Source organism: Triplophysa rosa, unplaced genomic scaffold, assembly GCF_024868665.1.
Source record: "Triplophysa rosa unplaced genomic scaffold, Trosa_1v2 scaffold128_ERROPOS1313989+, whole genome shotgun sequence".
In the NCBI taxonomy this organism is placed as follows: domain Eukaryota; kingdom Metazoa; phylum Chordata; class Actinopteri; order Cypriniformes; family Nemacheilidae; genus Triplophysa; species Triplophysa rosa.
In genome coordinates this window covers 14937-82066 of record NW_026634129.1, presented here as the reverse complement: position 1 = coordinate 82066, position 67130 = coordinate 14937, and the positions used below count along the sequence as shown (strand labels likewise).

General features: G+C 40.0%; 10 non-coding genes across 10 annotated transcripts; all 10 read right to left on the bottom strand.

Moving 5' to 3' along the window:
* Window positions 1-18134: 18134 nt before the first annotated feature.
* trnat-ugu (transfer RNA threonine (anticodon UGU)) lies at window positions 18135-18208 on the bottom strand. Its single transcript has one exon. It is a non-coding gene; the product is annotated as a tRNA-Thr (tRNA).
* An 81-nt stretch (window positions 18209-18289) lies between these two features.
* trnat-agu (transfer RNA threonine (anticodon AGU)) lies at window positions 18290-18363 on the bottom strand. Its single transcript has one exon. It is a non-coding gene; the product is annotated as a tRNA-Thr (tRNA).
* A 364-nt stretch (window positions 18364-18727) lies between these two features.
* On the bottom strand, window positions 18728-18801 carry trnat-agu (transfer RNA threonine (anticodon AGU)). The gene has a single exon. It is a non-coding gene; the product is annotated as a tRNA-Thr (tRNA).
* Window positions 18802-18997: 196 nt separating this feature from the next.
* On the bottom strand, window positions 18998-19071 carry trnat-cgu (transfer RNA threonine (anticodon CGU)). Its single transcript has one exon. It is a non-coding gene; the product is annotated as a tRNA-Thr (tRNA).
* A 188-nt stretch (window positions 19072-19259) lies between these two features.
* trnar-ucu (transfer RNA arginine (anticodon UCU)) lies at window positions 19260-19349 on the bottom strand. The gene is given in 2 exon segments: window positions 19260-19295; window positions 19313-19349. It is a non-coding gene; the product is annotated as a tRNA-Arg (tRNA).
* A 793-nt stretch (window positions 19350-20142) lies between these two features.
* On the bottom strand, window positions 20143-20216 carry trnat-cgu (transfer RNA threonine (anticodon CGU)). Its single transcript has one exon. It is a non-coding gene; the product is annotated as a tRNA-Thr (tRNA).
* A 9317-nt stretch (window positions 20217-29533) lies between these two features.
* Window positions 29534-29607, bottom strand: trnat-agu (transfer RNA threonine (anticodon AGU)). The gene has a single exon. It is a non-coding gene; the product is annotated as a tRNA-Thr (tRNA).
* A 3221-nt stretch (window positions 29608-32828) lies between these two features.
* trnat-cgu (transfer RNA threonine (anticodon CGU)) lies at window positions 32829-32902 on the bottom strand. Its single transcript has one exon. It is a non-coding gene; the product is annotated as a tRNA-Thr (tRNA).
* Window positions 32903-33090: 188 nt separating this feature from the next.
* On the bottom strand, window positions 33091-33180 carry trnar-ucu (transfer RNA arginine (anticodon UCU)). The gene is given in 2 exon segments: window positions 33091-33126; window positions 33144-33180. It is a non-coding gene; the product is annotated as a tRNA-Arg (tRNA).
* Window positions 33181-33289: 109 nt separating this feature from the next.
* Window positions 33290-33363, bottom strand: trnat-agu (transfer RNA threonine (anticodon AGU)). Its single transcript has one exon. It is a non-coding gene; the product is annotated as a tRNA-Thr (tRNA).
* Between the last annotated feature and the right edge of the window lie 33767 nt (window positions 33364-67130).

Sequence of the window (67130 nt, the reverse complement as noted above, 5' to 3'; positions counted from 1 at the left end):
CGTCCAAGTGTGGCTTTGAAGTTGTGCTCATAAGATGAAACTAACCGTAGTGCCTCATCCAGCGTCACAGGATCACGGTTCATAACCTCATACGCCACTTTCTGGTTGCGCAGTCCCTTAAGAAAAGCATCAGCAGCAATTTGATCCCTGAGGTCGATGACAACTCCAGGATAAGCTAAAACAACCAGTTTCTGAACCTCTTCTGCGAACTCTGAGATTGTTTCCTTAGACTGGCGCAGATCACCGAGTCTCCGACGTGCTGCGGTTGGAGGTTCTTTTTGGCCAAATCGGAAAGCCAGCTGCTCTTTCAGCAGAAAATAATCTTCACGTACGTGTTCGGGTAATGAGCAAAGATATCTGACAGCAGCTCCCCGTAGACATTCATGGAGTTTATCTACTCTTTCCACTGTGCTCCATCTGTAAATAGCAGCTCTGCGCTCAAAAGGAATGATGAAGGAGTCCCAGTCATCTTTACCATCATACGTGTCGAGCTTGGCTTTAGGTCCCTCTGAATCTCTACCACGAGGGGCCGTGAGGTGATAGGTTGGTGCTGAAACAGTAGGTGTGTGCAAGGCTGGGCCCAAATTGGAAGAGGCATTAAAATGGCTGGGTCCTTGTGCACGACTTCTGGGTCTTACATCTGGGCCAGATGTGGAGGAGTTTGAAGCAGAAGGGCTCCGGGCACGTCTGTCAATAACTGCAAGCTCCGCAGCAAAAAGACGTTCAGCATGTGATGGCCGTGTGTCATCTCTGTCTGTCACAAGGGTTCTGTCGGGGGCAGATGACAGCATGGAAATGTCTTCACGTTGGTGAGAACCAGAGGACATCACGTTTGCTTGTGACTGCTGCGTGAGAGCCAACAAACTAGCTTCAGTTGCATCAAGTCTTTGGAGCAGAGGTGAAATGGCCTGTTGGAGCTGCTTACTTTGTTGGCACAACACTGCCTGCAACCAGGGAGGGGTGTCTGGAGCGGCCGATGCTCCAGCTTGGGCTTCCGGCTCACTCATATTGACTTTGTAACACAAATCAGCTCTTATTAGTACTTTGTCTCTCTCGTTATTTATATATTATTATTATTATTATTTATTTATTTCACTGAAAGATTGGGTATGATAAATGTAACAATACTGTAACAGAGGCTGTGATGATTTGCAGGGCTGTAATGTCCGTAGCCTGTAAGACTTGGCAGGCAGGCAGCCAACAGCAACGCAGGATTGGCAGACTGCCAACGCGCGAGTCACTGGTGGGGGAGGGGAGACTCTGATCGGCGTATAACTCCGTATATTTATGCGATGAGCAAACTCAGTTTTTAACTCTTCACAACTACTTCACAACGAGGTTATGCAGTGATTATAATGTCCATCGAATAATAAAGGTTGGCCCAGCCGTTCATCACACTCACTAATTGTCGATGACTTGTAATCGCGCTCAGCATCTGACACCACTTGTTATGCTCTCCCTTTTTGTGTTCTCTGTGTGTTCGTGGAGGCGTGAAGAGAGGCACACAACACAGATGATCATTTCATTCTCTTTACTGGTATATAAAGTAAATAAAGTGTACAATAACGGGGTTATGCTCTTTCCCGGCGCTGATGGGATTCTTCTCAACCATCCGCACCGGAACCTGCGAGCACACTCTCTAACACAACAAACTGAACCTGTCCCCGTACAGTGACGTAACAGCATGTGATTGGCTAATACGCTACTATGCATTTGTGCATAGAGAACTACACATTCAACACAATTTAACCTAATCCAACATTATAACAATATGTAACGTGTATAGGCCTATGTTGAAGATATGTTATTTGGCCATATGACAAGGTTATTTGGCTAAACTGCCATGTGACAAGGTGTACCTCAATGGAGAGGGTTGGATTGTTCCACCTCGGTGTGGGCGTGGCCTAAATGCGCTCTGTATCTATGCGTGGTCTAGGTATTGCCAGTATTGTTATTTCAGACGGCTTCATAATGTACTTCCCATAGATGTTTTGTAGTCCACAAAATTAATTGCTGAATAGGTAGACTGCCCGTCACATTAGAAAAGAATGAATCAATATCCAATGAAATAAAAACGAATAAAAAAGAATAACCCATTATAGGTAATTTATGACAACCGTTTACAGTTGTTTGTAGCGTATTTATAGATACATAACTTTAACCTCAATACAGTTTAGCTTGGAAGGAATGCAAATTCTCAGATAAACCTCTAGGATTTTGAGCACTATGATGATACTTAACATCAGCTCGAGAGCTCCCCCTGTATTACACTGCCCTCTAGTGTCCGATGGGCTACCACTGGTGCGTGATCTGAGAACGCGCTAGGTATGGATAACCGGCTTTTAAGCATATGACTCATTTAACGGTCTTTTCAAGCACATTGTGCGTTTATACGTGGCACAGACACTACATGAAACATAAATGAATGACTAGAGATCTAACACAATTGTCCTCTATTGTGTCAGCACAGCAGCAAAGTAAAAGCGTATTGTTTTCTGTCATGAAACGCCACTAACTCAAAACTCCAGTATCAAGGAGTTCACATAAAGAGATGTTATTTCGTTATAACGGATTAGTATTTCGTTATAATGGATTAATATTTCGTTTTTACGGATTAGTATTTCGTTTTAACAAATTAGTATTTCGTTTTAACGGATTAGTATTTCGTTTTAACGGATTAGTATCTCGTTTTAACGGATTAGTATCGCGTTTTAACGGATTAATATATCGTTATAAGGAATTAAAATTTCCTGTAATATCTCATTTTAACAAATTAAAATTTCTTGTAATATCTCGTTATGACGAATTAATATCTCGTTTTAACGGATTAATATTTCGTTATAACGAATTAATATCTCGTTTTAACGGATTAATATTTCGTTATAACGAATTAACATCTCGTTTTAACGGAATCTATATCCCATTATAACGAATTAACATAAAAAAAATGGTCAGTTGCGTTTCAGAGCCACCAATTTCTAAGGTGGAAGAAGGCTGTTTTTGTGACATTTGAGATGTGATTTTTAAATGACAGGTTGCTGTCTAATATAACGCCGAGGTCTTTAACTGTATTTGTTGGAGTAACAGTGCAGCCTTCAATTTGCAGGTTACAATCCGAAATATTCTGCTGACGTGTCTTTGGTCCGATAAGTAATTTTTCGGTTTTATTATAATTTAAAAGAAGGAAATTACAAGTCATCCAATGCTTTATATCGTCGATGCACTCTGCCAATTTGGATAGTTGGAAGGAATCATCTGGTCTTGATGAGATATGTAGCTGAGTATCATCTGCATAACAGTGGAAGCTAATTCCATGTTTTCTAATAATGTTTCCAAGGGGCAGCATGTATATGGAGATTAGCAAGGGTCCTAAAACCGATTCCTGAGGTAATCCATAATTTACTTGCTTTAGATTTGATGATTCCCCATTTAAATGGACAAATTGATGTCTGTCTTATAAGTAAGATCTGAACCATTGTAGTGCCTGTCCCTGAATACCGGTATAATTGTGTAAGCGATCTAGAAGTATTTTATGGTCTACAGTTTCGAACGCAGCACTAAGGTCAAGCAGGACTATGAGTGAGATGTTACCTGTATCCATTTATGTAGTAAATCAAAGATTGTTTTATTAATGACACTTAATCCTCATTAAAATAAAAAAGTATGATTGACTAGGTGCTTGTACAGTCGTGGCCAAAAGTTTTTAGAATGACACAAATATTAATTTTCACAAGGTCTGCTGCCTCATTTTTATGATGACGAATTGCATATACTCCAGAATGTTATGAAGAGTGATAGATGAATACAATTTTATTGTGAAGTACCTATTTGCCATGAAAATGAACTAATTCCACAAAAAAACCATGTACATTCCATTTCAACCCTGCCACAAAAAGACCAGCTGACATGATGTCAGTGATTCTCTGGTTAACACAGGTGAGAGTGTTGACAAGGACAAGGCTGGAGATCACTCTGTAATGCTGATTGAATTAGAACAACAGACTGGAAGCTTTAAAAGGAGGGTGGTGCTGGAAATCATTGTTCTTCTCGAAAAGAATCAAGAGGCAGACAATATTGAATATAATGAACAACATTTATTGATACATAAAATGTAGGACTTTGGCATGGGCCCCGTCCGTATTAGAATCCGAGGGTTATGGATTCTTGTAGATCCTGCCTGAGACGAAGGCAGGGGCGGAGCCAACCCCCGGACGCTGGACTGGGACCGACCTGGTGGTGGTGGGGAGTGTGGGGGGTTGAATGCTTACTTCGATGTCTGCGAATGAGAAGAGGGTGAGTACCGTACTTATATACTCCTAGGGTTAAGTGATAATTGGCTAGGACCGTACGTAGAATGATGACGTAACATTTCATTCTTCCCGGTAGAACTTGCGCTTAAGCTTACATTTCTACTCGAAAAGAATCAAGAGGCAGACCATATTGAATATAATGAACAACATTTATTGATACATAAAATGTAGGACTTTGGCGTGGGCCCCGTCCGTATTAGAATCCGAGGGTTATGGATTCTTGCAGATCCTGCCTGAGACGAAGGCAGGGGCGGAGCCAACCCCCAAAGATTTAGGAGACTAAATTGGTACCCACCGGTAGATTTGACATTCATAATTCCTAGAGTTATAAAGAGAAAAGTAGACAGTGTTATTTATGCACGTAATATACGGGAAAGATGTACATTACGTGACGATAGCTAGGATGACGCATAGCATGAGGAATGAGATAGTGTTGATTGGCAGAGGAAGAGTACCGTGATAGGGTGCCGGTGAAAATAGCCGCATAGGCTAGAAAGAGACCGCGTCGGTCACTGCACACTAGGCTCATAAAAGTACCGCGTAGGTATGGAGGTGATAGCCGTGTAGGCTAGAAAAATACCATGTAGGTCACTGCGTAATCAACTCCCAAAAGTACTGCGTAGGTACAGAGGTGATAGCCGCGTAGGCTAATAGAGACCGCGTAGGTCACTGGATGATAGGGGCCCCAAAAAAGTACCTCGTAGGTACAGAGGTGATAGCCGCGTAGGCTAGACAAATATGCCGTATAGGCTGGGAAGAAAGACCGCGTAGGTCGTGTACGTGCGCAGCGTACAGAGTGAAGAGTCACCACCACCAGTAGATGCATGAAAAATGAAAATCATACCTTAGATTTGTGTAGAAATGGTCTGTTGAGTGTCCTGGATGGTTTGCGAGTCGGGTCTTATGTAAGATTCGAACGCTGAAGAAGACCATCTGCCCAGCACCTTTATTGATGAAGTTGGGATCCCACATTCCGCTGCAGCTGTAGCTGCACCGATTCTAAACGAGTGTCCTGTATACCTATGGGGTGGTAGTCCACATTTCTCTAGAATTGCGGCTAGATGAGATCTAAACCATTCTTTAGAAATCTGAGAACTGTTAGGTAATATAAAAAGAGGAGAGAGTTTGTGAGTACAGGGTCGAGCTTTAAGATATTGAACCATAGACTTATAGGGGCAGTAGTTATCGTTAAGTCTAGACAGCGTAATCGAAGCGCCTGAGCCTAGAGAGTCGGTCTTAGAATGTTTGAGAAAAATGGTAAAGAAACGAGGTGAGAATTTGAGGTCGGTAAGAGCTAAGTCTCTATGGGGGTTAAAGCTAAGAGATTCCGTAGTAAATTCCCCCGGCCGCATGAAACCATAGAAAGCAGTGAGAAACGCGGCTTCCAATAAAGTTTTTATATAAACGGAGAAGACACCGTTACGTATGAAGTCTACTAATTTCTTTAATATAGGGATTGTAATTGGGAGGCATTTATCGGGGGTTTTAACAGAGATTTTGGAAATTCCTCTTAGCAACAAATGAATCGATGGAACGGAAAATAAACTGGGATAATCAGGGTCGTGTAGCCTAGCATGAAATTGAATGACAGCGAGGAATTTACGTAAAGTACTGATTTTAATATTGCGGGATTCGTAATTGAAAGTTAAAAAGGCACAGACAGATGTAACTAGTATCGGAAATAAAGACATTTGAAAAGATAGACAAAAAGCCGTAAACATCGACCAGACCAAATTATAGGCTTTAAGAGTGGAAGGCGTTACACCCATTGACATGTAGTATCTAGCGAAATTTAGCAGCTCATTGTATGGGATAATTTTATTTAATCTAGAAAGATTTCTGTTACTTTCGGGCATGTTGTTGGATCCGGATTGGCCGATAGGCAGAGGCGTTTGAATGCCTGCATTGAAGACGAGAGAGTACATCAGCGATGGCGTTAGAGTTACTTGTGTACGGAGAGGGGTTGTGTACGGCTTTAATAATAAAACTGTGGATGACTGATTGCCAGAGAATCCTTCTCATTAAGGACATGATTACTTTACATGACGATCTGCCTTTGTTAATTATAGCTACGACTGCTTCGTTGTCGCATAAAATATCGATACGTTTGCGAGACCACTCTGAGCCCCAGAGAACACTAGCAACCGCAATGGGGTAGAGCTCTCAAGAGAGCGGAAGAGGTTGAGGCGGAATTTGGCTTAGGGAATTGTTCTGGCCATTTCTCTGTGAACCACTGTCTTTGAAAAAACGCCCCGAAGCCTTTAGAAGGGGCAGCGTCGGTGAAAAGCTCCAGAGCTGCGGACAATTCTGAAATATCGTTGTAAAAAAACGATATACCGTTCCAACTATTAAGAAGGCTGGTCCAGAACTTCAAGTCTGACATGCACCCTTCATCCAGTTGCACGGAATTGTAGAGGTTAGCTACCGAGTGAGCCAAGATCAGTAAGCGAGAAATGAAAGCTCGACCTTGGGGAATGATTCTCATGGCGAAATTGAGGTGGCCTAGCAGGGAGAGCATTTCACTCTTAGTAACCGGGTGCGAAGGGGAGATCGAATGTATAACGGAACGGATTCTCTCGAGCTTCTCGTATGGGAGAGAAGCTTGCATTTTCTCTGTGTCGAGGAGAATACCGAGGAACTCGAGAGAAGTTGATGGGCCGAGGGTTTTCTCATTTGAGAGAGGGACTCCTACTTAGCTGAAAATTTGTTTGAGCGAATTTAAGATAGGGGTTTGGCTAGACGGAAAATCGACCAATAGAAAGTCGTCGAGCAAATTCAAAACGAATGGAAGCTTGCAGACGTTCAGCAGGATCCAGCACACCGCTTCCGATAGGCTATTAAATATGTGCGGACTACTCCTGCACCCGAATGCAAGTCTGACGGCGAAGTAAAACTTGGAGTGCCATTTAACACCGAACAGAGCCCACTCACTGGGGTGAATCGGAATAGTTTTTCCTCTGTTAACCATGGTTACCTGCCAAGAAACACGTGCAGTCATCATTGCTTTGCACAAAAAGGATTCACAGGCAAGGCTATTTCTGCTAGTAAGATTGCACCTACATCAACCATTTATCGGATCATCAGAAACTTCAATGAGAGAGGTTCAATTGTTGTGAAGAAAGCTTCAGGGTGCCCAAGAAAGTCCAGCAAGCGCCAGGATTGTCTTCTACAGTTGATTCAGCTGTGAGATCGGGGCACCACCAGTGGAGCTCAGTGGAGCTCAGGAATGGCAGCAGGCAGGTGTGAGTGCATCTGCACGCACAGTGAGGTGAAGACTTTTTGAGGATGGCCTGGTGTCAAGAAGGGCAGCAAAGAAGCCACTTCTCTCTAGGAAAAACATCAGGGACAGACTGATATTCTGCAAAAGGTACAGGTATTGGACTGCTGAGGACCGGGGTAAAGTCATTTTCTCTGATGAAACCCTTTTCCGATTGTTTGGGGCATCCGGAAAAAAGATTGTCCGGAGAAGAAAAGGTGAGCCCTACAATCAGTCCTGTGTCATGCCAACGGCCTGCTTCTCAGCCAAGGGAGTGGGCTCACTCACAATTTTGCCTAAGAACACAGCCATGAACAAAGAATGGCACAAAAACATCCTGAGAGAGCAACTTCTCCCAACCACCCAAAAACAGTTTGGTGATGAACAATGCCTTTCCAGCATGATGGAGCACCTTGCCATAAGGCAAAAGTAATAACTAAGTGGCTCGGGGACCAAACATCAACATTTTGGGTCCATGGCCAGGAAACTCCCCAGACCTTAATCCCATTGAGAATGTGTGGTCAATCCTCAAGAGGCGGGTGGACAAACAAAAACCTACAAATTCTGGCAAACTCCAAGCATTGATTATGCAAGAATGGGCTGCCATCAGTGAAGATGTGGCCCAGAAGTTATTTGACAGCATGCCCGGGTGAATTGCAGAGGTCTTGAAAAAGAAGGGTCAACACTGTAAATATTGAGTCTTTTCGTAAACTTAATGTAATTGTCAATAAAAGCCTTTCACACTTATGAAATGCTTGTAATTATACGTCAGTATACCATAGTAACATCTGACAAAAACTTTTAATATTTGTGTCATTCTCAAAACTTTTGGCCACGACTGTACTAAAACATGGATATGGATTAAATACATGTTTCTAACATGTTTGTGAGCGATTGCTTGAGCGGTCGGAGGCATACAATGGCCATGACACAGTAATTCCAGTTTTAAGGTGAATTTAATGGGCAGACAGTGATAAATCCCAGCAAACAGAACAAAAAAAATGTTAAACATAAAAAATGGATAAAACATATTTACAAGTCCAATCGGTAAAACATTCCAAAGCTGTTACTATCATCTGTAAATGACCATGTAGGCAATCGCCCTTACCATGCTGTTCACACTCTCAGATGAGTCTCCGTAGTGAACTCGGAGATAACTAACTCTCAGGTGGCACTACCCGCCATTTCAAGGGAAAGCCACGCCCCCGGAACATACCATCTCTAAGAGGTAAGACTGCTAGTTTATACATTGAACAATAAACATTTAACTCTTAAAACATTACACGAATAACAATACAACAATACACAATATCATCCAGTAAACATTCAACAATCAAAACAACAACACAATTACATTTTCCGGGACAATAATGGGATAATCCCTGTACATCATAACCCGAAAGTTTGATACTTGCTCGGATGATGTAAGCAGGAATCTGTGTTAACCAACGTGACATCTACACAATGGTAAATTATATTGTTGCTACATGTAAAATGAAATACCCAATAAACACTTTTAATTAACAAGAGTGTATTGTGGTCATTCACATGATATCAAAATGAATGAATAATAGCAGATAACGTTATATAAAAATAAAGCCAGCTAGCATGCCGGTTAGAGGCTAATGCTAGGCTACACGTTAGAGCATAAACACATTCACATAATATAAACTCACATATTTAAACACACAACATACACTAATTGAAATGGGTCCGAGTATACAAGATACCAGTGACGGCAAACAGACTGTTAATGTATGTACTCAACTCAACTCAACTTTATTTATATAGCGATTTTTACAATTTTCATTGTTACAAAGTAGCTGCACATGAGACATATTGACTATAAGCAAAACAATTAAAGTTGTACCTGTAAAAACAAGAAAAAGGTGACATACATACCCACATACAAAACACTCCACACAAACAATATGCACACGTACTAACACACATAGACATAGACACACACACACGGACGCGCAGACACACGGATGCGCACGCACACACACACACACACACACATTCACAGACAATTACGCACACATACAGACACGCACACAGACACGCACACACACACACACGCACGCACGCACAGTGAGAGCACACATTTAAGATAAAGGAGAGAGAAGCACAGGTCAAATATAACAGACTATAAATTCCTATATGCAATATTAATTAAGTAAAACTTTAACATTCTAAAGCAGCCCCCCGGCCAGGCAAATAGTGCAAAAAACAGTATGCAAACGGTTGCGAGGAACCCAAAACTCTAATCGAGAAAAAAAAAACTCAGGAGAACCCAGGCCCAACCAGGGGATTCCAGTTCCCCTCTGGCAAAAGCTGCTGCCTCTGCACAAGCTCGACAGTGTTTGCACAACAAGGCTAAATAAAAATAAATTAACTTACTAATAAGGTAAATTATAGTTTTAAGATTATCATTAATAATATAATAGCATTTGAAATTTTGTGGGGAAGATGTGTCAAGTGACTGCGTCCTTCTTTATCCAGCTCTATCATCTCAGCTCTTGTCAGGTCTGGCCATGAACTGCATCCTGCTCGCTGTGGTAACCTTGGAACAATGAGACAAGACTGGCTGAGAGTAGAGTACTGTTCTGTACTCTTTGATGCAACAAGTACATCAGTTGTGTTTTTGGTTCCGGTTGATCTAACTAATGCAGCCTAAATCCTCAGAAGACTTGTATTATGGAAGTGTAGTGTATACAAGATTAAAAAGATGCGTCTTTAGTCTAGATTTAAACTGACAGAGTGTGTCTGCCTCCCAGACAGTGCATGGAAGACTATTCCAACGTTTAGGCGCTAGATAGGAAAAGGATCTACCACCTGCACTTGATTTTGAAATTCTAGGTATTACCAACTGACAGGTCGCCTGAGAGCGTAATGCACGTGAAGGACTGTAATACAAAAGGAGTTCATTCAAGTACTGAGGAGCTAAACCATGTAGGGCTTTATAGGTAATAAGCAAGATTTTAAAGTTAACGCGATGCTTTATAGGTAACCAGTGCAAGGTTGACAGAACCGGGCTAACGTGTTCATACTTTTTTGTACGTGTAAGAACTCGAGCTGCCGCGTTTTGGACCAGTTGGAGTTTTTGTAGCCTGCAGGGCAACCACCTAACAGATCTTAACAAGTCTTAAGATATAACAAGAATAAACGATTTATTAAGAATAAGTTTGAAAGAGCTCCGACACAAACCACGCGCTCTCAGCAAACAGGAAGTGACATACTGTGATTCACAAGTAACAAAGGGGAAAACACACAATTAAGAAGAGACTAAAATCATGGAAGAGGTCANTAAGAGATTCCGTAGTAAATTCCCCCGGCCGCATGAAACCATAGAAAGCAGTGAGAAACGCGCTTCCAATAAAGTTTTTATATAAACGAGAAGACACGTTACGTGTGAAGTCTACTAATTTCTTTAATATAGGGATTGTAATTGGGAGGCGTTTATCAGGGGTTTTACAGAGATTTTGGAAATTCCTCTTAGCAACAAAGAATCGATGGAATCGGAAAATAAACTGGAATAATCGGGTCGTGTAGCCTAGCATGAAATTGAATGACAGCGAGGAATTTACGTAAAGTACTGATTTTAATATTGCGGGATTCGTAATTGAAAGTTAAAAAGGCGACAGACAGATGTAACTAGTATCGGAAATAAAGACATTTGAAAAGATAGACAGAAAGCCGAAACATCGACCAGACCGAAATTATAGGCTTTAAGAGTGGAAGGACGTTACACCCATTGACATGTAGTATCTGTCGAAATTTAGCAGCTCATTGTATGGGATATTTTATTTAATCTAGAAAGATTTCTGTTACTTTCGGGCATGTTGTTGGATCCGGATTGGCCGCATGGGCAGAGGCGTTTGAATGCCTGCACCGAAGACGAGAGAGTCATCAGCGATGGCAGTTAGAGTTACCTTGTGCGGAGAGGTGTTCGGCTTTAATAATAAAACTGTGGATGACTGATTGCCAGAGAATCCTTCTCATTAAGGACATGATTACTTTACATGACGATCTGCCTTTGTTAATTATAGCTACGACTGCTTCGTTGTCGCATAAAATATCGATACTTTGCGAGACCACTCTGAGCCCCAGAGAACACTAGCAACCGCAATGGGGTAGAGCTCGCAGAGAGCGGAAGAGGTTGAGGCGGAATTTGGCTAGGGAATTGTTCTGGCCATTTCTCTGTGAACCACTGTCTTTGAAAAAACGCCCCGAAGCCTTTAGAAGGGGCAGCGTCGGTGAAAAGCTCCAGAGCTGGGACAATTCTGAAATACCGTTGTAAAAAAACGAATATACCGTTCCAACTATTAAGAAGGCTGGTCCAAATTCAAGTCTGACATGCACCCTTCATCCAGTTGCACGGTAATTCGTAGAGGTTAGCGACCGAGTGAGCCAAGATCAGTAAGCGAGAAATGAAAGCTGACCTTGGGGAATGATTCTCATGGCAGAAATTGAGGTGGCCTAGCAGGGAGAGCATTTCACGCTTAGTAACCGAGTGCGAAGGGGAGATCGAATGTATAACAGAACGGATTCTCTCAGCTTCTCGTATGGGAGAGAAGCTTGCATTTTCTCTGTGTCGAGGAGAATACCGAGGAACTCGAGAGAAGTTGATGGGCCGAGGGTTTTCTCATTGAGAGAGGGACTCCTACTTGCTGAAAATTTGTTTGAGCGAATTTAAGATAGGGGTTTGGCTAGATGGAAAATTCGACCAATAGAAAGTCGTCGAGCAAATTCAAACGAATGGAAGCTTGCAGACGTTCAGCAGGATCCAGCACACCGCTTCCGATAGGCTATTAAATATAGTGCGGACTACTCCTGCACCCGAATGTCAAGTCTGACGGCAAGTAAATGGAGTGCCATTTAACACCGAACAGAGCCCACTCACTGGGGTGAATCGGAATAGTTTTTCCTCTGTTAACCATGGTTACCTGCAAGGAAACACGTGCAGTCATCATTGCGTTTGCACAAAAAGGATTCACAGGCAAGGCTATTGTCTGCTAGTAAGATTGCACCTACATCAACCATTTATCGGATCATCAGAAACTTCAAGAGAGAGGTTCAATTGTTGTGAAGAAGCTTCAGGGCTGCCCAAAGAAAGTCCAGCAAGCGCCAGGATGTCTTCTACAGTTGATTCAGCTGCTGAGATCGGGGCACCACCAGTGCAAGCATGGGCTCAGGAATGGCAGCAGGCAGGTGTGAGTGCATCTGCACGCACAGTGAGGTGAAGACTTTTTGAGGATGGCCTGGTGTCAAGAAGGGCAGCAAAGAAGCCACTTCTTCTCTAGGAAAAACATCAGGGACAGACTGATATTCTGCAAAAGGTACAGGGTATTGGACTGCTGAGGACTCGGGGTAAAGTCATTTCTCTGATGAATCCCTTTCCCGATTGTTTGGGGCATCCGGAAAAAAGATTGTCCAGGAGAAGAAAAGGTGAGCCCTACGATCAGTCCTGTGTCATGCCAACAGCCTAGCTTCTCAGACAAGGGAGTGGGCTCACTCACAATTTTGCCTAAGAACACAGCCATAACAAAGAATGGACAAAAACATCCTCAGAGAGCAACTTCTCCCAACCACCAAAACAGTTTGGTGATGAACAATGCCTTTTCCAGCATGATGGAGCACCTTGCCATAAGGCAAAAGTAATAACTAAGTAGCTCGGGGACCAAACATCAACATTTTGGGTCCATGGCCAGGAAACTCCCCAGACCTTAATCCCATTGAGAATTGTGTGGTCAATCCTCAAAGGGTGCAAAAAAAACCCTACAAATTCTGGCAAACTCCAAGCATTGATTATGCAAGAATGGGCTGCCATCAGTGAGAGATGTGGCCCAGAAGTTGATTGACAGCATGCCCGGGTGAATTGCAGAGGTCTTGGAAAAAGAAGGGTCAACACTGCAAATATTGAGTCTTTCGTAAACTTAATTAATTGTCAATAAAAGCCTTTGCACACTTATGAAATGCGTGTAATTATACTTCAGTATACCATAGTAACATCTGACAAAAACTTTTAATATTTGTGTCATTCTCAAAAATTTTGCCACGACTGTACTAAAACATGGATATGGATTAAATACATGTTTCTTAACATGTGTTGTGAGCGATTGCTCGAGGGTCGGAGGCATAAAACGCCATGACACATAAATTCCAGGTTTTAAGGTGAATTTAATAGGGCAGACAGTGATAAATCCCAGCAAACAGGGAACAAAAAATGTTAACAAAAATATAAAACACTATTTACAAGTCCAATCGGTAAAACATTCCAAAGCTGTTACTATCATCTGTAAATGACCATGTAGGCAATCGCCCTTACCATGCTGTTCACACTCTCAGATGAGTCTCCGTAGTGAACTCGGAGATAACTAACTCTCAGGTGGCACTACCCGCCATTTCAAGGGAAAGCCACGCCCCCGGAACATACCATCTCTAAGAGGTAAGACTGCTAGTTTATACATTGAACAATAAACATTTAACTCTTAAAACATTACACGAATAACAATACAACAATACACAATATCATCCAGTAAACATTCAACAATCAAAACAACAACACAATTACATTTTCCGGGACAATAATGGGATAATCCCTGTACATCATAACCCGAAAGTTTGATACTTGCTCGGATGATGTAAGCAGGAATCTGTGTTAACCAACGTGACATCTACACAATGGTAAATTATATTGTTGCTACATGTAAAATGAAATACCCAATAAACACTTTTAATTAACAAGAGTGTATTGTGGTCATTCACATGATATCAAAATGAATGAATAATAGCAGATAACGTTATATAAAAATAAAGCCAGCTAGCATGCCGGTTAGAGGCTAATGCTAGGCTACACGTTAGAGCATAAACACATTCACATAATATAAACTCACATATTTAAACACACAACATACACTAATTGAAATGGGTCCGAGTATACAAGATACCAGTGACGGCAAACAGACTGTTAATGTATGTACTCAACTCAACTCAACTTTATTTATATAGCGATTTTTACAATTTTCATTGTTACAAAGTAGCTGCACATGAGACATATTGACTATAAGCAAAACAATTAAAGTTGTACCTGTAAAAACAAGAAAAAGGTGACATACATACCCACATACAAAACACTCCACACAAACAATATGCACACGTACTAACACACATAGACATAGACACACACACACGGACGCGCAGACACACGGATGCGCACGCACACACACACACACACACACATTCACAGACAATTACGCACACATACAGACACGCACACAGACACGCACACACACACACACGCACGCACGCACAGTGAGAGCACACATTTAAGATAAAGGAGAGAGAAGCACAGGTCAAATATAACAGACTATAAATTCCTATATGCAATATTAATTAAGTAAAACTTTAACATTCTAAAGCAGCCCCCCGGCCAGGCAAATAGTGCAAAAAACAGTATGCAAACGGTTGCGAGGAACCCAAAACTCTAATCGAGAAAAAAAAAACTCAGGAGAACCCAGGCCCAACCAGGGGATTCCAGTTCCCCTCTGGCAAAAGCTGCTGCCTCTGCACAAGCTCGACAGTGTTTGCACAACAAGGCTAAATAAAAATAAATTAACTTACTAATAAGGTAAATTATAGTTTTAAGATTATCATTAATAATATAATAGCATTTGAAATTTTGTGGGGAAGATGTGTCAAGTGACTGCGTCCTTCTTTATCCAGCTCTATCATCTCAGCTCTTGTCAGGTCGCCGCTTTCCATTCTCTTCTCTACCATCAGGTCTGGTCATGAACTGCATCCTGCTCGCTGTGGTAACCTTGGAACAATGAGACAAGACTGGCTGAGAGTAGAGTACTGTTCTGTACTCTTTGATGCAACAAGTACATCAGTTGTGTTTTTGGTTCCGGTTGATCTAACTAATGCAGCCTAAATCCTCAGAAGACTTGTATTATGGAAGTGTAGTGTATACAAGATTAAAAAGATGCGTCTTTAGTCTAAATTTAAACTGACAGAGTGTGTCTGCCTCCCGACAGTGCAGGAAGACTATTCCAAACGTTTAGGCGCTAGACAGGAAAAGGATCTACCACCTGCACTTGATTTTGAAATTGGAGAAGTGGCTCTCAAATGACAGATTACTATCGAATAGAACGCCAAGATTCTTTGCTGACGACGAGGGTTTTATGGAACATCCGTCAATAGTTAAGCAGTATTCTTGATTGTTACGTATAGCAGTTTTCGGTCCAATAAGTAACACTTCTGTTTTGTCCGAGTTCAGTAATAAGTTGTTACTCATCCAGTTTTTTAAATCGACTATGCATTCCATTATTCGATGGAACTGCTGTGTTTCATGAGGCTTCTAGGAAATATAAAGTTGAGTATCATCAGCATAACAGTGAAAACTAACTCTGTGTCACTTTATTATATCTCCTTGAGGTAGCATGTATAATGTGGAGAGCAGAGGCCCTAAGACTTAGCCCTGTGGTACACCGTACTGACACCTCATTGTTTATTGCTACAAATTGAAAACGGTCGGATAAATAAGATTTAAACCATTTCAAAGCTATCAATAATTTTCGAGTCTATGTAGGAGTGTGCTGTGGTCAATGGTATCGAATGCAGCACCTAGGTCTAGCACAGGAGTCTTCAACTAAAATCGCTTGAGGTCCAGTAAACGAACCCTCCTTACCAGCCGAGGACCGGACAATTAAATACAAAAAAACATGAATTGATGGTTTTTGGCATACCAAAGAAATAAACATCTTTTAAACAACGTCTTTTTATATCTATGCGACGGCATAACAATGTCTGACAACAACATAATGAAGGAAAATGTGCAAAATGCCCTAATCTCAAAACCTGAACTGAACATACATTCATTTCAACATAACCAACTTTAAAACAAAACTAAAGTGTTGTTTTCTGCTGAACTGAGATTAACAAATAGCAGCATCAAGTTGAGACTGATCATCCTCTGATAACATTTCAGCTCTTCTTGTGGCTGTTGCAGCTGAAAGGGGCTTTTGTTTTCTATTTTCTTTTAGTTCATGTCTTTATTTTCCTTCTAAACGTGTTTCACATGAAGCATCCATGCACTTTTTTACTATTTCCCCATCAGTAAAGGGCTTGTTATGTTTTCCTAAGATCCACTGCATTCTTAGTGAACATTCATATGCTCGTTGTTGGGCGGTAAGTGAGTGAGGGAGGACCCGTGTAGATCGCTCCTACTGGGCTTTGAGCTAATATATTTTCTGTGTCCTTACCTCGGACTGCTGCGGGTAAGTTTCTTCAAAATGTCTGTCTAGCTTCATAACGCCGTTTAAGGTTTCCACTTTTGACATCCCCAACTGAATCCGAGCAAAAAGTGAAAAACACTGTAGCCTTTCTTTTGGGGTGATGGTTGGTACTAATTTATAGGACAGACTTGGAGGTTGAGTTTTTACTATTTTGTCTCATATGTTTTCGATTTTATCCGTAACAAAATGCATGAAATCATAGCTACCAAGGTGCGGCGGAATACCCAGGTCACGTGAAGTCTGTTTATTTGTTAGTTTAGCAACTGTACTAAATAAAAACCTTGGATTGTTTTTGTTAGTTTCTATGAGGTTACAGAGGTGTGAAGTTCATTTGTCCTGACCGTGTTCTCGAAGCCTGGGCTCTGTGCAGAGAAACACGCAGAGTAGAAGTGGAAGGAGTATTAAAATCGCGATGAAAACTTACCGCGGATTTGCAAGCGGCAGCTCTGGATGTTTCCAGCGCTGTTTTACGTTCTCGCAGCCGTGTCTGCTTCTCTAGTAGATCCTGGATCTGCTTCTCCACAGCCTCCAGTTCCGACTGAAGTGCGAACGTTTCCTCATCTGCACTCAGAGGTACAAACACATCTGAAACATTAGCCATTAGTGATGTAATAATGAGAACAGTGTGTTAAGCAGTAAGCAGGCTGGTAATGTTAACAGCCTGAGGCTAATAGCGAATGATTTGATAAAAATAAATTATCGGTGCGTTTAAGGACGATTTTTGGTATGGGATATACTTAAGGATATGTTTTACCCTCGGTGAATAACAATTTAAAACACAAGTCTTAAGATATAACAAGAATAAACGATGTATTAAGAATAAGTTTGAAAGAGCTCCGACACAAACCACGCGCTCTCAGCAAACAGGAAGTGACATACTGTGATTCACAAGTAACAAAGGGGAAAACACACAATTAAGAAGAGACTAAAATCATGGAAGAGGTCATCTTTGAGGTAGAGGGGTATGGGAACTGAGGGACGCACTGGGGCATAGTCAGACATGGTTTGATCAATTACTTTCAAGACTGTCACAGTCTTCATTTTTGATACAACAAGAACAGAATGTGAACTTGTCAAAATGTTTTTTAACTGAAATGTGCCACACAAGTCAGTGTTTTGTGAGGCCTGCTTGACAACCATCATCACTTCAGTATTGCAATTATGTGCAGGTAAGCAGGGTGTGATGAGCAAGTTCACTTTTTAGGTGTTTCTGGAACATGTAAAAGAAAAAAACCTTCTTTCATGTACAACAAGAAGTGCCCAGGCACTAGGCACCGCTGGGATTTGAACCCAGGATCTCCTGTTTACAAGACAGGTGCTTTGACCAGCTAAGCCACGGCGCTAAGCCACGGCACCCACATTTCTCAATCTAGAAGCAAGAAAAACATTAGTCTACGAAGAGGTAATAAAAGCGCCCACACACTAGGCACCGCTGGGATTCGAACCTAGGATCTCTTGTTTACTAGACAGGCGCTTTGACCAGCTAAGCCACGGCACCAGCACTCGTACCAAGAGCAGCACGTTTGAAAAAACGAAAGGGGTCAAAACAAGATGACAAAGTGTCAAGTTGATGAAAAAGGCAGTCGACAGGTTGAAGCCCTATCTCTGGCAACTGAATGGTGTGCAGGATTTCCCTCAGAGATTAGAGAATGTCACTTATCCCTGCACGTTACAATGTACTTCCTACGGCACGTTGCACACGCATCAAACATTTGCGAGGATTAATGCCCATCCATCATCTCTACTAGATTTCAAACTGGGCAGTTTTAACTGTGTAAGGAGAATAGCCACATCTCGGGAGGCATCAGCAACGGTTAGGTTTCCCTAGTCTCAAGAGAACAAAGAAAACCCACAAAATTCCAAGGCACCGTTGGGATTTGAACCCAGGATCTCCTGTTTACTAGACAGGCGCTTTGACCAGCTAAGCCACAGCGCCAGCACCTGTAACAAGAGCAGTTAGTTTGACTGAAAAAATGAAAGGAGCCAAAACAAGATGACAAAGTGTCAAGTTGACGAAAAAGGCAGTCGACAGGTTGAAGCCCTATCTCTGGAGGATCACTTTTTATGTGTTTCTGGAACATGTAAAAGAAAAAAAACCTTCTTTCATGTACAACAAGAAGCGCACAGGCACTAGGCACCGCTGGGATTTGAACCCAGGATTTCCTGTTTACGAGACAGGTGCTTTGGCCAGCAAAGCCACGGCGCCTTTGACCATGTCTGCAGGTCATGTGACTGAAAAGTAACAAAGGGGCAAAAACTCACAGTGAAATGGAGGAAAACATGCACAGTTAGTTTTTCAAGACGAAGTGAATGTGTGTACCCTCTTCGTGTTACAACACTTCCTGCCCTAGTCAAGATGATTTTGAGGAGTTTCCTACAAACCTAAAGCAACAACGACTCTGGTGGGACTCGAACCCACAACCTTTGAATGCCAACATTTCTCAATCTAGAAGTCCAATGCGCTATCCTTTGCGCCACAGAGCCTTGTGCGCTTTCCGTGTAACTGTTTATTAGGGCTGCGGCGCATTCCAAAACTCTTCACCGGTGCAAGAAAAACATTAGTCTACGAAGAAGGTACGATACCCACACGCTAGCCACGCTAGCATTCCGAACCGGTCTGTTCACGCACTACCAAGAGCAGCACGTTTGGACTGAAAAGAAGAAAGGGAGCCAAAACAAGATGACAAAGTGTCAAGTTGATGAAAAAGGCAGTCGACAGGTTGAAGCCCTATCTCTGGCAACTGAATGGTGTGCATGATTTCCCTCAGAGATTAGAGAATATCTCTTACGCCTGCACATTACAACGTACTTCCTACGGCACGTTGCACATGCATCAAACATTTGCGAGGATTAATGCCCATCCATCATCTCTACTAGATTTCAAAACTGGGCAGTTTAAACTGTGTAAGGAGAAAAGCCACATCTCGGGAGGCATCGGCAACGGCTAGGTTTCGCTAGTCTCAAGAGAACAAAGGAAACCCACAAAATTCCAAGGCACCGCTGGGATTTGAACAGTCATCTCCTCTTTACAAGACAGGGCTCTTTACCGTCATATTTTATTCACAGTCACAACGCCCAGGGTCTTGTGAATGTGCATTGACATAGAGACAAAGCCGTGTTTTGTAGTCAGGTCTGCTTGACAACCATCATCACTTCAGTATTGCAATACTGTGCAGGTAAGCAGGGTGTGATGAGCAAGTTCACGTTTTAGTGTTTCTGGAACATGTAAAAGAAAAAAACAACTTCGATCATGTACAACAAGAAGTGGCCAGGCACTAGGCACCGCTGGGATTTGAACCCAGGATCTCCTGTTTACGAGACAGGTGCTTTGGCCAGCTAAGCCACGGCGCCTTGCCATATCTAGGTCATGTGACTGAAAAGTAACAAAGGGGCAAAAACTCACAGTGAAATGGAGGAAAACATGCACAGTTAGTTTTTCAAGCGAAGTGAATGTGTGTACCCTCTTCGTGTTACAACACTTCCTGCCCTAGTCAAGATGATTTTGAGGAGTTTCCTACAAACCTAAAGCAACAACGACTCTGTGGGACTCGAACCCACAACCTTTGAATGCCCAATTTCTCATCTGAAGTCAAAGAGTAGCTCATTGGCCACGAGCCTTGTGCACTTTCCCGTGTCCTGTTCGTAGGCCTGCGCGCATTCCGAACTCTTCACCGGTGCAAGACAACATTGTCTCGAAGATCGTACAAGAGGCCCCACCTAGCACCGCTGGATTCGATCAGATCTTCTGTTTACTAGACAGCGCTTTGACAGCTTAAGCCACGGGCCAGCACTGGTGCCGTTTGACTGAACGAGGGGCCACAAGATACAGTGTCAAGTTACGAAAGGCAGTCGACAGGTTGGCCCTATCTTGGAGTGTCACTTTTTATGGTTCTGGCACTGTAAAGAAAAAACTTCTCTCATGTACAACAAGAGTGCCCAGGCATCAGCCGCTAGTCTCACCAGGATCTCTGTTATCTGAGGCGTCTTATGACCCGCTAGCCCTCACCAACGCCACAGTCTTGGTGCATGTGATGACAAGTCAACAAGGGACAAACACACAGTTAGAGAGACTTAATCATTGAAGAGTCCACCTGGGTAGACGGGTATGGACTGGGACCACTGCGGCATAGTAGACAAGCTTTAGTCAGTATCATTTCAAACCGTCCGTTTATGTTTGGATACAACAACAACAGTTTTAATTGTCCAGTTTTAACTGAAACCGTGCACACAAGTCGTTTTATGTGGTGGTGTGTCTCTGTGTTTTCACTTTTCTTCGGTTTTGCACGTGCACTTGATTGTTTGCCTTGTTCATGGTTCTCACTGCCAGTGCTTTGTAACAATGAAAATTTAAAGCGCTATATCATTAGTTGAGTTGAGTTTGAGTCAAGGTGCTCCGGCTCTGGATTACTGTCAAGCGCCTGTCTCGTAAACAGGAGATCCTGGTTTCAAATCCCAGCGGTGCCTAGTGCCTGGCCACTTCTTGTTGTACATGAAAGAAGGTTTTTTCTTTCTTTTACATGTTCAGAAACACCTAAAAAGTGAACTTGCTCATCACACCCTGCTTACCTGCACAGTATTGCAATACTGAAGTGATGATGGTTGTCAAGCAGGCCTCACAAAACACTGACTTGTGTGGCACGTTTCAGTTAAAAAACATTTTGACAAGTTCACAAACTGTTCTTGTTGTATCAAAAATGAAGACTGTGACGGTTTTAAAATGAACTGATCAAACCATGCGTGACTATGCCCCAGTGCGTCCCTCAGTTCCCATACCCCTCTACCTCAAAGACGACCTCTTCCATGATTTCAGTCTCTTCTTAATTGTGTGTTTTCCCCTTTGTTANTAAGGCTGATAGTGGACACCCCTGTCTAATCGATCTTGTGATTTTAAAACATTCTGTTAAAAAACCATTACATTTATCTTTGTTATTGCCCTTTTATAAAATCTCAATCCATTTCGTAAAAACCTCCCAAAACCAAAACTCCTTAAAACCTCAAATAAATATCATGTCCACCCTATCAAAAGCTTTCTTAAAATCAAGACTATTACTACCTTCTCTTTTTTTTCCTTCATATACCATATTGTTCTCTTATCTCATCGTTGTATCGCTATATCTCTTCCTTTTACTCCATACGCCTGGTTTGTTTTAATTATCTTGGTATTACTTCTTTTAACTGTTTGCTAAAACTTGGCTAAAATTTTAAGATCTGTATTCAGCATGGTAATTGGCTGTAGTTTTTTAATCTCTTTTCTCCCTTCCTTTTATATATCATTTCATGAGCCCCATCCTTGTTTTTTCATTAATTTCTCCCTTTTCAAAAATCTCTTTAAAAACTCATTTAAAATCTTGATTAAAACTCCTTTAAAACATACATAAAATTCTGTTCCCAAACCATCTATTCCTGGACTTTTCTTTTTTACTTCATCGGACTGACTGCTTGATATACAAGATATGCAACTACGACTGGAGGCTGCGGACTACGCGCACTGGACCGGCTGGACACGACTGACCGGCTGGACCACGACTGGACGCCGGCTGCACCGGACTGGATGCCGGCTGCACCGGACTGGAAGCCGCTGCACCGGACTGGAGCCGGCTGCACCGGACTGGATGCCGGCTGCACCGGACTGGATGCCGGCTGCACCGGCGGGTTGGAGACCACGCTGCCCGCCGTTGCCTCTTCTTCTTCCGCCTAGCCACCCGGCTGGTGGTCGGGTGATGGAAGGGTATACGGAACGGCTGGCTCCGGCTGGGACTCCTCGGAGGTGGATCCCCAGGACGCTCGCCTCCCCGCTTGCCCACGAGGCTGGTGGACGGTGGAGAGGCTGCCGAGAGTGAGGGGGATGGCGTGGCGATGCCCACAACCCCGATACAAACAACGAAAGAAACCAACCCTCAAAGGAAAATCCGTGGTACCAGCGCGAATAAGAGAATTGAATAATTTGGAAATATGTTAAGACCGCTGGACGTCCAACCGCCCCCCACGACTTGGACAGCCAACGCCTCCACAGCACCATGAGGACTAAACAACAACGCACATACGCCTGCCATGGCCTTTTAAAATTCTTGTACCAATCGGCAATCGATATAAACTCAATAGTCATCCAAATATTTCTACAATAAAAAATTGACCCTTAAAACACATTCAACAAGTTCAACACGCTTATTGGCCAAAGAAAAGAAATTTCCATATTCGTTTTCCTCCCCGTGTACCACCCAATCGGGAAAATATTAAGACGTCACTGACTGCGCAGTGATAAACGAGACGACATAGTCTCTTTTTGTAGTCTCTTACTTCGCAGTTTACTTCCTTTATCCTTATTTCATCTTCCAGCATTTCAACATCATTCACGTTTTCTAAAGTCACCTCATATTCTTTGTTCTGTTTAGGTCTTACCGCCAGGATTTTTCCTTTTCCAATCTTTTCCGTTACAGCCTTTATAATGTCCTCAGCCCTCGCATTCACGTTTGAAATATCCACCGTCACTTTAGCCTCCTTCAAGTAATCCTTCTTTACGTTGTTCTTTCTTTGTTCCTTTTCATTTGTAATCCCATCTCGTCATCTTTGTACAGTTCCAGGTTCGTTTACCGTGCGTGTTCCTCCAGCCGTTTCCAAGTTCATTACCACATGTCCGTCCGCCATTTTTCACCAAACAAATGAAAAAAGTGCGCAAAAAGAAAAGCTCACTCCCCCCGAACAGCAAACGCTGTCGGAAGAAATAATTAAATGTGAAAAATGAAAAAAAAATTCAAAATAAACACTTGATAACTTGATAACTCAAAAAAAAACAAAGTCTGGTGAGACTCTCTCACCTACTGCTGCCTGCAACTCACACTTCCTGCTCGATAGTGCTGCTCAGGGTGGTGTGGCCGTAAGCGAAAGCTCACCGCCAGAGCTCGCCACATAAAGAAATCATCCAAAATGCGTTGAAACACTTAAGCTTACAGCACCTGGAATTCCCAGGCGGTCTCCCATTCAAGTACTGACCAGGCCCGACCCTGCTTGGCTTCCGAGATCAGACGAGAGCGGGCGTGCATTTTTTTTGTATTATTTTTTTATTAATATAGTCAACAAGTTTTTACAGAAATTTTAAACATTTACAGGCCTCCATACATTTTTAAGAATACATGTAAAAACAGTTAAAAAGTACTTTTGAAAATAAAAGATTTCTTTTAAAAGCCTTTACACAAACCAAAATATTAAAATCATAAAACTTTCTTTAAATAATCAGAGTGAAATATTCCTATTCATAACAAAACTTCTTTCACATTAGTTAAAACATCATTAAAATCAACCATGATCGTCCGGCCTCTTCCAGTTAAAATCTTCAAATATTTTACACACGTCATCAGTAAAACCTTTGTAAAATTCCTCCAACTTGTCTTGTTCCTTAAAATAAAAATGCAAATGCTTCATGTACTTTTCAACTTTCCTTTTCAACACCATTTCTACATCCATTACAAAATTTTCTTTTTTGGCAGGGACTCTCCTTTCCCATATTGCACTTTTCATCAACATAACAAGCAGGTTAATCGCTTTTCTGTTCTCACATTTTTTGTGTTCTCCCAACATTAACATCTTGTTCCAGTCCATTTCTTTCTCGTCTTGTCCCCCTCTCAGCCTCTCAAACAAACATTTACATTTTTCGTTAAAAACATTCAATTTCTTACAGTATAAAAACACATGTAAAAACCCCTCGTCTTCTTCTTTACACACTTTACAAGTTGCGTTTTGCTCCATCCCAATTTTTTTCAACAATGCATCTGTAAAAATTGCCTTGTGCCTTATCAGGTACTCTGAGTTTCCCAGTTTCGTCTCAATTAACTTCCCCTTCATATTGCTCCATATATTTTCTTCTCTCAGATCTTTGTGTTTCTGTTGCCAGTATTCGTTCGCAACAGGTTTCTTAAAAACACTATCTCTAAAAAAACAATAAAACATTTTCACAGTACATTCTTTAAAATCTCTTAGTTCCTCCCCCAACATGACGTACACATCTTTCTCTTGTTTCCCCTGTTCCATGTTTTCTATTTTTCTGATCCAATCTTCAGGTATTGCACTTTTAATTATGGTAAACTTATTTACAATTTCTTTTCTGCTATATTCTTCTTTTGCTTCCTCCAAAGTGTCCACAATGTACTGTACAGGTAAAAATCCTTCCTTAAACTCGTATAAAACATCTCTCACTTTCGTGATCCCAACATCCCACCACTTCTTAAAAAACACTTCTTTTCCTTGGTTTAAAATGTTCTTATTTAAAAACAGAGGTTGGTTTAAAAGGCTTTCTCTACAATTCGGGATGTGCTGTACAAAAGATAAAAATTTTCCCCATGCGCTCATCATTTCCTTGTAAAAATCCGGCATCTTTTCTGTCATCCAAGCTTTTGTTTTCATCCATAAAATGTCATCACCCAAGTTAAAATGACCACATTTGTTTAAAAAATATTGCATCGTTTTCTTCCATGCCGTTACATTCCCATCATCTAGATACTTTTTTACAATTTTGACTCTCAGACTGTTTTTCCTCTGCGCTACATCTATTAGACCCAACCCACCTTTTTCCACTGCCCCTATCAAAGTGTCGTATGCGATTCTCGGAGGTTTCCCTTCCCATAAAAAGTCTAAAAAACATCTCTTCAATCTTTTTTCAATCCACACAGGCATGGGTGACACATATAAAACATACCATAACTTAGACATCATTAAAACATTTGAAATTAAAACCTTCCCTTTAAGACATAATGTTCTCAATTTCCAAAAATTCAGTCTTCTCTCAATGTCTCCTAAAATACCTTCCCACATTGTTTCGTTTACTCTCTTTTCATCTTCCCCCCATTAAAACTCCTAAAATCTTGATTTCTTTAACTTCTTTAAAATCAAAATGACTTGTTAAAAACTGCACATTCCCACATCTCATATACACGGTTTTATCTTCGTTAACTTTCCCTCCTGACGCTTCACAAAATTTCTGTACGATTCTCATAGCACTCTTTACACTCTTCATGTCCTTCACAATAAGCGTGGTGACATCCGCATACTGAAAAATTGATTCTCCTTCTGCATTCCCTTCTACATTAATACCTTTTATTTCCTTTTCTTGCCTCATGGCCAGCCCCAAGGGTTCCGCAACTAGAGAGTACAACAGCGCTGACATGGGACACCCTTGTCTTATGGATCTTGTTATTCTAAAACATTCTGTTAAAAACCCGTTACATTTAATTCTACTTACAGCTCCATTGTATAAAATCTTCACCCACTTGATAAAATTCTCTCCAAATCCAATACACTTTAAAACTCCAAATAAGAAATCATGTTCCACCCTGTCAAAAGCCTTTTCAAAATCCAAACTAATAACATATCCCTCAGTTTTTTTCTCCTTCATGTATCTTATAGTGTCTTTTATGCTTATCGTCGTGTCCGCTATATCTTTCCCTTTAACTGTGTACGCTTGATTCGTCTTGATTATTCTCGGCATCACTTCTTTCAGTCTGTTTGCTAAAATTTTGGATAAAATCTTCAAATCAGTATTTAACATAGTAATCGGTTAATCTTTTCTCCTTTTCTCTTATATATTATTTTCATTAAACCCATACCCATTCTTACATTCATCTGTCCCTTCTTAAAAATCTCATCATACACTTCCTTTAAAATACTGGTTAAAACATCCTTAAAAACAATATAAAACTCGCTCCCCAAACCATCTATTCCAGGACTTTTCTTTTTGTTTAATTCGTTTATGTCTCTTTCTATCTCCTCTTCACTTATCTCTTTGTCACAATCTTCCTTGTCTTCCTTTTCTACTTTTGTTTTTATCTGCTTTAACATTTCTTCTTTTTCATCATTCACTCCTTCAGTTGTAAATAATTTTTCATAATACCTTTTCATTTCTTTTAGGATTTCTTCATTACTCTTTACTTCTTCTCCGTTCTCCTTCTTTACTACTTTTATAGTTTCAGCCTTACCTTTTCTTCTTTCTAGATCAAAGAAAAATTTTGTACATTTTTCACCCTCAACGATGTACCGAGCTTTGCTTCTCAATCTTGCACCTTCGTATTTCTTTTCTTCTGTTTCTTTAAGTTTATCTTCCAATTCTTTTATCTTTGACATGTCCTTCTCGCCGTGATTTAGCTCTTTTTCCAAATTCTCAATTGTTCCCTTTCCATTTTGTCTTTTACATTTCTTGATTAGTCTGCAGAGTTTTATTGTATGATTTTTAACTAAGTGTTTCACATTTTCCCACCATATTCTTTTATCCTCCTCATACATCGCATTTCCTTTTTCTTTTTCGATAAGCGTCTTTATATCTAAAACATAACCTTCTCTTTTTAAAACCTCCGCATTTAAAACCCACACACCTGGACCTCTCTTAATCGTACTAAAATCAATCTGCATGTACATAGGCTTGTGATCGCTTCAGCTCGTTTCCTCGTATCTCACATTATCAATAAAACCTTCTAAATTCCTCGAACACAAAATAAAATCAATTCTTGTTTGACACAAAATTCCCCACCCTTTGTCTTCTTGAATATCGCCGCCTTCTTTCGTTCATTTCTCTCCACACATCCACCAAGTTATTGTTTTCCATTATTGATTTTAACTTAAAAGGGTATTACAATCACCCATCAACAAGACATCCTTATTCTTATATAAAAGTGACCTAAAACCGTTAAAATATTCTCTCTTTTCCTTCTCCTCCGTAGGTGCATGTACATTTATCACTACAGTTGTTTTACCTTCGTATTCCATTTCCACTGCTAAACATTTCCCAACATCATCTTTATAAATAACCTTGCATACAATGTTCGTATTTTCTCTTATTAAAAAGGCCACTCCTCTGCCAAACCTCTTATCTTCGTTATTATGTAAAATCTCACCATTCCATCTTTTCCTTAATTCACATATATGCGTTTCTCTCCAATTTGTTTCTTGTAACACAATAACATCTTCATTTTTAAACATTTCTTTCAGTTTTTCAAATTTGTTAAAATCCGAGAGACCTCTGGCATTAAAAGTGACCAAACTTAAAACCATAAAAAATAAATAAATAAATACTTTCATAAAACCCATGTCTTCAGTTCATGTCCTCCACATCTTTTAACAGTTCAAATCTATTCTTTAAGAAGTCTTTGTTATGCACTTTTTTCTTAACTCCTTCTAAAATTGGTTTTACCTTTTGTTGTTTTTCGCAGTTTCCAAAACTCTTCACCTGGTGCAAGAAAAACTATCTTAGTCCTCTGACGTCAGTACAAAGAGCCTACACACTAGGCACCGCTGGGATTTGAAACCAGGATCTCCTGTTTACAGACAGGCGCTTTGACCAGCTAAGCCACGGTGCCAACGCCAACAGCGGTCTGGATGATTGTGATTCACAAGTAACAAAGGGGAAAACACACAATTAAGAAGAGACTGAAATCATGAAAGAGGTCACTTTGAGGTAGACGGGTATGGGAACTGAGGGACGCACTGGGGCATAGTCAGGCATTTTTACAGTTCATTTCAAAACCGTAAGTCTTCAATTGTGATACAAAAAGAACAGTTTGTGAACTTGTCAAAATGTTTTTTAACTGAAACGTGCCACACAAGTCAGTGTTTTGTGAGGCCTGTTGACAACCATCATCACTTCAGTATTGCAATACTGTGCAGGTAAGCAGGGTGTGATGAGCAAGTTCACTTTTTAGGTGTTTCTGGAACATGTAAAAGAAAAAAAAACCTTCTTTCATGTACAACAAGAAGTGCCAGGCACTAGGCACCGCTGGGATTTGAAACCAGGATCTCCTGTTTACAGACAGGGCTTTGACCAGCTAAGCCACGGTGCCAACGCCAACAGCGGTCTAGGGATGATTGTGATTCACAAGTAACAAAGGGGAAAACACACAATTAAGAAGAGACTGAAATCATGAAGAGGTCACCTTTGAGGTAGACGGGTATGGGAACTGAGGGACGCACTGGGGCATAGTCAGGCATTTTATCAGTTCATTTCAAAACCGTAAGTCTCAATTTGATACAAAAAGAACAGTTTGTGAACTTGTCAAAATGTTTTTTAACTGAAACGTGCCACACAAGTCAGTGTTTTGTGAGGCTGCTTGACAACCATCATCACTTCAGTATTGCAATACTGTGCAGGTAAGCAGGGTGTGATGAGCAAGTTCACGTTTTAGGTGTTTCTGGAACATGTAAAAGAAAAAAACTTCTTTCATGTACAACAAGAAGTGGCCAGGCACTAGGCACCCTGGGATTTGAACCCAGATCTCCTTTTACGAGACAGGTGCTTTGGCCAGCTAAGCCACGGGCCTATGCCCATGTCTGACTGAAAAGTAACAAAGGGGCAAAAACTCACAGTGAAATGGAGGAAAACATGCACAGTTAGTTTTTCAAGCGAAGTGAATGTGTGTACCCTCTTCGTGTTACAACACTTCCTGCCCTAGTCAAGATGATTTTGAGGAGTTTCCTACAAACCTAAAGCAACAACGACTCTGGTGGGACTCGAACCCACAACCTTTGAATGCCACATTTTTCAATCTAGAAGTCCAAGCGCTATCCTTGCGCCACAAGCCTTGTGCGCTTTCCGTGTCACTGTTTATTAGGGCTGCGGCGCATTCCAAAACTCTTCAACGTTGCAAGAAAAACATTAGTCTACGAAGAAGTAAACAAAGAGCCCACACACTAGGCACCGCTGGGATTCGAACCCAGGATCTCCTGTTTACTAGACAGGCGCTTTGACCAGCTAAGCCACGGCGACACAGCCCACCCGTACCAAGAACAGCACGTTTGACTGAAAAACGAAAGGGGCCAAAACAAGATGACAAAGTGTCAAGTTGATGCAAAAGGCAGTCGACAGGTTGAAGCCCTATCTCTGGCAACTGAATGGTTGCAGGATTTCCCTCAGAGATTATCTCTTACCCCAGCACGTTACAACGACTTCGTACGGCACGTTCACAGCATCAAACATTTCGATGATTAATGCCCATCCATCATCTCTACTAGATTTCAAAACTGGGCAGTTTAAACTGTGTAAGGAGAAAAGCCACATCTCGGGAGGCATCGGCAACGGCTAGGTTTCGCTAGTCTCAAGAGAACAAAGGAAACCCACAAAATCCAAGGCACCGCTGGGATTTGAAAACCAGGATCTCCTTTTACAAGACAGGGCTTTGACCAGCTAAGCCACGGGCCAACGCCAACAGCGGTCTGGGATGATTGTGATTCACAAGTAACAAAGGGGAAAACACACAATTAAGAAGAGACTGAAATCATGAAGAGGTCACTTTGAGGTAGAGGGTATGGGAACTGAGGGACGCACTGGGGCATAGTCAGGCATGTTTATCAGTTCATTTCAAAACCGTCACAGAGTCTTCAATTTGATACAAAAAGAACAGTTTGTGAACTTGTCAAAATGTTTTTTAACTGAAACGTGCCACACAAGTCAGTGTTTTGTGAGGCTGCTTGACAACCATCATCACTTCAGTATTGCAATACTGTGCAGGTAAGCAGGGTGTGATGAGCAAGTTCACTTTTAGGTGTTTCTGGAACATGTAAAAGAAAAAAACCTTCTTTCATGTATCATGTGTGTCCACTCAGTTGTGCTCTTTCTTACAAAATAATGACATACACGAAAAATTCCAGTCAGGCTTTAGACCGCATCATAGTACTGAAACTGCGCTCGTTAAAATTACAAACGACCTGCTTATAGCATCAGATAAAGGTAACATCTCACTCCTAGTCCTGCTTGACCTTAGTGCTGCGTTCGATACTGTAGACCATAAAATACTTCTAGATCGCTTACACAATATACCGGTATTCAGGGACAGGCACTACAATGGTTCAGATCTTAATTATCAGACAGACATCAATTTTGTCCATTTAAATGGGGAATCACAAATCTAACGCAAGTAAATTATGGATTACCTCAGGGATCGGTTTTAGGACCCTTGCTATTATCCATATACATGCTGCCCTTGGAAACATTATTAGAAAACATGGAATTAGCTTCCACGTTATGCAGATGATACTCAGCTATATATCTCATCAAGACCAGATGATTCCTTCCAATTATCCAAATTGGCAGAGTGCATCGACGAATAAAACATTGGATGACTTGTAATTTCCTCTTTTAAATTCTAATAAAACAGAAATATTACTTATCGGACAAAGACATCGTAGAACAGAATATTTCGGATTATAACCTGCAAATTGAAGTGCATGTCAAAATACAGAACATAGTTTGAGTGGCTTCACACAATTCTTTGTGTGAATTTATACAGACTTCAAAGACACAAAAAACAGTAAACTCGGCGTTATATTAGACAGCAACCTGTCATTTACAAATCACATCTCAAATGTCATCAAAAACAGCCTTCTTCCACCTTAGAAATGTTGCCAAATTGACGAAAATATTTATGTGTGCTGACGCAGAGAAGCTTATTCATGCATTTGTGACCTCAAGACTTAACTACTGTAATGCACTCTTAGTGGTTGTGCCTGCATCATCAATAAACAAACTACAGTTAGTTCAGAATGCAGCTGCCAGAGTTCTAACCAGGTCCAGAAAATACGATACATAACCCCAATGTTATCAACCCTTCACTGGTTACCCATTAAGTATCGTATTGACTTTAAAGTTCATTTTAATTACTTATAAAGCCTTAAACGGTTTAGCCCCAACCTACATAACAGAGCTTCTACCACACTACAACCCATCACGCTCTCTAAGATCTCAAAACTCCAGACTTTTGATAACACCTAGAATAACTAAATCCACCAAAGGGGGTAGAGCTTTCTCATACGTAGCACCTAAACTCTGGAATAGCCTCCCCGATACTATTCGAGGGTCAGACACACTCTCCCAATTTAAATCTAGATTAAAGACACATCTTTTCAGCCAAGCATTCACTAATACATAGCTAATGAACAGCAGCTACGCTAATTATTCTCTTTCTGCCCTCGCCTCGGGATGCCCATCCCGAGGTAGGGAGAGATTCCGCCAGAGCCCAGATGAACGTCATATGCCCATCCCAACTAGAGATTACGCCAGCTACATCGAAAATCCCGTGCCATCCTCCTGCGAGAGCCTGCGGACTGACTGACCATCCAGCTCCATCCAAGGCAATTCCATCACCACCCAAGAAAAAGGCGACCATCTGGCCGGCCCAGCTCAGACAATTCCATCCCCAACCGAGAGCAAAGACGGACTACCTGTCACATAAATGCTAAATTTACAATACTTGGTATTTAATGCTAAACTTACATCACACGACAGCAGTTTGAAGTTATGGCTGCACTCAGTGACTTTGATTGGAGGTAGCTGGGTGGGTGTTGTGGGGAGTGGGGGGGCTTGTTGGTTGTGGTTCGGGGCGTTTCATTTGTTGGGACTGTGTGGGTCTGGTCTGGTTGGTCTTGTTTTGTGGTCGATGTCGGACAACAGAGGAATAAAGTTAATTATGCCATTACTACTTTTCCCTGGTTGTTCCTCTGTTGTCTGTTGTTGATCGCGGAATGGGACCGGGTTGGACCTGCACGGTTTCGGCGGGTGGGGCTTCATGCGTTGCGGCTCATGGGCTCTCCCTGTTCTTCGTGGACGTTGCTCGGTGGCTTTGGTCGGGGTCACTGAGTGCAGCTATGACACGTCAAAGGAGATCTGGCCCTCCCGGCTGAGCCTGGTTTCTCCCGAGGTTTTTTTTTCTCCATTATTCAGCATTGGAGTTTGGGTTCCTCGCCACAGCAGAGCAGTGCAGTGTTGGCTTGCTCACCGGGAGACTGCATTTATTTATTTATTTATTCATTTATTTATTATAATGATCTTGCTTGGTCTATAAACACCATGCACTGTGCTGTGTTTCAGCTTTCTGTGTTTTTCTTATTTGCTCCTGTAAAGCTGCTTTGGAACAATGCACATTGTGAAAAGCGCTATATAAATAAAATTGAATTGAATTGAATTGAATGTACAACAAGAAGTGCCCAGGCACTAGGCACCGCTGGGATTCGAACCCAGGATCTCCTGTTTACGAGACAGGTGCTTTGGCCAGCTAAGCCACGGCGCCTTTGACCATATCTGCAGGTCATGTGACTGAAAAGTAACAAAGGGGCAAAAACTCACAGTGAAATGGAGGAAAACATGCACAGTTAGTTTTTCAAGGCAAAGTGAATGTGTGTACCCTCTTCGTGTTACAACACTTCCTGCCCTAGTCAAGATGATTTTGAGGAGTTTCCTACAAACCTAAAGCAACAACGACACTGGTGGGACTCGAACCCACAACCTTTGAATGCCCACATTTCTCAATCTAGAAGTCCAACGCGCTATCCATTGCGCCACAATGCCTTGTGTGCATTCCATGTCACTGTTTATTAGGGCTGCGGCGCATTCCAAAATTCTTCACTCGTGCAAGAAAAATATTAGTCTATGAAGAAGTAAACAAAGAGGCCACACTAGGCACCGCTGGGATTCGAACCCAGGATCTCCTGTTTACTAGACAGGCGCTTTGACCAGCTAAGCCACGGCGCCAGCACCTCTACCAAGAGCAGCACGTTTGACTGAAAAAATGAAAGCGGCCAAAACAAGATGACAAAGTGTCAAGTTGATGCAAAATGCAGTCGACAGGTTGAAGCCCTATCTCTGGCAACTGAATGGTGTGCAGGATTTCCCTCAGAGATTAGAGAATATCTCTTACCCCAGCACGGTGTTTTCTGGAAATTAGTTACAGAATTTACACAATATAGGAACTCTCCAGAAGGATAAATATCACATACAATGTTTAAATTAATTTCTTTGATTTTTGGGTTAAAGTGGAAACTTTAAATAGGAGGTTCTAATATGTTTAAGCATTCGTTAGTAAAAGAAAAGATCTAAATTCTTTCTTACAGACTTGACATGGTTGAGAGAGAGAGTTTGTTTATTAAAAGTTTTACAACATTTCTCCCTTTTAAATCCAAGAAAATTTTGATAAAAACCGTGAACGCGATCTATTACATTGCTGACGTTTCCAGTCGACTCGACAGCGCGATTAGTGAAGTTGTCTGTCTTGCCTGCGCTGTTTTCACTCCTCCCTGTCACTTTATGTGGACAGAACCCAAACGCAGGCAGGTGAAGGGTTTAAACAGAGAAGACTTTAATAAAAACAGGAACAAAAAACCCTCGATGGGGAAAACACACAGAAACTAAAATAAGAAATCAAACTAAAATACTTCCCGAACGGGGAATAAAGTAAACACAAAGAATAATCCAAATAATAAATCCAAACACGAAATAATAGTCCAGGGAAACACGTAATCCACGACGACAAGATAAGAGGCACAGGGAACAAGGACTTGGAACAATGGACCAAGGAACATGCATACAATCACAATGAACCGACGTGTGGCGAGGGAAACAGAGACACTAAATAGGGGAACATTAACGAGGAGAGATTGCACAGGGACGGAGACGGGCAACTGACAAGACTCAACATAAATGGGAATTGGCGGGAAGATGATAGGGACAGGTGAGGGAGATGAAACACTAACGGAGAAACAAGGGGGCGAGCTAAACGGAAGACAGGAGGACACACGGCTAAATGTCAAAATAAACCGCCACGTGTCTCCACACAAGACGAAACACACACACAAGACATGGTACTGTCACGACCCTGTCCACAAGGCACGAAAACTCAGGACAGGATCCTGACACCTCCCCTTACTGCAGTCGCCTACTCTCGTCTTCTTTTTAAGCGAGGCTAGGCGCATCTCAAACAAGCCTATTACAGGACAGAAGTGCGTTTTCAGATTTTAACCGAAGATTATGAAGGCACACGTATTTAAAAAAAAGAATGACCCACTAGGGCTGTCACAATTATTAAATAATCGTCTCATCGCGATTGTTTGACCTCATCGCTATGGTTTCATTTCATCGCAATTATTGCACATCTCTATAGAAGACACTAGGGGAGCTGAAGTGCATCTGCATATTGCATATTTTATTGTATATATTGTATCTAAAGCATGGTAATACTTGTAAAATGTACCACCACAACACAATCACTTAAAAAAAAACTGAAGCATATACCATAAAAATAACCTGCAGTACAATTTAATATTATTTCATTGTGAAAACCAGTCTACCAAAATCTCATTAACATAGAAGTAAACTTTTATGCAAGTGAGAAAAAAACAGACTAGAAGCTTTTCTATGACTGATAGCATTTTAATGGTGGCTTCAATCCACACCTGATCAATTTACCTAATTTACAAGTATTTGGAGGTTGTATTATTGACAGCTAAAAGCCTAAACCTTAAATATATGATGACCCAATTTTTTCCTATGTATTTCCAAGAAAAAGAACAGTCTTTATATTCAGAACAATATGGTCGTTTCAAAGCTGAATAAAAAATGTATGAGAATTAATCTTCATAATCGCAATGATTTATTAGACAATTAATCGTCAGCCAAATTTCATAATCGTGATAGCCCTATGACCCACATTGATAAACTATTTTCAATAATAAATGCTGCGATATTTTATGAAAAAATAGGCATTGCCATTTTTTATTTCATTTGGACTTTAAGGCCTGGATTCATAGACAAGGCGTAAGACTAGTCCCAGACTAAAATTAATGTCTGAACTGTCTTAAAGCGGCCCTAACACACGCGGTTTCTGCCAATCTCATATTAATGTTGAGTACCAAGAGTAGTATTGCATACTTCGTATCTTCGAAGAGTATTTAGTTTGATCACATTTATAAAAGATAGATACAGCTGTACGGTTATGTCCGAAAACATATGGCGAGTGCGGGGGGAGGGGTAGGCTGGATTAAAGCATGTGCGCCAACAAAACAGACATCAGTTTCACTCACCGCATGCGGTTTATGTCCGGCATCTTTTAGCGCTGGGACGGCTCCATATATCAGTTTCAAACGATCTCCAAATCCACCGTTTATATAACATTCATGACCCAAATGCAGTGAACAAACAAACACCTGAACTTCATAAACGTATGCTCTCTCTCTTGTCTGCGCATGCTCCTTCTCCTGCTCTCCTTGCTGCCGCGTGCTTTTCTGGGAGAATTGTCCAATAAGGGACTAAGAAAATTGTTACAAAAGTTTTACATGTTCGAAAAAAACTTTCCGAAACCTGTACGATCGCTGGGGGAGTGTATCGAGCACATAAATACTACGTAATACGCCCAACTCGTTTTTTGACAAGTTGAAGCATGAGAAGACCCGATGATTCCGTCTCGTGTTCCTTTCCCGAACCCACCCCCTTCTCTCTATACCAGTTAACTAATAAAGTTCATATTGGAGATAAACCTACCTCTGCTTGATCTGTTTCTCTTTTTTCTTTCTCGTCTCTTGTATGTACTCTAGAGGAGTTCACTTTGCTCATTATGAATCATATTGGTTTTGGAACAGTTTGTATTTATTAACTATTAAACTACTAAAGAAAAAAGAGTTACATTTGTTATCCTGATAGCACACATACATCTGGGAGACATCTATTTAATGTCTGCATTTACATCTGCAAGACATATTTTTTTAATTGTTTGCTCATCTGCAATACGTCTCTGAGACGCTTGCTGTCAGATGTCATATAGACATCTAGAAGACGTCTGTAAGATGTTTATGATTCAGAATGTATGTGAAACTGCTCTTTTCTAAGATGTTTAGCAGATGTTTTTACACAGCAGATGTTTTCCGTCTTAGAAACAGCAGTTTTTTGAACACATAAATAGCGTTTCCCGTTCGTTTGAACAAGTAAAACCAAAAAAACTGAGCAAAACGGAAAATAAACCGCGTGAGAGTAATTGACTCTGGTAACGTTAGCTATCTCGTGCTAACAGCTAGCAGGCGCGTTTCACTGCTCCGCTCACACTAATAACACGAAAACTCCTCTATCGTGTCTTGAAACTCTCAAAGTTCCCGCGATTAGGCACTTAACAAAGTTAACAAACGGTACAACTGTGCATCATGGGTCTACGTTACTTTTTAGCGGTCAAAACTACCCAAAGATCACAGAAACTTCACGAGCCCACACCTTCTCTCTGCCATTTCTTCTCGGAATACTTTACGTCTCTCTTACGCACAAATAAAAATGGCGGTGACCATAGCAAAAATCAAAATAGAAGTCTCTTACACAAAACGATTATTGTAGGTCCCCTACATTCCCCCCTACTAAACCCTGTCATACCTCGGACTTCCATTCAGCGGCTCAGTCCCTGGAAGACAAAGACAGAGAATAGCAGGTTCAATAATTATCGTTGCACACCATCAATATGGCAATGAAAACATGTAAAGTAATAACATACATAGCAACGAAATTACTTTCATCACAGGAATGAAACATTCATAAACATCTGGATCTGAATCAGTGTGTTCCTGCTCTGTGTGTCCTCTAACTTTACGTTTAGATGTGCAGGTATGTGACTGTCTCTGAAAGGTGCAATGTTTAAGTTGGTGTCTGTGTACAACTTTACATTTTCCTCCCTTTTCTGGACGAATGGTGAAGACGGGAGTGTCATCGTGGTTCTGTTTCACTACAATGTATGTTTGAGATTGCCAGTGATCCTGTATCTTACATCTTCCTCTGTGTGAATGGTTCCGTAACAGGACACGGTCTCCAGATCTCATAAGTGCTCCACGGGATCTGCGATCATAAGCTCTCTTTCTCTGTCAAGAAGCTTCTTGTGCAGTCTTCTCGGCCACTTGCACAGCTACTTTCAACTTGTTGTGGTGCTTTTTCACCCAGTCATCAAGGATGTCAACGTTACTATCCTCTTCCATTAAAGATGTCCAGGGGCATAAGAGCATCTCTTCCAAACATTAAGTAGAAAGGTGAATAGCCCGTTGAAGTGTGGGTCCAGCTATTATAGGCCATAACCAATTCAGGTAGATACTGCTTCCAGTTCTTTTTCTTTTCTGGAGGTAACGTCCTTAACATGTCGTGCATGGTTCTGTTAAATCTTTCACACTGGGAGTTACCCTGGGGATGGTACGGAGTGGTGCGACTCTTTCCAATTCCATAGACTTGGCACAGTTCTTTGATTACCTTTGCTTTGAAGCACCGACCTTGGTCAGAATGTAATCTTGCCGGACAGCTGTAGTGGGCGAACCACTGCTGTACAAGAGCTTTGGCTGTTCAGTCTGATTCTTAGTTGGCACCGCAACTGTGAAGCGAGTGAACATGTCAGTTAAGACAAGGACATTTTCATATCCACCCACGGATTCCTCCAACACAGTATAATCCATGGCTAAAACTTCCAGAGGTGCAGACACATTAGTGCATGTCATTGGGGCACGATGTTTGGGAAACACATCCTTCGCAAGGGCACATCTCTTACATTGCTGGACCCAGTCTTGGACATCTTTAGTCATTGTCGGCCAGTAATAGTTTGTTCTCATCCTCTCCAGTGTGCTTCTTTCTCCGAAGTGTCCACAATGATCATGCTGACTTTCGTACACTTTGTAATGCAAGGATTCCGGAATTACCAGTTGACGAATCTCTTCACTGTCTCTTGGGTCAAGTACAGTTCGAAGCATCACACTCTTTTCAAGACGGAGTCGTTGGAACTGTCTAGTAAGTTTTTTCAACTCCGGGTTCATGGTTCGCTGGTCAACCAGACTCGAAGTTCTTCTTGTACAGTACCGCACGGTAGACAGGGGCTATGTTTGGGTCGCTCTTTTGTAGCTCTTCTATATCACTCCAACTATAACTTGGGACATTCCCGGTGACAGTCATCTGGATTAAAGCTTGGACTTTTGGCTGCTTTTTAGCGACAGGCCACAAACACGCACGAACTTCGTCAGCATTCATCTTGATGAAATCCTTAACAGAGTCCTCTTCCTCTGGCTCTTCACAGGTGGGTATCCTAGACAATACGTCAGCATTAGTATTTAGACTTCCGGGTTTGTAGTACACTTCGAAATCGAACTCTGCAAGTTGAGCCAGCCACCGCTGTTCGATGGCTCCCAAATTTGCCGTTTCCAAGTATCGCAGAGGGTTATGGTCTGTGATCATGGAGAACTTGGAGTAGATCAAATATTCCTTGAACTTCTCAGTGATCGCCCATTTCAAAGCAAGTAGCTCCAACTTGAAAGCACTATAGTTTCTGTCATTCCTTTCTGATCCGCAAAGTCCTCGACTCGCATACGCGATTACACGTTCAACTCCTTCCTGACACTGACTTAATACAGCTCCCAAACCCAGCAGGCTTCCATCAGTTGTGAGCACAAAATGCTGGCTGAAATCAGGGTAAGCGAGAATTGGTGGGCACATTAAGCAGCGTTTGAGTTTAGTGAGTGCAGTCTGGCATTCGGTGGTCCAGTTAAAGGGTCCCGTGGTGTTCCCTTTTCCAACCAAAGCATGAAGGGGCCGTGCTAACTGAGTAAACCCAGGAATGAACCTTCTGTAGTAGCTCAGGAATCCCAGGACTTGTCTCAACTCTGTGACATTCTTGGGCATGGGCCATTCTTCCAAGGCTCGAGTCTTCTCATGGTCAACTTGTATTCCTTTGGACGAAATCAGGTGTCCTAGAACTCTCACTTCCGGCTTTAAAAGAAAACACCTGCTAGGCTTAAGCTTCAGTCCATGTTGTCTCAATCGATTAAACACAATTTCCTGTCTTTGACAATGGCTCTCAAAGTCCTTGGAGAATACAACGATGTCATCCAGGTAGATGAGCAATATGTCAAACATCAAATCACCGAGCACTACTCCCATCAGTCGCTGAAATGTTGCAGGAGCATTGCAGAGTCCGAATGGCATCCTTGTCCACTCAAACAGCCCAAAGGGAGTGGTGACATCAGTCTTAACTCTGTCCTCCTTGCTAATGGCCACCTGAAAATATCTAGAAGTAAGATCAAGTGTAGAGAACAGCTGGGCATTTCCCAAGGCATCCAGTGATTCCTCTACCCGTGGGAGCGGGTAAGCATCTTTGCAAGTCACTTTATTCAACCTTCGATAGTTGCAACAAAAGCGTACGCTGCCATTTTTCTTGATTACAATCACAGCCGGAGACGCCCACGGACTGCAGCTTTCTTTAAGAATGCCCTGTGACAATAAATCTCTAACATATCATTTCACTTCCTGAAATACCTGGGGTGCGATTCTACAGTGTCTTTGCTTAATGGGAGGAGTGTCTCCTGTAGGAACTCTGTGCGTAACAGTCGTGGTATGTCTGAAGTCACCTTCATTTGCTGAAAACACGTCACTGTGCTTTGTCAGTAGACTTCGTAGTCTTTCACGCTGGTCCTCTGTGAGGTTTTCCATGTTTGTTTGCACTGGTACTTTTAATCGCTCTGAGGTGCTCTCCTCCACTTTCACTTGGGGCTGCTGAACTGTTCGAACATACAGCACATCATCTTCCTCTTCAAACTCCACAAGCGCTTTTGGAACAACTTCCTGGGGTTTAGACAGTTTAGACAACATTGATTCTGCTTCCTGTTTCCTGCTTCCTGTTTGCTGCATCGCTGCCGGCGGCTTGTTTGTATCAGTGTGCTTTTCTGTGCGTAACAGTCGTGGTATGTCCGAAGTCACCTTCATTTGCTGAAAACACGTCACTGTGCTTTGTCAGTAGACTTCGTAGTCTTTCACGCTGGTCCTCTTTGTGGTTTTCCATTTTTGTTTGCACTGGTACTGGTAATCGCTCTGAGGTGCTCTCCTCCACTTTCACTTGGGGCTGCTGAACTGTTCGAACATACAGCACATCATCTTCCTCTTCAAATTCCACAAGCGCTTTTGGAACAACTTCCTGGGGTTTAGACAGTGCTGCTATCCTACATCGTGGCGGGAGTTTTATTGGCTTTTCACTGGAATTCCACACTCTGACTGGGACTTTTCCATTAATAGTCCTAGTAAATACATTGGCAATTAGAACACTCTTGGGTAAACTGACTTCAGGTGAGGCTTCCACTAACACTTGACAGCTCATTTTAGGGGGCAACCTGCAACGACCTTCCAACACGCGTTCACTGAAAGGCGGAATGGTAATGGCTTGCTTTCCAGCCACTTTCAGAAAACCAATCTTGTCTCCACGACTCAACGTCTCTGTTTGGATCTTGAGGTCAGCTAACACTCTTTGGACTCTTGCCTCTTTGATTCCTCGGCCATACCGATCCATTCTCTTCACGCCCTCCGTAGCCATGAACAAGTCTTTTAAGTCACTCAGCACATTCATCCCAACAATGCCTGGTAGTCTCCTAAACTCCAATCCGTTGGAACCGCTCTCTTTGATTACGAACACACACTTTCCTTGCAACGTCTTTCCCATACACTCAATGTCAGCTTCCAAACATCCTACAATGGGAATATCCAACCCATTGGCTGCTGTGAGTCTAACCCAGTTGGCAGACGACAACACAACTTCTCCAAAGTGGTTCCTAAAGTGTGACTCAGAGATGGTAGTCACCTCGGATCCTTTGTCCAAAAGGCATACGGTACTCACACCAGCAATCCTCACTTCAATGCTGAGACAATCCCCAAAGGTACTTTCACAGACAGTTTTGGAAACATCCCTCATATCACAGTCTGCCGTGTGACTTCTGATGACAGATGGACTTGAACTTTCCAGCTCTGGGGTAGCTTGTTCCATGGACTTTTCCAGTTCACTCTTGTGTTTCAGGGTGTGCACCCCACTTGCACTTCCCTTGTATTGAGAACATCGATGACTAGTGTGTCCCGGCTTTCCACAAGTGTAGCAGATGTATCTTCCTTCGCTGTCCTTTAAGGGCACACTTCTTGACCTAACCTCCTTTCCTGCAGGTATGGCGTTCCCTTTGTTAGTCACCATCTGGAAAAGTTCTTCCTGTCGGGTGGCTATCTGTTGAATTGCCTCCTGTAGCTTTTCCAGCTTGAGCGAATTCGTTGAGGAACCCTCCAGCGCGGCGGTAGCATGGACGGAGCCCCGTGAACGAGTATTGGTCTTTAACTTGCTTGGAACCTCAACTTCTTCTTCCGACCATATGATCGCTTCTTGCATCAACTGAATAAACGTGAAATCTTTTTCGACCTTGAGTCTTCTCTTCATCTCACGTCGTAGGGAATCATCTTTGAGTCCCAACGCAAGCTGTTCCTTCAGGACAACATCAGCATTGGGCACTCTTGAGGGATCACGATTCTGAATGATACCTAGTTTCTCTTGCAGATCGTAGGCATATGAACGAATGGTTTCATCTGGCATCTGTTTCCGGTCATAAAACTCTTTCAGTCTGTTTCCAATGGGAAGTTTGTCACCATAAGTAATGTCCAGAGCCTCAAAGATCTCATCCACAGATTTTTCTTTTCCACTGAGCATAAACTTAATCGTCATTTTAGCTTCTTCTTTCAAATACTGTTTCACAAATTCAATCCTGTCCTCTTCAGGTATTTTCATCACTTTCAGAGCAGATTTCATTGAGCATGTCCATTCCTCCACACTCATCTCTCCAGGTTTGGTACGATAACCACTAAACTCAGGGAGTTTACGATCTCTCGGAATATAAAGGGTCGATGGCATTCTCTGGGCAGTTGCCTGTTGGTCAATAACAGCTCTAGCAAGAGCCAGCGCTTCCCTTTGATCCGCTCTGGCCTGTTCCAACATTCCAGCCTGCTCACCGAACCGTCTTTGCATGTCTTCAAACTGTTCCTTCAATTCGTCCAGATCGGCCATAATTGCACTTAAACACCTGGCACCTGGACTGACTTGAATTACTTACTGGTGTATCCTGTTCGTGATGCCAATATTTGGCGGCGGAGTGGTGCCAACCGCCTTGTGGGGGGTAGAGGGTAGTATACACTTCACTAAGGAAGACTGTGTGAGCAACAGGAGCTTGGTCCTCCCACCCAGTGCTTTTGGTCTCATTTCAGCTGGTAACTGAATGTGGTACCTGTCTAGTTACGGTGCACAAAGCTTCAGAGAGGACGAGGTGGGCTTCAGGATCTTCTTCATTCACGGGAGCCAACCTGAAGTGTGTATGTGCCTAAAGCTAGTGTATGAGTGCACAACCCACCCTCCCCAAATCTAACAGGACAGATGAGATGCCCCCACTCCTTAGTAAAAGTGACTTCAATTCACTAGACACAGCTTAACTCTTCTAATAAAGGATTTATTTAAACTAAAATAACTGTAAGGAGTTGTTTCTCTTTCCCAATAAGAAGAGTGTAAGAACTAGTACACAGAAATGAAATACAAGGTAAATAAAAATAAACAACAAATATAAACAACTCTGTATCCGTTCAGGGTATCAACAATAATCAAAATCCCCTCTCACTGTTCTAGTGAGATTACACACCGGTTTGAGAATTTTGATACACAATTCACAATCACGTTCGATAAAGTTCAATGATTCACTTCGCAGATCAAATCAAAGAATAGTCGTCCTCTATTCCATGCATGGGTTCTCATGTTACAAGAAGTTCGCAACCGTGCAAGAGTAACGGCTGATGAAATCTTTTATCCAAAGTTCGTTCACTGTTTCATAAATAGGACTTCACTTTGTGAGGTAATTCACAATTCAGTTCACTCACCGGAGAAATGTTGTTCAGTTTCCCAAAGTGCAACACAGAATGAGACAAACTGAGCACACCACCACCTCCCTGAGGGACCAGGCGCTGAACGATGTCCTTCGAATGGCAGGGTTACGTCTGTACACAATGTTCTCCCAGCGATTGCCCTAGAGATCCTGGCGCCGACAGCTCGATCCTACAAGGCCGCGACCCCAGCTGACACAGACCACATTGAAGCGACGATACGTAGCTTAGCCCATCCGACGACTCGGCAATTTCTCCACGCAACGCACAATAACACATAAATAGCGTTTTCCGTCCGTTTGAACAAGTAACCAAAAAAAAAACCGAGCAAAACGGAAAATAAACCGCGTGAGAGTAATTGACTCTGGTAACGTTAGCTATCTCGTGCTAACAGCTAGCAGGCGCGTTGTCACTGCTCCGCTCACACTAATAACACGAAAACCCCTCTATCGCGTCTTGTAACTCTCCAAGTTCCCGCGATTAGGCACTTAACAAAGTTAACAAACGATACAACTGTGCATCATGGGTCTACGCTACTTTTTAGCGGTCAAAACTATCCAAAGATCACAGCAACTTCACGAGCGCACACTTTCTCTCTGCCATTTCTTCTCGGAATCCTTTACGTCTCTCTTACGCACAAATAAAAATGGCGGCGACCATAGCAAAAATCAAAATAGAAGTCTCTTACACAAAACGATTATTGTAGGTCCCCTACATTTGGATATTAATTTATATTCTCGTTTTGAGGAAGACTGGGATGTAGATCCTAATCTAAGGAATTGTGTGTTATTTGTGTTATAATAACGTTTAGCTCACGAGTTATTGGGAATCTACTATAAACTGCTCCATTGTTAATGTACGGAGCGGGACAACAGGACGTTTGAATGTTTTGCAAGATAACGCAAATATCTTTGCGAGAGAATGCAATGCTTCTCGCGTGAACGCAAAAGTTTTGCAAGATAACGCAAAAGCTTTAAAAAAAATTCACTTCTCTATCATTTTTTTCCACCACCATGTCTAATCATTACGCAAGTGATGGTAAATTAATCTGTATTTGCTAAACACTCAAACTATCAGTTTGCTTTCCTTTCAAACATAAGCCACATTTAAACGGAAAATCATCGCAATTTCAAACATTAGGTTTAGTGGTGATTTGCAGCTACTGTTATTAGAATTAGCAACAGATTGTTTAAGATTACTAACGTTAGCCAGTTTGCAATAACCACAGTTTTGAAAGTTCAGAGATGACAAAACAAGCCGATAAAACTTGGGGTCTCTAAAATGCAAGTAAATATGAACATTTGGGTTATATCTCGGAGATGACGAGCCCTTTTTAAATCGCGTAAATTACTAACTACTAGTGTTGTCACGATACTGGAATTTCTAACTTCGATTCAATACCTAAAAATATATTGATATTCGATACCATTTTCGATACCACGGGGAATAAACTGCCATAGCAATAAGGCCCTAATAAGCAATAGCAAAATAGGCCTTTTTAATTTTTATTTGAAGTTAAATTGAACAAGACTAGACAATGTATATAGTTTTACATTATTTATTAATTGTTAATCTAATGTTAATTTTACTAATACATTTACTATTTAAAATCAAAGTTGTATTTGTCAGTATTAATGGACCAGACCCTGTTGAAAAAACCAGCCTATGCTGGTTTGGTATGTTTTGATGCTGGTTTGCTGGTTTGTGCTGGTTTAAACATTTTACATTACATTACATTACCTACATTTTTATTTGGCTAAATTGGCTTTTATTCACATAGGCCCATACTGTAATCATTGATCAGCGCACATATAGACAGAAACGCAAACTTAAACGCAAGAACTGTTGCAGAGACTCCGCACTGGACATCTTTCTAACATTAACAACGTTTAACCGGTGCGAATGAGACGAGTGGATGAAATCATTGAACAGCGCACATACATAGAGCGCTATGGTAAACACTGGAGTGCAAACGTGTATCACACGCGAGAACTGTTGCGGAGACTTTACTCGCACCAGCATTATTTCAAACATCAAATTAACCTGAGTGAACGAGACGAGTGGATGAAATCATTGATGAGCGCACATAAAGACAGAAACGCGTGCATTAAACATGAGAACTGTTGCGGTGACTTTACTCGCACCAGCATTATTTCAAACATCAAATTAACCGGAGCGAACGAGACGAGTGGATGAAATCATTGATGAGCGCACATAAAGACAGAAACGCGTGCATTAAACATGAGAACTGTTGCGGAGACTCTGTACTAACATAAACAACATATAACCAGGGCGAATGAAACGAGTGGATAAAATTATTGATCAGCGCACATACATGGATCGCGATGGTAAACACGGGAAGCGTAACGAGCGTGCACCACGCCAGAGACTGGCCATCTTTTCTAACTTAAACACGATTTAACTTCCACAAACGAGTCAAGTATGTGAGAGGAGGCGGGGCTCTGTTGTTATGCGTTCACGTGCAGTGTGTGTTAAGTCACTGTTGTAAAAGAGAAAGAGAGCGGGAACGCGCAGCTGATATCGATACGTGGGACATGGGTATTGGAACCGTTTCAGATTCTTCAGTATCGATACTTATCGAAATATCGATATTTTTGACAACACTACTAACTACAGCTTGTTAGGCAGCAATTTCAAACATTACTTGATAATACTTCCTTTCTGAACCACATACTCTCGATAAAAGTTAAAAAATGCTTTATTTACCGTGTAATTTGAATGTGCAAATGCAGGTTGGTGCAGATAAAGCGCTACGGATGGTCCGTCCTCGCGTGGGTCCTCTTCGGGCAGAAAAGTCTGACATTTGTGGGAAAACTCCACCTGGCCAAAAGTACCTGACTGAAAATGATTCGGGATGCTAAAGAATTGTGAACTTACTGAACTGACGAAACAATCACGAACTTCCACAAAACTAATTCTCATGCTCCAGAAAAATACTGCATTGTACTGTTATTTTCCTATGCTAAAAGGATATGCAAAAATATTCCGTTGACATTAACTGTTCTTTAATTTAGAAACAAATGTAAAAAATAGGATTTGTGGTAACTTTCACGATTTTGTATGTTTTTTTTCAAGTCCACAACACCGTAGCAACATAAAATTGCATGTTTTAACCATGTGAATTATAATTTAAACCTAAACAGTGTGATAGAAGTCAAAGTAAAAAAAATTGCTAAAAAAATACATATTTATTGTAGGACTGAGTAATACAATAAGTAAATAGAAAAAAACATATTTTTTTGCAGTATTTCAGTCTGTGTACCACATGTGTAGCCTATATATAGGCCCTATATGTCTGATTGTGCCTGTTGGGTTTCTGCTATACTTGATGGCTGATTTGATCATATTTATGCTTGTGCTTGGTAATCAAGGGATCAATGTTTGTGAAATGCCAATTGTGTGTAATGAGCTGGAGTGCAAAAAAGTCTGTCATTTTATAATTTTTAAGACTGCATGTCCACTGGGATGGACATTAAATAAGTAAAATCCTGTGTTGTACAACTCTAAAATATCTTTAGATTTTTTTGAAAAACATAACATAATCAAATAAAATATAACTGGGGCAAGACAATGAGGTTACCATTAACTTGGTTAACAATCTGTGAGGTATTATTAAAATGATAGAAACATGCAGTTTTATTGGTCTAAACCAAAAAAGACATAATGTCCATTCTTATTGAAGCAGGGTCTGAAGGGGTTAACACAGCCCACAATGCATTGCATACAGTACAACAGTAGATTACTGTTGACAGATGGCTGTAAATTAACAGTAGTTTCTTAAACTGCAAAATAATGCCCAGGATGCATTGTTTTCTACATTACTGTTTTAACAAAAAATGGTATGTTACTGTCAGAATTTGGCTGTTTTTTAACAGCAAGCCCAGGATGCATTGTTTTCTACAGTATATTACTGTTTTAACAAAAAACAGTATGTTACTGTCAGATTTTGGCTGTTTTTTAACAGCATTTTTTTACAGTGCAGCTTAACCAAAGACTACTTCAAAACTTATTAACACTACGTGTTTTCTCTGGTATTTTATTTTCCTTCCTCTTATTTAATTTCCTTAAACTGTCCTTAATTTGTGATTTGTATATTAAACCTTCTGTAAGTAGGTTTAATAAAACATAAGTAAGCATGATAAAACAGTTTATACTCTATTCACAAGCAACTCTATTTTCTATAATGGCTATAAAAAGCTATTCTGTTAAGCATGGCATTTCAATTACACTGTAAAATAAAATTCTGTAAAAAAACGGATAAAGTACTGGCAGAAAATTACCAATACATTTTTCCTTATTTTACGGACATTTCCGTTAATGCTAAAACGTAATTTAATGCTGTGCAAAATGTAAAATACAGGTAAAACAACTGTAAAAAAATGAATACAGAAAATTCCTTTATATTAATACAGTATATTGCGCCCTATTTTTACAGATTTTTTTTAGAGTGTAGCTACTTCTTTTTTTCACAAATAAATGATAAAATTTCACCTAAAAATCTAAATATCTGGCATTCTTCTTTCCCTACATGACTGAACACTTTCAAACACAATTGTTACATTTGTTGTTTCTCATTTGTTTTTGTTTATCTCCAAAAATCACTTCAATCAGCAAAAGGCTTCAGGGTTTTGTGGCACTATGAACATTAAGCACATTTCCAATGAGATTTTCTATGAGAAAATGTAGCCCAAGCCACTGTGCCTTATAGAGGTGAAAATATTCTTTGAGCAGTTCTGATAAAAAAAACAAGGTCATCTGAGTGTCATGTGTAAATGTAAATGTCTACTTATTATCTTACACAACTTTTTAATAGCGTCTTTATACCCAAATATAAAAAATAATACAAGAGAAAATTTAATATTTTTTCCTCTTACTCTGTTCTTGTTTGTGAACATCCTTAAAAATTGAATAATTTGACGCTAAATGGTATACATTATGCCTTGCTTTTGGAGAAATCGAACAAAATATTGATTATGTTTTTGCATAATCCAAACAGGTAAACAATCTGATGTAAAAGGAAAATCAAGATTATTTTTCTAAACCAAGAAAACATTTTTTTCCCTTGTTTTCTACATAAACATCACAATTTTTGTTAGATTTTACTGAAAGCAAGACGTAAATGTTTGTTTGCATCTCAAGGGAAAATATCTTGTTTTGATTTAAGGATGTTTAGATAAAATGACTTAACGATTACTAATGTTTTCTTTGCAGATCCTCAAAGCAAAGATATATTGTTGTTTTAATGCTCCAGAGACTTGATAAAAAATCTCAGCAAAGTTTTATTTGAACTTGTCTCTTATAAAATACCTTAGGAATACACACAGAAACCAATGGGTCAATTGCTGACATACAGAGCATGTCCATAAATGTGGATAGCCTAGCTCAGATCATCTGGTCTTGAGAAGATTTAATGGGTAATGTTTAGCTTTGCAACGTTTACACATTGTTGAGCTCTCTTCTGAGTATGTGACACAGAGTTTGCTGGAGTCTTTTTTAGGGAAGAGTTTCTGTACCAGGATACCTTTGCCAAAGTTACCATTCATTCTCATCTTAATGCTGTTTGGAAGTAGCATTTAAGATGTTAATTATATCTCATTTGGAATTTAAATAACTTCGTAGTGCTATTCAAGAAAGTTTAGGACATATCTGTACATGTATTGTCTTGCACACTAACCATTGTTGAAGAAACTTTCACTTGGCACACATTGCATCGTTAAGGAAATATTTACATGTGTGATTCATATAGATTTTAAGACACTGTAGAAATCAGTGTATATCTTAAAGACAAAATAAAAATTTGTTGTTGACTTGTTATTTATTTCCTTTGTGGATTAAATAATTCATAATATTATTAGTCTAAAGATATTTAAGCTTTGAATATTGTCTTGTTTTATTCGATACTCCACTCAGTAAGTGAAGCAGTCGCCTGTTTATGAGCACCAGATGGTTTTGTGTCATTTCACAGAAAAGCCTTTCTCTGACTTTACAGCTTAATTCCTTTGTAAATACAGTACAGAAAATAGCACCTGCTGTCCCCTACCTCCCATAACCAGGGTTCATGTTGCTTTGCAGGGATGATTTTAGAAATAAGCCTTTAAATGACCACATCTCTTTGTCACGTTGTACGTTGATGGGCTCACTTCTGTGTCTTATAGTTTCATGCATTCATTAGTGGGGTTTTTGCCGGGGGTCACTGTCAGATCTCCTGGTGTGAGAGAAAACTCATCAGATATCAGAACTCTTCTCTTTCTCTCATGCTTTCATTTTTCTGCTGTTTGTACTTTTTTGTCTATTAGATTCCTCATAATATATACATAATATATAAATATGTACGCATTCAAAATTAGGTCATCTCCATTTAGTTATCCCAAAAAAATGTCTTTCTCATTATGTAATTTCCCATCTAATGTGTAGTTATCATCAGATAAAGACGATGTCTCTCTTTCTTATCATGTAATTTACCCTCTATTGTGTGGTTATAATCAGATAACATCAATGTAACACTGATTTGCAGTGTTATGAGAGTTTTTTTTCACTGTGGTATCCTAACTTAAAATGCTTTTCCAAATGGTTGCAATCCCTGTTACAGTTCTGCTATCACAAAACCAAATTTCAAAAATATTTGCTCTTTTATCAAACTTCTCCCACTGGTTAGACAAAATTATGGTCCTGCCCAACTCATACCATCGTCATGCCAGTGTTGCTATTTGTAACCTACAAATAACTACTACTATTCACATTATCTTGTGAATACAAAGTATTTTAACAAAAAAAGATACACACTAGCTTTAAATTGGCTGGTTTCACGAACATTTACTTACTGATCTGTTTTTTTGTGTGTGTGGTTATTGGTAGTAATTCATCCCCTTGGGGGGCTTTAATGTGTATAAACCATTATACAATTTCCTTTGCATCTTTCTTTAATTAGTATATGTTTCACGAAATGCTAAAACGCTTTAAAAAAGAATTACAATGGTTTAGATCACAGTTTCTGATTGAACATATGTTAACTGTGCACTCAGTATATTATCTGCTGTTGTAAAGGCCAGTGTTTAAACCGATGTGTCATTGAGAATGAGGCCGCTGGCTGAGGGCCCGGGTACAAATGGCCAGACATTCAAATCCCAAAGGCACTGCTTGTGATCTGCCTCATCCCACTGAGAACCAGCCACTCAAATCATTGCTCCTGCATTTAAGTCAAGGACAACAGCAGTAGGATAACATAACCAAGATTCCATTTCAGACACGCACATTCATATAAAGATCAGAGTCTTTCTCAGCTTCTTTTCTTTACTTTGCATGCAAACATAGTGACCCCTAAAGGTATTTGTATGCTTAAATCATATTTAAAAATGGCTGAATGTCAAAGCACCAAATTAATGCAGCTTTTACGCTGTAAAATGTCATGCTTATATGCGACAATATGGAGTTTATTTCTGATTTCACATTTGAAAACTGGTCTTTTTTAAAGCTGCAATTTGTTACATTTTTGGTTAAAAATAAAAATCAGATGAGCAAGAACATAAAAATCTGGGTTGCAAAAAGTCTCCTTATCTCAGTATATAATATAATAATTACAGTAGTGATTTATAAGCGCTCTGTCTGATTTTGCTGGAAAGTCAGTTTAATGCCATTTGACATATGTAAAGTATCAGTAAGATAAAATATCCTGCAATGTTTTACTTTCAAACAGATAGAGGCAAAAGTTATGAATTGCAGCCTTAAGAATACAATAAATTTATTTAAAAAGGAACGTAAATATACATACTACACTGTGAAAAAAGTCATTATAATAATGGAAAAATAACATGTGTTGTGTAAAAAAAAAGATGCCTGTAACACAGATTATTAGGATCTAGTTATTCTCAATAGCTATTCTCATACAGATAGCCTATTGCGTAATTCATTTTTAAATAACATGAACACACACATTTTACATTTAATATATTTTAACAATTAACATTTAAAGTGTACCTTTAAATGAATGAAAGTTTTCAGTCGCTCATACATGCCTGTATGAAGAGTGTCCATGAGCAAGGTCAGGGTGTTGACAGGGCTGTGGAGCAAAACTTAATTGGAGAGGCGATTTGAGCAGACAGAGCACAGAGGAGTGATGAATTACTGTATGCTCACAAATAGACACAAAAATGGCCTCTGGTGTATTTATTTACAGACTCACAAAGCCTGATGGTGAGATATGACAGCAGGTCCTTGCAGATGTTCACAGTAAAATGCTCCTTTAGGACTTAAAGCTAAACTCCCCTCCTGGGCCCTGACTATTTGACCACATCTGTCAATTAAATATATTTACACATTAAGACTGTTTAAATAACAACAACAGGGACAAAATTAAATGGATGCCATGAAAAGTTTTGAACGAATATTGTTTTTATTAGATAATCATTAAATGATAAACAAAATATTAAAGGAGTCATATTGCACGGATAAAACAAATATTATTGTTTGTTTTAGATGCAACGCAATGTGTATACACCATTTAAAGTTTAAAAAACGTTGTATTTTCCACATACCGTGCATGTTTGTGTCTCCTCTTTGCCCCGCCTCTCTGAAACGCACTGATTTTTAACAAAGCTCATCGCTCTGAAAAGCGAGGTGTGCTATGATTGGCCAGTTCACCAGTGCGTAGTGATTGGTCAAATACTGCAAGCATTTCAAAAATGTAACGCCTCTTACCATATTCGGAACATCAGGTTCCAAAGCAATACGCCCTTTTCACAATGACGTCACTTAACTTCCGCCTTTTTGCAAAGCAGTGTATCATAACATCCGTCTTGCAACAAACAAGAAGAAGAAGAAGAAGAAGAACTTCCATTTTGCCGTCGCGCTGGAATACGCCCTTTTCACAATGACGTCACTTAACTTCCACCTTTTTGCAAAGCAGTGTATCATAGCATCCGTCTTGCAACAAACAAGAAGAAGAAGAAGAAGAACTTCCGTTTTGCCGTCGCGCTGGAATTTAACAACAGTGAGAAAAAAACTGACAGAACGCGTATTCAAGTACTTATCCTAGCACCTTCGCTAACACAAAAAGAAAACAAAACACTTACCTTCATAATCAAACAGGTACTGTTCAACGAAGAATTTGTATCCTTTCTCTAGCTTTGATCTTGTTGTTAGCGAAAATTTGTCTGCAAGACGTTGTACATCATCTAGACGTATTTGTGGCAGATGTGCAAGCCACTTGGTAAACTCCATTCTGAGGCGCTAGCGGAAGTAACTTCTTCTTCTTGAGTTTTACTGGCGGTTGGCAAATCAGCTTATATGTTCATTACTTCCACCTTATGAACTGGAGTGCTAGCGGAAGTAATGATACACTGCTTCGCGGCAGAACGGAAGATGCGTGACGTCATGTGAAATGGGCGTATTGTACTGACAGGCGTATCGCCTGTCAGTAAATGAGATTTGCAATTACGCCCACCTTAACTATACGTGTAGATTTGGGCGGTCTTAGTCAAATCATGTTACGAAGTTACATAGATTCGCCGGGGTGTGGTTACACGAGGCGTTTCAGGCAAGTCTGGTTGAGCATTCGCTTTTAAATAAAATGCATCTTTTGTTCCCACACTTTCATTTGTGCAATTTTACGTGTCTAATACATGCATGGGCAACTTATAACACACCAAAAACACAGAAAAACACGTACTTCCGCCATATGACCCCTTTAAAATTTGGGAAACGTTGCTACCCTGGTTGTGTTCTAGTTTTTGGGCATTTGTTTTGTAAATGATTCTATTTTATAAATGGATTTTTCTCAGTGTATACCAGATTTGGCACAACTCTGTTTTGAGTGACTGCTATTTAGAGGCTGTTAATCCTATTTCTCAGACAGTGCTCAGCACAGGGAGTAATGTGTGTGTATGTGAGACAAATAAAGCAAATTAATTGGTCCTACTTTCTGCTGTGATGTGTTTTTGTGCATTGTGACCCACAGAACAGCACACAGGGAACATTTCAATAGTCTACACTGTAAAAACAAATGGTGCCTCAAATATCCTGTTGTGTAAGGACCTTAAACTGTAATTTAAGTGCTTCAAAGCTCATTTTCTCATAATAGGGTTATTGGTGGAACCATCTATAGTCTTTGTGGTTCTTCAAGGAACTTATAAGATTCTTGAATAACCCCATATTCAGTTCTGAAGTTCTGGAGTCACATTTTCACTACACTGGGACCTCAAAGTGCTTTGCGGGTTATTGAAGGAACTCAAATTCTAAAAAATGGTTCTTGTAAGATCTGTAAACTTATAAGTGGTTCCTGGAGAATTTCTCTTGTACAAGACAGTATCTAGAGGAACCCCCAAAAATTCTGCATGAAATTTTTAGTGTCTGATCATCTTGATGTTTTATGAGAATAAGAATAGTCCAAAGTTTGGTTTTTGGACCCTGCTAAGTGAACACACATTTTAAAATCATGCACATGATTAGAAAAGGCTAAAATTTTTAGCAAGCTTTTAATTATTTTATATTTCTTACTATTGATATTATATTAATTGGAGACTAAACATTTTTATTCTATAAGTGGATCCTAAGTCACTGAAATCTTTTGAAAATGTAAACGTTGTTGGGCTTTCCATTCAAACAAACTGCAGCTGCTCTGTGTGTTTATTGCGCAGTCTCGCCCTCCACAGTACTGTGATGCTGTTAGCCCAATGTCGCAGCGTCAAGGTGGCGCTTTCGTTAGTATGTGTGTTTAACTTTTTCCAGCTCTGCGCAGACCAATCACCTGACAAAAAGCATACGGCATTAGAATAGCATCTCTAAAGCATACAGAGCAGTCAGTTCACAAATAGATCTCACTGCGCTTTGATGTCAAACGCCATCCGTTTGCGATCAAACATGAAACATGAAACATGAGACACGGCAGGGAAGCAATACGGGAAACGAGAGGGGTGGGGCCAATGACGAGACACGAGAAAGCACATAGAATGTCAATGATAAACAAACCATGACTTTCTCACACTAAACGTAAGGGATCTGTCACGATCCTGCCACAAGACTAGAAAATCCTGAACAAGAAGGCAGGACCATGACATTTCTGTATTTATATTTAAAGTTAAGGAAAATTATTTGGTTAGTTTTGTTAAGATGAATTTATAACAATATCACCAACAAAATATTAATTATACATTTGATTTCATGAATTTAAAATTGTACAATATTGACTATTCTGTGAATATTTATTCAATATAAATTGTTGTTGTTTAACAATAAACTGTTTGCTTTGTATTTGGTTTTAGTATTTATGCTTATTAAAATATTGTGAATAGCAAATATAAACTGTGAAATGGTGCCTTGAAGCACCCAAGATGGTTCCAGACCATTTTAATAAAAGGGATCCCCAAGAAGCCTTGAGGGTTCCTCAGAGAACCGCCCTTCATTAAGTGGTGCCTTGAGTTTCCCGTGAGGGTTCCGCCGGTGTGGCAATGTGAAGAACCCCAAATGGTTCCTCAAAGAACCTTTACTTTTTACAGTGTAATGTCTAATGTTTTTTAGATCTTTGTGTGAACACCTACAAAAGTAAAGTCATTCAGCACTGATAAACATTATAATTTTTAATATTGTTATTGTTTATTTGATTTTATTGTTTTGTTTTATCCAGCTTTATCATAAATAATGTTGTTTTTAAATCTTGAAAGCACATTATTACAGCACATTATTTACAGAATGCACTACAATACATACGTAAATAAATTAACCAAGACGGAAGACAAGACTAAACATATTTAAATATGTTTGTATCGATAATGGAAGCTCCATCTTTAAGGTGAAGGTGGTGCTGAATTAAAACCATGCTATAAAAGTACTTTAAGGACTGAATCAGAGTTTGTTATTGATTTTGTTGTCCCAAGCAGCACACCATCAGGGTAACCTGTGATTTCTGATTCCTATCTGTAAATGTAATAAAAGCAAGTGCTCAGGTCAAAGTCATTAAAGCATTCTCTCTTTCTATCTATCGCATGTATTAGGCAATGTATTAGGGGACAGTGAAGGTGAAAATGGCACTAATCCAGTTATTCCAATCAGAACAGTCCATCTAGCAAACAGCTACTAAAATAATGTTATATATTATATCACGTTATGTTGAGAAATGCATTTTAACATGTCAATTTAAACTGCAAAATGATACATTTAACATAAATGTCAAGGAAAATAAATTTATAGGAGCATCCCTGGAAATGTCTGATATTGTAATTTCTTATATTTTCTGCTGATATCACATGCTGTCATGATTTTACATGATTTATATGTTATTGGACCCCAATTGACTATCATAGTAGGAAAAACTACTTTATATATTTTTTGTTCTGTTGAACACAAAAGAATATATTTTGAAGTATGTAGGACAGCAAACAGTTCTGGGGCACTTTTGACTACCATGGTATTTTTTCCTACTATGGAAATGGGGTCAAAGAACTGTTTGGTTACAAGCATTCGTCCAAATATCTTTCTCTGTGTTCATCAGAACAAAGAAATGTATACAGGTTTGGAAAAGTTAGAGAGTGAGTAATTCATGACAAAATGTTCATTTTTGGGTGAACTGTCCCTTTAAAATTTTAAGATTAAAAATTTGATATACAGCAGCATTGATGAAATATTTATAATAGTATGTTCCACCAAATTTTCTCTGCATTTCTCCAAATCAACTCACTGTACATGCTCACAGATAGGCTTAATGTTAAACATAATTTAAGTCTAATATTCAAAATGCCATATACTTCTGATTTTTTTAAAAAATATTATTATTACATATTATTTCATAAACTTCTTAAAATGTATAAAACATTAATAGTAATAAAAGTATCCAACGTGTTATGCTACCTAAGAAAATACGATTTTCACATTAACCCTGAGTTTACATTTACATTTATGCATTTGGCAGATGCTTTTATCCAAAGCGACTTACATTGCATTCTACTATACATTTTGATTCTGAGTATGTGCAATCTCTGGGATCGACTAACCACTGAGCTACAGGAAAGTTTAATACAGCTCACCTCTTTAAAAGAAATAAAAAATATGTGTTGATTTAATTGGAAGAGGACAGTTAATGACAGGAAACTTTGAGCCCCAAATAAACTGAGTGAAAGGAGCTTATGAGACGTGTTTCTATCCAGGGTCGGGTTTGTCAGTAACCAAGCGGTGCTATTAGGAGTAAGTGGATGTCAAGAAACCCACTGCAGCGCCAATCAAAAAAGCAGGCTCGATCACCATGTTCAGAAACATCCAAAAAGAAAATTTAATGAAAAACTAAACTGCAAAAATGTCTCAAAACAAAAGTCAAATATATGTAATGTAATATTGACCTGCCCACATTTCTGTGTCAGTGACATCTATTGTCAGACGATTTGTCACTTCAGCATTGTAATGAGGACATGAGAAAGACAAGGGGGAAAGTGTTACGCAGTTTCTGGCTGTTAAGTATACCACATTCAGTTTGAGATGCACCTTTTAGAAAGATGGTTTGATGACCCAATGGCAATGCAAAGAGGCTTTTATTGAAGTATGGGGAAGCTCGAACTGTACACTAGGCCTCATAAGTTAAACAACTAGGAAAGGTACTTACGACAGTGAAAATCAAATTATTATTTTGCTGCAACAAACACTGTTATAAAATCAATTTTGAAAGTGGCAACACTTTACAATAAGTTTGTATTTGTCAACATTAGTTAATGCATTTGTTCTACAGAATTGATTACTCGTAGTTCATGTTAATTTCAGCATTAGCAGTGCTAATACATTTTTTTTTCAATCAAATGTTGTAACTGTTCACATTATTTAATGCAGAGTAAGCTAATGAACAATTTTATTGACATTAATTAACATCAACAAAGTTTAATAAATGATTTGACCCTTGTGAAACACACAATCTGCAGAACACAATCTGTGCTGACACTGTTATGTTGAAAAAAAACTGAAATTGCAAAGTAGATCTGTATTTGGATAAAATGCTTTAGTTTTATTTGCGAATTTGAGAGAGAAGCAAAAAATGTATATAAACCCAAAATTTCATTCTGACGGATTTATGATAATTGATGTGAATAATGCATTAGGTTGTTATCAGTTTGAGGTGTATGTGCGGGAGAATGTGTTGCTCTGTGGGTCTGCTGGACTGATTGCAGTGGTAATGGATTAAGCGTTTCTCGGTGTGGTTTTCTAGATAAGACCAACATTCTCTGACTCTCTGTGGCTCAGCAGGTTTCAGGTTATCTAGCGCTGGGTTTCACTCACACAGAATCAACAGTAAGTGCCAGACGTGTTTCCAGTATTCCACTGTCAGGGTGTCACTGACAGCTTCTTTAATGTAGATAAGCTTCTTTCTGAGGGAAAGAGGCCTGGCCACAAAAAGATGTGGGAGAGACAGAGGCGAAGGAATGGCTGAGGGGTAATATTCTTCATCAACATGGTGTGCTGGCACAAAAGCCTTTGAAGTGTGCATATGAGTAAGGATGAAACAAAGTATCTTTTATCATCACAGAATCACTGGTGTCTATCAGGTGTGAGGGACACTTTAATGTGTCTGCAATCTACAGTACATCCCTTATCGTGTTTGCCCAAAGAGTACGGACCTGACACCAAAGTGTGTTCTATGAAATCTGCACTGGCATGCACAGATATTCACAATTTGTCACTAGCCTATTTGTTTACGATTTTTTCTGATTTTTTGTAGCTGCCTTTTGTAGCACACTTTTTATATAAACCTTCATGTTGTTCCTTGCCCGGTTTTTGTTTGTTTCAGTGTTTTTTTCTGTTGTGCTTTATCTTCTGTTGTGTAAAGTTGAGACCATTTACACATGAAAGTTTTCGTTTTAAAAACACTCTTTGTCAACACTCGTGTTTACAAGCGTTTTCCTAGTGCTGCCCAGAGCCATTGAGAGAGAGAGAGTTGCTCCAACGGAAGTTCAAAATGTTCGCGTGTCAAGTTATTCATGGAGCCTTCATATAGTTCCAGGAAGTTATGTTTTCTCTTTAAATGCTTTATTTCTTTCATTTTTTTATTCAATAAATAACTTACGTCTTTAAATGGGTTAAAAGTTTACCTCAGTTGGTCTGTTCAGCGGCAGCTTCATGTGTTACTAGTAACTTCCGGGAACTATTGAGAGACTCCATGAACCGCCATTGCTGTGAAAAAACTGTTCCTTGGAGTCAACGGAGTTGACGCGACTCTCTCTCTCAGTGGCTCTGGTGCCGCCTATCCACACTGAAACGTACTGACAACGCTTACATGCATGTACTGCACACGAGCAAAACGTAAGGCACTTGTGTCATTTTTGGTCAGGCGTTTATTTATTTATTTTTTGACTTTGGTACCTTTAGTTCCCTTTTGTTTTAGGTATTAAACACTTCCATGCTTCCTCTGAGGGCTCTTTGTTACATGATCTCACACTTTCACATATAAATTATATACACACATGAAGAGTTTGGTTCCAAAATGAGATAACTCCATTTTAAAAAAAATTCAAAAATCATGTTTTTTATTATATTATCATGTTTTTATTGTGATTTATTGCATTAGTTAGCTGTATTTTTTTAAAGTTATTATGGCTTAAATAAAAACAAACCAACTGCAGTTTGATTGATATTAATTGGAATGCACAATAAAGAAACATGATTTTTTTTTAAACAGAGTTATCGCAAGTTTCTACTTCATATATAGTTCTATATAATCTATAGTTTCGTGCACAATTACCAATAACACTAATAAATACTACTGAAAGTTAGCTAGCAACTACCAAAAACACCAGCTGCAAACAACCCCAAAGAAAACTGAAAATCTCACAGCACATTAACCACGGAAGAGCAACAACTATAGGCAACTACACACAACTTTTCGTGGCTGCAAGTTTTGCACAAGTAAGCAACACTCGCATTTCTTTAAGAAAATGTCTGCTTATATCCAACACGTTCCTGCTGTATGTCGTTCACCTTCACTCCCTGTTTAGTTGCATCCACCACACTATCGAAGGAACATCACAACTATTTTCACTATCGTGTACATATTTCTCTTCCTCTTCTACTCATGTTTTTGGATGTATCACTTTGTAGTTCTGACTGTTGTAAGTCACTCTGCCAAATGCCTTGTTGAAATAAAATGTACAACCAAATATTTCTTGGTAAAATTCCTCTGTCGGACAAATATCTCCAATTGTGACATGGCCGTTTTAGTAATCACGGAGACGCAGAACGTGAGTGTCCACAGCAGTTAGAGGATTGTGTGTTGAAGCTTTGTCGGCTCACACCGCAGGCTACCTTCATTACTTGCTAGCGGAACGAGAGGCTGCCTCCTACATTGTGTTTAATAGTTTTCATGGCGAACGAAAATAGCCTCCAGGCTCCCAAAGCATATTGCAGTCTGAACCCTAACCTTTCTGTTGCCATGGTAACTTCAGCAAATGTTTGTGCCATCCAATTATCTCTCATATTTGGAGTAGGGTTCTGAGACACCTGCTGGCTCTGACCTATTAGGCTATAGTGTCAGCGACAGACTATGGCAAGCGATTGTGTCATTTAATCCTTAACGTTTACTAGTATCTATTTTTAGGCTACTAGTACTTATTTTTTTGTTACTAGTAACTATTCCATTAGATACTAGTACTTATTCATTAGATAATAGTACCTAAGAATTAGATACTAGTACTTATTCAATATAAACTAGTACTTAATCATTAGACACTAGTACTTACTCATTAGATACTAGTACTTATTTTCAGTGTGACTAGTATTTAATTATACTTCACTAGTTCAGAGAAATCAGAACTAGAACTTATTTTTTTCTTAACTTTTTAGATCACAGATATCCTGAGCATAGTAGGCACTAGTAGGATTGTAAAGTAAGTGTATGCTCAGTATGCAAATACCATGATGAATATTAATGAAGCAATGTAATACATCAGGAAATCAGAAAGTAAAATACAAATTAAAAGTCCATAAAACAAAGAACATAGGCCTATGGCTGATAGACATGACGATGTTGAGCCAGCATCCTGATACCAACAGATATTTAACTTTCTTCATGTGATGCTCACTGCTCTGTGCTGCAGGCTGCAAGTCACGTTGTAAACACATACAAACAAAGCTAACTGGCATAAAACCCCCACTGTACAGATCAGACTAGCCTGACTTTATAACTGTAAAAAGAAGACAGGTGTCTGAGCAGCCCACAGTGTATAAAGAAGACGCGTGTGTCTGCGCTGCTCGCTTTGTATAAAGAAGATTCCCATCACATTATGACTCTTTTATTGAATATAACATCAGAATAACTGAAGCTCGCGCTGTATAAAGAGCATGCGCAGTTTGCGCAGACCCGCCTGACTTTATAACTGCATGAAGAAGACGTGTGTCTACGCTGCTCGTTTTGTATAAAGAAGATGCGCCTCACTTTATAACTCTTTTATAGAATATAACATCAGAATAAGAATACAATCTAGCCTCACTTTATAACTGTGAAGCTCGTGCTGTATAAGGAAACTGTGTCTCTGCGCAGCTCGTGCCCGACGCGCCTCACTTTATAACGCTCACCCCTAAAAGAGCATGAAAATGTGACAACAATGTGGTTCAGACTTTTACTACGAGGACCCCCACAATGTATAAAAACCTGAACACACACACCACAATGTATAAAACCTGAACGTGCGCGCACACACGTGCACACACAGTAGAATATGTGTACACTTAAACTACCATGTCTCATACACGTTTTTAATAAAAGGTAATTATTGTATTAATATTAGCTTTTTAACTGATAATAAAATTTAATTTCTGAAAAGAAAATACATTTTTTGTAATTAATTTTGAGATTAACAAAATTTGAATCATTTTATTAATTAATTAATATACATTTCTACTTCAATTTGAGACAGTAATAATTGTTCAATAGGCCTCTATGCCTATTTATCAAAACCAGTCTTAAGTAGCACGGGAACATTTTTAGCAAAAGACAAAAATACATTGTGTGGGTCAAAATTATCGATTTTTCTTTTATGCCAAAAATCATTAGGATATTAAGTAAAGATCATGTTCCATGAAGATATTTTGTAAATTTCCTACCTTAAATATATAAAAACTTTATTTTTGTGAGTGGATCTGCCACAGTGCCCCTGATTAACAACTTCAAAGGCAATTTTCTCAATATTTTGATTTTGTTGCGCTCTCAGATTCCAGAGTTTTAAACTGTTGTATCTCAGCCAGATATTGTCCTATTCTAACAACTCATATATCTATTTATTTATTCAGCTTTCAGATTATGTAAAAATATCAATACCGAAAAATTGACCCATAAGACTGGTTTTGTTGTCCAGGGTCACATATTATGAATTTGTATTAAAGCAAAATACCACAATTGAATATTTAGCTAAATCTTATGAGATACAGACATCCGTACTAAAAAAAAAACATAGAGACGTTATAGAAATTTAACTGGTCTCTATTATAGATGGAACCATTATCAGCTTTCCTGTAGCTCAGTGGTAAGAGCATTGTGTTAACAACGCAAGGTTGTGGGTTCGATCCCAGAGATTGCACATGCCTATGTATAAATGTATAGGATAAAGCAACGTAAATTGCTTTGGATAAAAGCGTCTGCCAAATGTCTAAATGTAAATTATCGGTTTAATGGTTAACCACATTGGAAATTTCCAAAAGTTAGTATTACCATGTCATTTTTAAATTATCGTTAAACCGTACCAGATCACGTTTTAAAAAAACAGATCCATGTGGAAAGTCATTGGCCCGGTCAGAAACAAATACACCACACCCATGTCTCTCTTCTAAAGGGCCACTAAAGGACAAGTTACCTCACTTGAAAAGATGGTGATAGTTTGTTGTGCTCTTTGTAATATTTGGCCATCCGTTGTCCCCACAGAATAGACAGACAGTAGTTGCTTACCACAATGTAAAATGGATGAATGTTCCATCCTACAGTAATAATTTATTAGTCATATTTATGACTTTTAATATTTTGATTCCTATGATTTGTTTAAATACTCCTGTAAACCCTGAACTACAATGCAGAACCAATTATTATACAGTATATACAGTTATTTTCTGTGCAATCTATGTTATTTTAATATGTATGTTTCAGTGTTGTCAGATGAATTTGTACACAAATACATAACCATAAGGATAAAAAGACATAGGTTCTGAGTACTCTGAATTTATTTATTTACTTATTTTTCTGAATATGTACTACAGACAAAAATAATGCTTCATTGTTACTTAAACATAATCTTTAACATACAGTATAAGAGACATTTGGCAGATTTGTCATCTCAGTAAAATGGGTCACAAAATGAGTTGCAGACAACAGTTGACAACAAAGAGCACAGGTGTCACGATCGGTGGCAGAGACACAAGGATACGAGGACAGAGGACCCAGGCGCAGACAGCGGGTAAGGGGTTAACAAGACGTTTAATATAAAACAAAACAAAAACCCACGAGGGGGTAAAATAACAAAGATATAAACATGACATATAAACAGGAACACAGACTACACTAGACAAGACTAAGACAACACTTGAATTAAATTACAAATAACTAAACTAGACTAAACTGAACAAGACACAGGAACTGCACCACACAAATCAAAATGAACCAGCACAGGACAGAAAACACAAGGGCATTATAAAGGGATCAAATCAAGAGGGGGACAGCTGTAGGGCATGAAACAATAAATGAGCAATAATGAGGAGACGAGAGGGCGGGAACAGAGACGAGACCGGAGAGAGTGTATGGCAAGCCATAAGGGCCAAAAATAACTCTGGACTGGGTGCCCAGCTGCACCGGACTGGATGGCCGGCTGCACCGGACTGGAATGCCGGCTGGACTGCCGGCGGGGATCTGTGGCGGGAACAGAATACCGGCGGCCTCGACCCTGGAGGGGAACCCGACGACCTAGACCCTGGAAGGGAGCCCGGCGGCCTCAACCCCGGACGGGAACCCGACGGCCTTGACCCCGGAAGGGAGCCTGGTGGCCTCGACACTGGAAGGGAGCCAGACGGCCCCGACCCTGGAAGGGAGTCCGGTGGCTTCGACCCTGGAGGGGAACCCGGCGGCATCGACCCCTCCCGCTACGATCCCTCTTTCTGCGAGGTTCTGTGATGGCTGTTTCATTCTGTCACGAACGGGGGGTGAGCAAGGACAGAGGACCCAGGCGCAGACAGCGGGTAAGGGGTTAACACAAGATAATTTATTATAACAAAACAAAGACCCGCGAGGGGGTAAAAATAACAATGACAGGGGGAATAATATAACCAGACTAACACGAACGCAGACTCACTAACTGACAAAATAAACACTTGGCACAAACTCACATACAGTAGACTAAACGCAACTAGAAAGGAATCACGAGCAGGAACAAACACAAGGACACGGAACGGAATGAACTAGCACAGGACAGAAGACACAAGGAAACCAAATCAAGAGGGGAACAGGTGCGGGGCATGAAACAATAAACGAGCAATAATGAGGAGACGAGAGGGCGGGAAACAAGACGAGACCAAAGAGAGTGTATGGAAAGCCATAAGGACAAAAAAACTCTCTCCACATGAAACACGTAGGTCTGTCATGATTCTGCCTCAAGGCTCAAAAAGCGTGACAAGAGAGGGCAGAATCATGACAACAGAGGAGTTATACATATGACGTTTTCATTAAATCAGTAAGAGATTAGTTTTGACAGCTATTGTTTGACATGTGACATTGTTTTTTATTTTTGTATCATCAGACGGGATGCGTTGTATAAATAGTTCTTGAGGTGTCCACACCACAAAAACCACAGTATGTTACCTCTGCTACACGCATTTGGGCATGTAACTGTGATTTTACTTTAGGTTCATTACACCTTCCTCGGGGACAGAACCTTGAGTCTTCCTCAGACAGAACCTTGAGTCTTTTACACATTCATGTAGAGTGCGGTCTTTTGCACTGAAAGGACACTTCATCTCTAACACTATCACCACACCATCTGGTGATCCACCGATCCATGGCACCTCTAGGTTACTTATAAGTCCAGATGCTGCAACGTGGAGGTCTGGATGGAGGTCCTGCATCGCCCTCAGGTACGACTCTCTGGCAGTGTCCTCATTTTTAGACCCCATCTGATTAAAACAACACAAAAGAAAGCCATTTTATTTGGAACATTTTGGAGTAAAATTCCTAGCTTTAAATCATTCCAATACTTATATTAGTCATATTAAAAGTAATTGAACTATTATAATAGCTATAATTATCACAAATACCTGCTCTGGTGTGAGATGCAGCTTCTCAAAGGTCTCGGCACCCACCTCCAGCATTGCGGGCAAATCCATTTCAAGCCTGGGGCTTGCATAAAGAGTGATTAGAGGTGTTGGCAGATCCAGTATTACAGTCTTGGGCATGTATCTGATGGAATGGCCTTTGATGACTCACAGGATTGCACTTTTCTTGGCCTCTGCTTCTTGGCCTTCACTTTGGAGCTGTTCACAACAGAACGTAAACTCATCAGCAGATGTGCAGTCTTATGTGCTGCAAATGGTCTTGAGTTGCAACTTTCTCTTGGTTATCAAAGATGTTAGATATCGTACTTAACTTTTTCCTGCTTGGCTTTGTCCATGTGCATGGCGTCTCGGTGTATATCTGTCCTTCTCTCTTGTCAACAGCAGCCAAAACTGTGTACATAAGTGCTGCAGCGTGGGAACAAAACTCTCCCAACCCAGCCATGCATGTACAATGTGCCATCACCACTGTCCGTTCCTCCAGCACCACTATCCATGGACATCTTGAATAATTGCGTTGTCTTGTCAAATGTAATAGCTTATGAGCCTGTTCAAATATCTAACGATATGTGACCCTGGATCACAAAACCAGTCTTAAGTAGCACGGAAACATTTTTAGTAAAAGCCCAAAATACATTGTATGGGACAAAATTATCGATTTTTCTTTTATGCCAAAAATCATTAGGATATTAAGTAAAGATCATGTTCCATGAAGATATTTTGTAAATTTCCCTCCTTAAATATATAAAAACGTTATTTTTGTGTGTGGATGGCCTGCTTCAGCGCCTCTGATGGACAACTTTAAAGGCGATTTTCTCAATGTTTAGATTTTTTGCACCCTCAGTTTCCAGTTATAAACGTCTGTATCTCCGCCATATATTGTCCTATCCTTAACAACTCATACATCAATAGAAAGCTTAATTATTCAGCTTTCAGATGATGTAAAAATCTCAATTTTAAAAAATTGACCTATAAGGCTGGTTTTGTTGTCCAGGGTCACATATGACAATTTAACTTGGGCTTTTCTGTAGTTTTGATTATTAGAAAAGGAAAATGGCCATCATCAGCTGAGTTTCCATTCAATTGTCTATTATAAGAGCGTTAATTAACATGTTCTTTGTATAGGATATATGGTTGAAGGAATCATGTTAATTTGCATTTAAATTTGCGTTTGTTGCAGTTTCTTAACTCTATTATCCAAAAATTGATCTCGCATACCCCTCAGAAAATGTGCTGCCCAATCGATATGAAACGTCACACACCTGGATTAAAAACAATTAAACACAACTAACATTAAGTCTAATGTTCAATCTAGACTAGAGTAACAGTATGGGATCAGAATTGTTGCATTATTCTGAATAAATAAACTATGATCCGCAAATAAATATAGAGTTTCACAAACATTTTTTAAATTCACATATGCACAAAAAGCGAACCATAAATATATTTTAGACGTTCCACAAAAAGAAATGGAATTCACAAATAAATACAATGAGATTTGCAAATAAAAACTATTTACACATTTATTTTAATGGTATTTATTTGTAGATCGCTTTCTGCACATTTGTGAATCGCTTAACTGCACATTTGTGGATCTCTTTCTGTGCATTTGTGAATCGCTGCACACATTTGTGGATCAGTGCACGCATTTGTGGATGGCTCTCTGTGCATTTGTGGATTTTGAAACATTTCTAACGTCAATACGTGCTCACAATCCACAAATAGGTGGACTCTGCCCACTATCTACGCAAGCCAATCGGGTAACTCCCGCTTTCGTTGTCCAATAGGGCACGTTCTAACTTCAGCCAATCACGTTTTGCTCTGCACTAAGATTCAGGGAGCTAACATGGCGGCTAACGGCGGTCTAAAATGTGTGATATACGAAGAAATATGTTAGTAACAAACGACTGAAACGTTTATGACTTGATAACAGCATGCACGGACTGGGGTGGACAATCCCCATCCCGGTGACTGATTTGGTCCGCTGCCAGCCAGCCGTTTTTTTGTCTTTATGTACCAAAGTGATAAATTCCGATTTTGTCATTCGATAAAATATAATCTGTTTCCCCGATACTGCATGGGTAGGCAGCTAGTTCGCGCCGCACACTCAGCGCGTGCCTCCTTTCAATGTGTGCAACGTTTACATTGCGATGCGCTGCAGCTGTCGGTGTACTACCAGTATAACGATGGCAGAATTAACGTGGGGGAAATCATCAGTACTGTGAATTTGTATGTCATTAATAATTAAAAGTAACACTTAATTTAATCAGTCGTCTAGGTTTATCCCATTCCTGAATGATCCATGCTGTGGCTAAACTGTTCTGTTTACTGTCTAACTCTTTGCCAAGACAAAATGATCACTGTAAGAAACACTACCCATAACATTAACAATAGTAAGCCTTGTCTTTATAGCAAGTGGTAGCAGGGTAAGTATATTGCGAGATGACCATATGGGACAATTCTGTCCACAATTCCCCATATAAATACTGTAGTAGTATGATACATTTACTATC